Source organism: Pristiophorus japonicus, unplaced genomic scaffold, assembly GCF_044704955.1.
Source record: "Pristiophorus japonicus isolate sPriJap1 unplaced genomic scaffold, sPriJap1.hap1 HAP1_SCAFFOLD_272, whole genome shotgun sequence".
Taxonomy (NCBI): Eukaryota; Metazoa; Chordata; class Chondrichthyes; family Pristiophoridae; genus Pristiophorus; species Pristiophorus japonicus.
This window is the reverse complement of record NW_027252472.1, coordinates 823,936-896,024: the sequence shown is the minus strand read 5'-3', so window position 1 is coordinate 896,024 and position 72,089 is coordinate 823,936. Positions and strand designations below refer to the sequence as shown.

Here is a 72,089-nt window from a genome sequence, read left to right as displayed (position 1 = left end):
CTCACTGTAACACCGATATACCCCACACCTCTCACTGTAACACTGATATACCCCACACCCCTCACTGTAACACTGATATACCCCACACCCCTCACTGTAACACTGATATACCCCACACACCTCACTGAAACACTGATATACCCCACACCCCTCACTGTAACACTGATATACCCCACACCCCACACTGTAACACTGATATACCCCACAGCCCTCACTGTAACACTGATATACCCCACACCTCTCACTGTAACACTGATATACCCCATACCCCTCACTGTAACACCGATATACCCCACACCTCTCACTGTAACACTGATATACCCCACACCCCTCACTGTAACACTGATATACCCCACACCCCTCACTGTAACACTGATATACCCCACACCCCTCACTGTAACACTGATATACCCCACACACCTCACTGAAACACTGATATACCCCACACCCCTCACTGTAACACTGATATACCCCACACTCCTCACTGAAACACTGATATACTCCACACCTCTCACTGTAACACTGATATACCCCACACCCCTCACTGTAACACTGATATACCCCACACCCCTCACTGTAACACCGATATACCCCACACCCCTCACTGTAACACCGATATACCCCACACCCCTTACTGTAACACCGATATACCCCACACCCCTCACTGTAACACTGATATACCCCACACCCCTCACTGTAACACTGATATACCCCACACCCCTCACTGTAACACTGATATACCCCACACCCCTCACTGTAACACTGATATACCCCACACCCCTCACTGTAACACTGATATACCCCACACCCCTCACTGTAACACCGATATACCCCACACTCCTCACTGTAACACCGATATATCCCACACCCCTCACTGTAACACCGATATACCCCACAACCCTCACTGTAACACCGATATACCCCACACCACTCACTGTAACACTGATATACCCCACACCCCTCACTGTAACACTGATATACCCCACACCACTCACTGTAACACTGATATACCCCACACCCCTCACTGTTACACTGATATACCCCACACCCCTCACTGTAACACTGATATACCCCACACCTCTCAGTGTAACACACTGATATACCCCACACGCCTCACTGTAACACTGATATACCCCACACCACTCACTGTAACACTGATATACCCCACACCCCTCACTGTAACACTGATATACCCCACACCCCTCACTGTAACACCGATATACCCCACACCCCTCACTGTAACACCGATATACCCCACACCCCTCACTGTAACACTGATATACCCCACACTGTAACAGTGATATACCCCACACCCCTCACTGTAACACGGATATACCCCACACCCCTCACTGTAACACTGATATACCCCACACCCCTCACTGTAACACTGATATACCACGCACCCCTCACTGTAACACTGATATACCCCACACTCCTCACTGTAACACCGATATATCCCACACCCCTCACTGTAACACCGATATACCCCACACCCCTCACTGTAACACCGATATACCCCACATCCCTCACTGTAACACTGTTATACCCCACACCCCTCACTGTAACACTGATATACCCCACACCCCTCACTGTAACACACTGATATATGCCACACCCCTCACTGTAACACCGATATACCCCACACCTCTCACTGTAACACTGATATACCCCACACCTCTCACTGTAACACTGATATACCCCACACCTCTCAGTGTAACACTGATATACCCCACACCCCTCACTGTAACACTGATATATCCCACACCTCTCACTGTAACACTGATATAGCCCACACCCCTCACTGTAACACTGATATACCCCTCACCCTTCACTGTAACACTGATATACCCCACACCCCTCACTGTAACACTGATATACCCCACACCCCTCACTGTAACACTGATATACCCCACACCCCTCACTGTAACACTGATATACCACACACCCCTCACTGTAACACTGATATACTCCACACCTCTCACTGTAACACTGATATACACCACACCCCTCACTGTAACACTGATATACCCCACACCCCTCACTGTAACACTGATATACCCCACACCTCTCACTGTAACAATGATATACCCCACACCCCTCACTGTAACACTGATATACCCCACACCCCTGACTGTAACACCGATATACCCCACACCTCTCACTGTAACACTGATATACCGCACATCCCCCACTCTAACACCGATATACCACACACCCCTCACTGTAACACTGATATACCCCACACCCCTCACTGTAACACTGATATACCCCACACCCCTCACTGTAACACCGATATACCCCACACTCCTCACTGTAACACCGATATATCCCACACCCCTCACTGTAACACCGATATACCCCACACCCCTCACTGTAACACCGATATACCCCACACCACTCACTGTAACACTGATATACCCCACACCCCTCACTGTAACACTGATATACCCCACACCACTCACTGTAACACTGATATACCCCACACCTCTCACTGTTACACTGATATACCCCACACCCCTCACTGTAACACTGATATACCCCACACCTCTTCAGTGTAACACACTGATATACCCCACACGCCTCACTGTAACACTGATATACCCCACACCACTCACTGTAACACTGATATACCCCACACCCCTCACTGTAACACTGATATACCCCACACCCCTCACTGTAACACCGATATACCCCACACCCCTCACTGTAACACCGATATACCCCACACCCCTCACTGTAACACTGATATACCCCACACTGTAACAGTGATATACCCCACACCCCTCACTGTAACACGGATATACCCCACACCCCTCACTGTAACACTGATATACCCCACACCCCTCACTGTAACACTGATATAGCCCACACCCCTCACTGTAACACTGATATACCCCACACCTCTCACTGTAACACTGATATACCCCACACCTCTCACTGTAACACTGATAGACCGCACATCCCCCACTCTAACACCGATATACCACACACCCCTCACTGTAACACTGATATACCCCACACCCCCCACACTAACACCGATATACCCCACACCCCTCACTGTAACACTGATATACCCCACACCCCTCACTGTAACACTGATATACCCCACACCCCTCACTGTAACACTGATATACCCCACATCACTCACTGTAACACTGATATACCCCACACACCTCACTGTAACACTGATATACCCCACACTCCTCACTGTAACACTGATATACCCTACACCTCTCACTGTAACACTGATATACCCCACACCTCTCACTGTAACACTGATATACCCCACACCTCTCACTGTAACACTGATATACACCACACCCCTCACTGTAACACTGATATACCCCACACCTCTCACTGTAACACTGATATACCCCACACCTCTCACTGTAACACTGATATACCCCACACCTCTCACTGTAACACTGATATACCCCACACCTCTCACTGTAACACTGATATACACCACACCCCTCACTGTAACACTGATATACCCCACACCCCTCACTGTAACACTGATATACCCCACACCTCTCACTGTAACACTGATATACCCCACACCCCTCACTGTAACACTGATATAGCCCACACCTCACACTGTAACAGTGATATACCCCACACCCCTCACTGTAACACTGATATACCCCACACCCCTCACTGTAACACTGATATACCCCACACCTCTCACTGTAACACTGATATACCCCACACCCCTCACTGTAACACTGATATACCCCACACACCTCACTGAAACACTGATATACCCCACACCCCTCACTGTAACACTGATATACTCCACACCTCTCACTGTAACACTGATATACCCCACACCCCTCACTGTAACACAGATATACCCCACAGCCCTCACTGTAACACACTGATATACCCCACACCCCTCACTGTAACACTGATATACCCCAAACCCCTCACTGCAACACTGATATACCCACCTCTCACTGTAACACTGATATACCCCACACCCCTCACTGTAACACTGATATACCCCACACCCCTCACTGTAACACTGATATACCCCACATCCCTCACTGTAACACTGATATACCCCACACCCCTCACTGTAACACTGATATACCCCACACCCCTCACTGTAACACTGATATACCCCACACCTCTCACTGTAACACTGATATACCCCATACCCCTCACTGTAACACCGATATACCCCACACCTCTCACTGTAACACTGATATACCCCACACCCCTCACTGTAACACTGATATACCCCACACCCCTCACTGTAACACACTGATATACCCCACACGCCTCACTGTAACAACGATAGACCCCACACCCCTCACTGTAACACTGATATACCCCACACCCCTCACTGTAACACACTGATATATGCCACACCCCTCACTGTAACACCGATATACCCCACACCTCTCACTGTAACACTGATATACCCCACACCTCTCACTGTAACACTGATATACCCCACACCTCTCAGTGTAACACTGATATACCCCACACCCCTCACTGTAACACTGATATATCCCACATCCCTCACTGTAACACTGATATACCCCACACCCCTCACTGTAACACTGATATACCCCACACCTCTCACTGTAACACTGATATACACCAAACCCCTCACTGTAACACTGATATACCCCACACCCCTCACTGTAACACTGATATACCCCACACCTCTCACTGTAACACTGATATACCCCACACCCCTCACTGTAACACTGATATACCCCACACCCCTCACTGTAACACTGATATACCCCACACACCTCACTGAAACACTGATATACCCCACACCCCTCACTGTAACACTGATATACCCCACACTCCTCACTGAAACACTGATATACTCCACACCTCTCACTGTAACACTGATATACCCCACACCCCTCACTGTAACACTGATATACCCCACACCCCTCACTGTAACACCGATATACCCCACAGCCCTCACTGTAACACACTGATATACCCCACACCCCTCACTGTAACACTGATATACCCCAAACCCCTCACTGTAACACTGATATACCCCACACCCCTCACTGTAACACTGATATACCCCACACCCCTCACTGTAACACTGATATACCCCACACCTCTCACTGTAACACTGATATACCCCACACCTCTCAGTGTAACACTGATATACCCCACACCCCTCACTGTAACACTGATATACCCCACACCCCTCACTGTAACACTGATATATCCCACATCCCTCACTGTAACACTGATATACCCCTCACCCCTCACTGTAACACTGATATACCCCACACCTCTCACTGTAACACTGATATACACCACACCCCTCACTGTAACACTGATATACCCCACACCCCTCACTGTAACACTGATACACCCCACACCTCTCACTGTAACACTGATATACCCCACACCTCTCACTGTAACACTGATATACACCACACCTCTCACTGTAACACTGATATACCCCACACCCCTCACTGTAACACTGATATACCCCACACCTCTCACTGTAACACTGATATACCCCACACCCCTCACTGTAACACTGATATACCCCACACCCCTCACTGTAACACTGATATACCCCACACCTCACACTGTAACAGTGATATACCCCACACCCCTCACTGTAACACTGATATACCCCACACCCCTCACTGTAACACTGATATACCCCACACCCTTCACTGTAACACTGATATACCCCACACCCCTCACTGTAACACTGATATACTCCACACCCCTCACTGTAACACTGATATACCCCACACTTCTCACTGTAACACTGATATACCCCACACCTCTCACTGTAACACTGATATACCCCACACCTCTCACTGTAACACTGATATACCCCACACCTCTCACTGTAACACTGATATACACCACACCCCTCACTGTAACACTGATATACCCCACACCCCTCACTGTAACACTGATATACCCCACACCTCTCACTGTAACACTGATATACCCCACACCCCTCACTGTAACACTGATATACCCCACACCTCACACTGTAACAGTGATATACCCCACACCCCTCACTGTAACACTGATATACCCCACACCCCTCACTGTAACACTGATATACCCCACACCTCTCACTGTAACACTGATATACCCCATACCCCTCACTGTAACACCGATATACCCCACACCTCTCACTGTAACACTGATATACCCCACACCCCTCACTGTAACACTGATATACCCCACACCCCTCACTGTAACACTGATATACCCCACACACCTCACTGAAACACTGATATACCCCACACCCCTCACTGTAACACTGATATACCCCACACCCCACACTGTAACACTGATATACCCCACAGCCCTCACTGTAACACTGATATACCCCACACCTCTCACTGTAACACTGATATACCCCATACCCCTCACTGTAACACCGATATACCCCACACCTCTCACTGTAACACTGATATACCCCACACCCCTCACTGTAACACTGATATACCCCACACCCCTCACTGTAACACTGATATACCCCACACCCCTCACTGTAACACTGATATACCCCACACACCTCACTGAAACACTGATATACCCCACACCCCTCACTGTAACACTGATATACCCCACACTCCTCACTGATATACTCCACACCTCTCACTGTAACACTGATATACCCCACACCCCTCACTGTAACACTGATATACCCCACACCCCTCACTGTAACACCGATATACCCCACACCCCTCACTGTAACACCGATATACCCCACACCCCTTACTGTAACACCGATATACCCCACACCCCTCACTGTAACACTGATATACCCCACACCCCTCACTGTAACACTGATATACCCCACACCCCTCACTGTAACACTGATATACCCCACACCCCTCACTGTAACACTGATATACCCCACACCCCTCACTGTAACACTGATATACCCCACACCCCTCACTGTAACACCGATATACCCCACACTCCTCACTGTAACACCGATATATCCCACACCCCTCACTGTAACACCGATATACCCCACACCCCTCACTGTAACACCGATATACCCCACACCACTCACTGTAACACTGATATACCCCACACCCCTCACTGTAACACTGATATACCCCACACCACTCACTGTAACACTGATATACCCCACACCCCTCACTGTTACACTGATATACCCCACACCCCTCACTGTAACACTGATATACCCCACACCTCTCAGTGTAACACACTGATATACCCCACACGCCTCACTGTAACACTGATATACCCCACACCACTCACTGTAACACTGATATACCCCACACCCCTCACTGTAACACTGATATACCCCACACCCCTCACTGTAACACCGATATACCCCACACCCCTCACTGTAACACCGATATACCCCACACCCCTCACTGTAACACTGATATACCCCACACTGTAACAGTGATATACCCCACACCCCTCACTGTAACACGGATATACCCCACACCCCTCACTGTAACACTGATATACCCCACACCCCTCACTGTAACACTGATATACCACGCACCCCTCACTGTAACACTGATATACCCCACACTCCTCACTGTAACACCGATATATCCCACACCCCTCACTGTAACACCGATATACCCCACACCCCTCACTGTAACACCGATATACCCCACATCCCTCACTGTAACACTGTTATACCCCACACCCCTCACTGTAACACTGATATACCCCACACCCCTCACTGTAACACACTGATATATGCCACACCCCTCACTGTAACACCGATATACCCCACACCTCTCACTGTAACACTGATATACCCCACACCTCTCACTGTAACACTGATATACCCCACACCTCTCAGTGTAACACTGATATACCCCACACCCCTCACTGTAACACTGATATATCCCACACCTCTCACTGTAACACTGATATAGCCCACACCCCTCACTGTAACACTGATATACCCCTCACCCTTCACTGTAACACTGATATACCCCACACCCCTCACTGTAACACTGATATACCCCACACCCCTCACTGTAACACTGATATACCCCACACCCCTCACTGTAACACTGATATACCACACACCCCTCACTGTAACACTGATATACTCCACACCTCTCACTGTAACACTGATATACACCACACCCCTCACTGTAACACTGATATACCCCACACCCCTCACTGTAACACTGATATACCCCACACCTCTCACTGTAACAATGATATACCCCACACCCCTCACTGTAACACTGATATACCCCACACCCCTCACTGTAACACCGATATACCCCACACCTCTCACTGTAACACTGATATACCGCACATCCCCCACTCTAACACCGATATACCACACACCCCTCACTGTAACACTGATATACCCCACACCCCTCACTGTAACACTGATATACCCCACACCCCTCACTGTAACACCGATATACCCCACACTCCTCACTGTAACACCGATATATCCCACACCCCTCACTGTAACACCGATATACCCCACACCCCTCACTGTAACACCGATATACCCCACACCACTCACTGTAACACTGATATACCCCACACCCCTCACTGTAACACTGATATACCCCACACCACTCACTGTAACACTGATATACCCCACACCTCTCACTGTTACACTGATATACCCCACACCCCTCACTGTAACACTGATATACCCCACACCTCTTCAGTGTAACACACTGATATACCCCACACGCCTCACTGTAACACTGATATACCCCACACCACTCACTGTAACACTGATATACCCCACACCCCTCACTGTAACACTGATATACCCCACACCCCTCACTGTAACACCGATATACCCCACACCCCTCACTGTAACACCGATATACCCCACACCCCTCACTGTAACACTGATATACCCCACACTGTAACAGTGATATACCCCACACCCCTCACTGTAACACGGATATACCCCACACCCCTCACTGTAACACTGATATAGCCCACACCCCTCACTGTAACACGGATATACCCCACACCCCTCACTGTAACACTGATATAGCCCACACCCCTCACTGTAACACTGATATACCCCACACTCATCACTGTAACACCGATATATCCCACACCCCTCACTGTAACACCGATATACCCCACACCCCTCACTGTAACACCGATATACCCCACACCACTCACTGTAACACTGATATACCCCACACATCTCACTGTAACACTGATATACCCCACACTACTCACTGTAACACTGATATACCCCACACCCCTCACTGTTACACTGATATACCCCACACCCCTCACTGTAACACTGATATACCCCACACCTCTCAGTGTAACACACTGATATACCCCACACGCCTCACTGTAACACTGATATACCCCACACCACTCACTGTAACACTGATATACCCCACACCCCTCACTGTAACACCGATATACCCCACACCCCTCACTGTAACACCGATATACCCCACACCCCTCACTGTAACACCGATATACCCCACACCCCTCACTGTAACACCGATATACCCCACACCACTCACTGTAACACTGATATACCCCACACCCCTCACTGTAACACTGATATGCCCCACACCACTCACTGTAACACTGATATACCCCACACCCCTCACTGTTACACTGATATACCCCACACCCCTCACTGTAACACTGATATACCCCACACCCCTCACTGTAACACTGATATACCCCACACCTCTCAGTGTAACACACTGATATACCCCACACCCCTCACTGTAACACTGATATACCCCACACCACTCACTGTAACACTGATATACCCCACACCCCTCACTGTAACACTGATATACCCCACATCCCTCACTGTAACACTGATATACCCCACACCCCTCACTGTAACACTGATATATCACACACCCTTCACTGTAACACTGATATACCCCGCACCCCTCACTGTAACACTGATATACCCCACACCCCTCACTGTAACACTGATATACCCCACACCCCTCACTGTAACACTGATATACCCCACATCCCTCACTGTAACACTGATATACCCCACACCCCTCACTGTAACACTGATATACCCCACACCCCTCACTGTAACACTGATATACCCCACATCCCTCACTGTAACACTGATATACCCCACACCCCGCACTGTAACACTGATATACCCCACACTCCTCACTGTAACACCGATATATCCCACACCCCTCACTGTAACACTGATATACTCCACACCTCTCACTGTAACACTGATATACCCCACACCCCTCACTGTAACACTGATATACCCCACACCCCTCACTGTAACACCGATATACCCCACAGCCCTCACTGTAACACACTGATATACCCCACACCCCTCACTGTAACACTGATATACCCCACACCCCTCACTGTAACACTGATATACCCCACACCCCTCACTGTAACGCTGATATACCCCACATCCCTCACTGTAACACTGTTATACCCCACACCCCTCACTGTAACACTGATATACCCCACACCCCTCACTGTATCACACTGATATATGCCACACCCCTCACTGTAACACCGATATACCCCACACCTCTCACTGTAACACTGATATACCCCACACCTCTCACTGTAACACTGATATACCCCACACCTCTCAGTGTAACACTGATATACCCCACACCCCTCACTGTAACACTGATATATCCCACATCCCTCACTGTAACACTGATATACCCCTCACCCTTCACTGTAACACTGATATACCCCACACCCCTCACTGTAACACTGATATACCCCACACCCCTCACTGTAACACTGATATACCCCACACCCCTCACTGTAACACTGATATACCACACACCCCTCACTGTAACACTGATATACTCCACACCTCTCACTGTAACACTGATATACACCACACCCCTCACTGTAACACTGATATACCCCACACCTCTCACTGTAACAATGATATACCCCACACCCCTCACTGTAACACTGATATACCCCACACCCCTCACTGTAACACTGATATACCCCACACCTCTCACTGTAACACTGATATACCGCACATCCCCCACTCTAACACCGATATACCACACACCCCTCACTGTAACACTGATATACCCCACACCCCCCACACTAACAGCGATATACCCCACACCCCTCACTGCAACACTGATATACCCCACACCCCTCACTGTAACACTGATATACCCCACACCCCTCACTGTAACACTGATATACCCCACACCCCTCACTGTAACACTGATATGCCCCACACCCCTCACTGTAACACTGATATACCCCACACCCCTCACTGTAACACTGATATACCCCACATCACTCACTGTAACACTGATATACCCCACACCCCTCACTGTAACACTGATATACCCCACACCCCTCACTGTAACACTGATATACCCCACACCTCTCACTGTAACACTGATATACCCCACACTCCTCACTGTAACACTGATATACCCCACACCCCTCACTGCAACACTGATATACCCCACACCCCTCACTGTAACACTGATATACCATACACCCCTCACTGTAACACTGATATACCCCACACCCCTCACTGTAACACTGATATACCCCACACCCCTCACTGTAACACTGATATACCCCACACCCCTCACTGTAACACTGATATACTCCACACCCCTCACTGTAACACTGATATACCCCACACCTCTCACTGTAACACTGATATACCCCACACCTCTCACTGTAACACTGATATACCCCACACCTCTCACTGTAACACTGATATACACCACACCCCTCACTGTAACACTGATATACCCCACACCCCTCACTGTAACACTGATATACCCCACACCTCTCACTGTAACACTGATATACCCCACACCCCTCACTGTAACACTGATATACCCCACACCTCACACTGTAACAGTGATATACCCCACACCCCTCACTGTAACACGGATATACCCCACACCCCTCACTGTAACACTGATATACCCCACACCCCTCACTGTAACACTGATATACCCCACACCCCTCACTGTAACACTGATATACCCCACACCCCTCACTGTAACACTGATATACCCCACACCCCTCACTGTAACACTGATATACCCCACATCACTCACTGTAACACTGATATACCCCACACCCCTCACTGTAACACTGATATACTCCACACCCCTCACTGTAACACTGATATACCCCACACTTCTCACTGTAACACTGATATACCCCACACCTCTCACTGTAACACTGATATACCCCACACCTCTCACTGTAACACTGATATACCCCACACCTCTCACTGTAACACTGATATACACCACACCCCTCACTGTAACACTGATATACCCCACACCCCTCACTGTAACACTGATATACCCCACACCTCTCACTGTAACACTGATATACCCCACACCCCTCACTGTAACACTGATATACCCCACACCCCTCACTGTAACACCGATATACCCCACACCCCTCACTGTAACACCGATATACCCCACACCCCTCACTGTAACACCGATATACCCCACACCCCTCACTGTAACACTGATATACCCCACACCCCTCACTGTAACACCGATATACCCCACACCCCTCACTGTAACACCGATATACCCCACACCCCTCACTGTAACACCGATATACCCCACACCCCTCACTGTAACACTGATATACCCCACACCCCTCACTGTAACACCGATATACCCCACACCCCTCACTGTAACACTGATATACCCCACACCCCTCACTGTAACACTGATATACCCCACACCCCTCACTGTAACACTGATACACCCCACACCCCTCACTGTAACACTGATATACCCCACACCTCTCAGTGTAACACTGATATAACCCACACCTCTCACTGTAACACTGATATACCCCACACCCCTCACTGTAACACTGATATACTCCACACCCCTCACTGTAACACTGATATACCCCACACACCTCACTGTAACACTGATATACACCACCCCCCTCACTGTAACACTGATATACCCCACACCCCTCACTGTAACACTGATATACCCCACACCCCTCACTGTAACACTGATATACCCCACACCTCTCAGTGTAACACTGATATACCCCACACCCCTCACTGTAACACTGATATACCCCACACCCCTCACTGTAACACTGATATACCCCACACCTCTCAGTGTAACACTGATATACCCCACACCCCTCACTGTAACACTGATATACCCCACACCCCTCACTGTAACACTGATATACCCCACACCCCTCACTGTAACACTAATATACACCACACCCCTCACTGTAACACTGATATACCCCACACCCCTCACTGTAACACACTGATATACCCCACACCCCTCACGGTAACACTGATATACCCCACACCCCTCACTGTAACACTGATATATCCCACATCCCTCACTGTAACACTGATATACCCCACACCTCTCAGTGTAACACTGATATACCCCACACCTCTCACTTTAACACTGATATACCCCACACCCCTCACTGTAACACTGATATACTCCACACCCCTCACTGTAACACTGATGTACCCCACACCCTCACTGTAACACTGATATACCCCACACCCATCACTGTAACACTGATATACCCCACACCCCTCACTGTAACACTGATATACCCCACACCCCTCACTGTAACACTGATATAACCCACACCCCTTACTGTAACACTGATATACCCCACACCTCTCAGTGTAACACTGATATACCCCACACCCCTCACTAACACCGATATACCCCACACCCCTCACTGTAACACTGATATACTCCACACCCCTCACTGTAACACTGATATACCCCACACCTCTCAGTGTAACACTGATATACCCCACACCCCTCACTGTAACACTGATATACTCCACATCCCTCACTGTAATACTGATATACCCCACACCCCTCACTGTAACACTGATATACCCCACATCCCTCACTGTAACACTGATATACCCCACACCCCTCACTGTAACACTGATATACCCCACACCCCTCACTGTAACACTGATATACCCCACACGCCTCACTGTAACACTGATATACCCCACACCCCTCACTGTAACACTGATATACCCCACATCCCTCACTGTAACACTGATATACCCCACACCCCTCACTGTAACACTGATATACCCCACACCCCTCACTGTAACACTGATATACCCCACACGCCTCACTGTAACACTGATATACCCCACACCCCTCACTGTAACACTGATATACCCCACACCCCTCACTGTAACACTGATATACCCCACACCCCTCACTGTAACACTGATATACCCCACACCCCTCACTGTAACACCGATATACTCCACACCTCTCAGTGTAACACTGATATACCCCACACCCCTCACTGTAACACTGATATACCCCACACCCCTCACTGTAACACTGATATACCCCACACCCCTCACTGTAACACTGATATACCCCACACCCCTCACTGTAACACTGATATACCCCACACCCCTCACTGTAACACTGATATACCCCACACCCCTCACTGTAACACACTGATATACCCCACACCCCTCACTGTAACACCGATATACCCCACACCTCTCAGTGTAACACTGATATACCCCACACCCCTCACTGTAACACTGATATATCCCACACCCCTCACTGTAACACTGATATACCCCACACCCCTCACTGTAACACTGATATACCCCACACCCCTCACTGTAACACTGATATACCCCACACCCCTCACTGTAACACCGATATACCCCACACCCCTCACTGTAACACTGATATACCCCACACCCCTCACTGTAACACTGATATACCCCACACCCCTCACTGTAACACTGATATCCCACACCCCTCACTGTAACACTGATATACCCCACACCTCTCACTGTAACACTGATATACCCCACACCCCTCACTGTAACACTGATATATTCCACACCCCTCACTGTAACACTGATATACCCCACACCCCTCACTGTAACACTGATATACCCCACACCCCTCACTGTAACACTGATGTACCCCACACCCCTCACTGTAACACTGATATACCCCACACCCTCACTGTAACACTGATATACCCCACACCCCTCACTGTAACACTGATATACGCCACATCCCTCACTGTAACACTGATATACCCCACACCCCTCACTGTAACACTGATATACCCCACACCCCTCACTGTAACACTGATATACCCCACACCCCTCACTGTAACACACTGATATACCCCACACCTCTCAGTGTAACACACTGCTACAACGCACATTATTTTGTCTCTCACTCACTCACTCAGTTTGGATCGTGATATTTTGGTCTTGTGCTTTGCCGCAGTTCCTGTGCGAGACGACGGGAATATGCCCGATATTCCTGCCCATCCCTGTGACAACATCGGGCCTTCCCTCGAGTGGATGAAGAAATTGTGACGAGGACGTCGAAGGAGCTTGCGGTCGATCGTTAGCACAGCGTGTAACGTGACGTGACGGGAACTTTGACCAATAAATGTTGAACTTCTTGAGAAACCATCGTAATTTACTGTTGTCTTCGTTGAGGTTGAGACGTTGCCTTTGTTCAAGAGCTGGGTCGCGAACGTGTGAGGCGGTTGCTGGTGGGCGGAGAATTGAGGAAGCCAAGAACACAGACAATAGGTGCAGGAGCAGGCCATTGGGCCCTTCGAGCCTGCCCCACCATTGGGCCCTTCGAGCCTGCCCCACCATTCAATATGATCAAAGAAACATCGCAAATAGGTGCAGGAGCAGGCCATTGGGTCCTTCGAGCCTGCCCCACCATTCAATATGATCATGGCTGACCATTCCCTCAGTACCCCACTCCTGCCTTCTCTCCATACCCCCCTGATCCCTTTAGCCGTAAGGGCCACATCTAACTCCCTTTTGAATATATCCAACGAACTGGCCCCCAACAACTTTCTGCGGTAGAGAATTCCACAGGTTCACAATTCTCTGAGTGAAGGAGTTTCTCCTCATCTGGGTCCTAAATGGCTTACCCCTTATCCTTAGACTGTGTGAGCCCCTGGTTCTGGACTTCCCCAACATCGGGAACATTCTTCCTGCATCTAACCTGTCCAGTCCCGTCAGAATTTTATATGTTTCTATCAGATCCCCCTCTCATTCTTCTAAACTCCAGTGAATATAAGCCCAGTCGATCCAGTCTTTCTTCATATGTCAGTCCTGCCATCCCGGGAATCAGTCTGGTGAACCTTCGCTGCACTCCCTCAATAGCAAGAATGTCCTTCCTCAGATTAGGAGACCAAAACCGGACACAATATTCCAGGTGTGGCCTCACCAAGGCCCTGTACAACTGCAGTAAGACCTCCCTGCTCCTATACTCAAATCCTCTCGCTATGAAGGCCAACATGCCATTTGCCTTCTTCATCACCTGCTGTACCTGCATGGCCAACTTTCAATGACTGATGTACCATGACACCCGGGTCTCGTTGCACCTCCCCTTTTCCTAATCTGTCACCATTCAGATAGTATTCTGCCTTCCTGTTTTTGCCCCCAAAGTGGATAACCTCACATTTATCCACATTATACTGCATCTGCCATGCATTTGCCCCACTCACCTAACCTGTCCAAGTCACCCTGCAGCCTCTTAGCATCCTCCTCACAGCTCACACCGCCACCCAGCTTAGTGTCATCTGCAAACTTGGAGATATTACATTCAATTCCTTCGTCTAAATCATTAATGTATATTGTAAATAGCTGGGGTCCCAGCACTGAGCCCTGCGGTACCCCACTAGTCACTGCCTGCCATTCTGAAAAGGACCCGTTTATCCCGACTCTCTGCTTCCTGTCTGCCAACCAGTTCTCTATCCACGTCAGTACATTACCCCCAATACCATGTGCTTTAATTTTGTATACTAATCTGGTACACATCCAAATGTGGTGAGGGTTTCTGCCTCTTCCACCGTCAGGCAGTTTCGATTCGATTGCAGCCGGTAACTAACACCCGGGTATCTGATTTGGAGACATAGAAATTTACAGGGCAGAAGGAGGCCACTGCGGCCCATCGTGTCCGGGCCGACCGACAAAGAGCCGCACGGCCCTGGGGTCAGCAGCCCTGAAGGTTACATATAAACCTACGGACAATGACGGAAAGGCAACGTGCACCCAGCCCGACCATTCCGCCTCACACAACTGCGACACCCCTTACACTGAAACATTCTACACACCACTCCAAACGGAGCCACGCGATCTCCTGGTAGGGGCAAAAACCAGGTAAAAAACCCCAGGCCCATTTCGGGAGAGAAAAATCTGGGAAAATTCCTCTCCGAACCATCCGGGCGATCGACACGAGTCCCCGAGATCCCCCTGGCCGGATTCGATTCCCCGCAGTACTTACCGTTATATCTGCACCGTCCAACAACAGGGTCATCCAGTCTAATCCCTATTACCAGCTCTCGGTCCGTAACCCTGCAGGTTACTGCACTTCAAGTGACCATCCAACCATCTCTTAAATGTATCCACCACCCTTCCAGGCAGCGAGTTCCAGATCCCCACAACCCCCTGCGTAAAGTAACCCCCCCTCAAATCCCCTCTAAACCTTCCAACAACCACCGTAAAACTATACCCCCTCGTTATAGCCCCCTTCACCAATGGAAATAGACCCTCACTATCCACTATGTCCAGGCCCCTCAATATTTTGTACACCTCAATGAGGTCTCCTCTCAACCTCCTCTGTTCCAATGAGAACAAACCCAGCCTATCCAATCTGTCCTCATAACTAAGATACTCCATTCCAGGCAACATCCTGGTAAATCTCCTCTGTACCCTCTCTAGTGCAACATCCTGGTAAATCTCCTCTGTACCCTCTCCAGTGCAACATCCTGGTAAATCTCCTCTGTACCCTCTCCGGTGCAACATCCTGGTAAATCTCCTCTGTACCCTCTCCAGTGCAACATCCTGGTAAATCTCCTCTGTACCCTCTCCAGTGCAACATCCTGGTAAATCTCCTCTGTACCCTCTCCGGTGCAACATCCTGGTAAATCTCCTCTGTACCCTCTCCAGTGCAACATCCTGGTAAATCTCCTCTGTACCCTCTCCAGTGCAACATCCTGGTAAATCTCCTCTATACCCTCTCTAGTGCAACATCCTGGTAAATCTCCTCTGTACCCTCTCTAGTGCAACATCCTGGTAAATCTCCTCTGTACCCTCTCCAGTGCAACATTCTGGTAAATCTCCTCTGTACCCTCTCCAGTGCAACATCCTGGTAAATTTCCTCTGTACCCTCACTAGTGCAACATCCTGGTATCTCCTCTGTACTCTCTCCAGTACAACATCCTGGTAAATCTCCTCTGTACCCTCCAGTGCAACATCCTTGTAAATCTCCTCTGTACCCTCTCTAGTGCAACATCCTGGAAAATCTCCTCTGTGCCCTCTCCAGTGCAACATCCTGGTAAATCTCCTCTGTACCCTCTCCAGTGCAACATCCTGGTAAATCTCCTCTGTACCCTCTCCAGTGCAACATCCTGGTAAATCTCCTCTGTACCCTCTCGAGTGCAACATCCTGGTAAATCTCCTCTGCACCCTCTCCAGTGCAACATCCTGGTAAATCTCCTCTGCACCCTCTCCAGTGCAACATCCTGGTAAATCTCCTCTGTACCCTCTCCAGTGCAACATCCTGGTAAATCTCCTCTGTACCCTCTCCAGTGCAACATCCTGGTAAATCTCCTCTGTACCCTCTCCAGTGCAACATCCTGGTAAATCTCCTCTGTACCCTCTCCAGTGCAACATCCTGGTAAATCTCCTCTGTACCCTCTCCAGTGCAACATCCTGGTAAATCTCCTCTGTACCCTCTCCAGTGCAACATCCTGGTAAATCTCCTCTGTACCCTCTCCAGTGCAACATCCTGGTAAATCTCCTCTGCACCCTCTCTAGTGTAACATCCTGGTAAATCTTCTCTGTACCCTCTCCAGTGCAACATCCTGGTAAATCTCCTCTGTACTCTCTCCAGTGCAACATCCTGGTAAATCTCCTCTGTACCCTCTCCAGTGCAACATCCTGGTAAATCTCCTCTGTACCCTCTCCAGTGCAACATCCTGGTAAATCTCCTCTGTACCCTCTCCAGTGCAACATCCTGGTACATCTCCTCTGTACCCTCTCCAGTGCAACATCCTGGTAAATCTCCTCTGTACCCTCTCCAGTGCAACATCCTGGTAACTCTCCTCTGTACCGTCTCCAGTGCAACATTCTGGTAAATCTCCTCTGTACCCTCTCCAGTGCAACATCCTGGTAAATCTCCTCTGTACCCTTTCCAGTGCAACATCCTGGTAAATCTCCTCTGTACCCTCTCTAGTGCAACATCCTGGTAAATCTCCTCTGTACCCTCTCTAGTGCAACATCATGGTAAATCTCCTCTGTACCCTCTCCAGTGCAACATCCTGGTAAATCTCCTCTGTACCCTCTCCAGTGCAACATCCTGGTAAATCTCCTCTGTACCCTCTCCAGTGCAACATCCTGGTAACTCTCCTCTGTCCCGTCTCCAGTGCAACATTCTGGTAAATCTCCTCTGTACCCTCTCCAGTGCAACATCCTGGTAAATCTCCTCTGTACCCTCTCCAGTGCAACATCCTGGTAAATCTCCTCTGTACCCTCTCCAGTGCAACATCCTGGTAAATCTCCTCTGTACCCTCTCCAGTGCAACATCCTGGTAAATCTCCTCTGTACCCTCTCCAGTGCAACATCCTGGTAAATCTCCTCTGTACCCCCTCCAGTGCAACATCCTGGTAAATCTCCTCTGTACCCTCTCCAGTGCAACATCCTGGTAAATCTCCTCTGTACCCTCTCCAGTGCAACATCCTGGTAAATCTCCTCTGCACCCTCTCCAGTGCAACATCCTGGTAAATCCCCCTCTGTACCCTCTCCAGTGCAACATCCTGGTAAATCTCCTCTGTACCCTCTCCAGTGCAACATCCTGGTAAATCTCCTCTGTACCCTCTCCAGTGCAACATCCTGGTAAATCTCCTCTGTACCCTCTCAAGTGCAATCACATCTTTCCTGTAATGTGGTGACCAGAACTGTGCACGCAGTACTGCAACTGTGGCCTAACCAGTGTTGTATCCACTTCGAGCATAACCTCCCTGCTCTTGTATTCGACGCATCGGCTAATAAAGGCAAGTATTCCCTGTGCCTTCTTAACCACTTTATCCACCTGGCCTGCTCCCTTCAGGGATCTGTGAGGGTGATAAAGCCAGGAATAAACAAACCAAGCATTGGGGTTTATTCTGGAGGAATAGAATTGAAAAGTGAAGAAGTTATGTTGTACTTGTAGTGAGTCTCGCTGCGAAAGAAAGACTTGTATTTATATAGCGCCTTTCACAACCACCGGACGTCTCAAAGCGCTTCACACGGCCAATGAAATCATTCTCGAGTGTGGTCACTGTTGTAAATGTAGGAAACGCGACAGCTAATTTGTGCACAGCAAGCTCCCACAAACAGCATGTGATAAGAACATCAGAAATAGGAGCAGGAGTGGGCCATTCGGCCCCTCGAACCTGCTCCGCCATTTAATACCATCGTGGCCTGATCCGATCATGGACCCAGCTCCACTTCCCTGCCCGCCCCCTTATCGGTTAAGAAACTGTCTATCTCTGTCTTAAATATATTCAATGTCCCGGCTTCCACAGCTCTCTGAGGCAGCGAGTTCCACAGGTTTACAACCCTCTGAGAGAAGAAATTCCTCCTCATCTCAGTTTTAAATGGGCGGCCCCTTATTCTAAGACCATGCCCCCTAGTTCTAGTCTCCCCCATCAGTGGAAACATCCTCTCTGCATCCACCTTGTCGAGCCCCCCTCATAATCTGATACCTTTCGATAAGAACACCTCTCATTCTTCTGAATTCCAATGAGTAGAGGCCCAACCTCCTCAACCTTTCCTCATAAGTCAACCCCCTCATCTCCGGAATCAACCGAGTGAACCTTCTCTGAACTGCCTCCAAAGCAAAGTGTGTCCTTTCGTAAATACGAGAGCAAAACTGTGCACGCAGTACTCCAGGTGTGGCCTCACCAATACCCTGTGTAACTGGAGCAAGACTTCCCTGCTTTTATACTCCATCCCCTTTGCAATAAAGGCCAAGATACCATTGGTCTTCCTGATCACTTGCTGTACCTGCATACTAACCTTTTGTGATAATGACCAGACAAGACCACAGTGGGAGCACCGTGCACAGTTCTGGTCTCCATATCCCTGGGTTAGACCACACTTGGACCACTGTGCACAGTTCTGGTCTCCTTATACCTGGGTTAGACCACACTGGGAGCACCGTGCACAGTCCTGGTCTTCATATACCTGGGTTAGACCACACTTGGAGCACCGTGCACAGTCCTGGTCTCCATATACCTGGGTTAGACCACACTTGGAGCACCGTGCACAGTTCTGGTCTCCATATACCTGGGTTAGACCATACTTGGAGCACCGTGCACAGTCCTGGTCTCCATATACCTGGGTTAGACCACACTGGGAGCACCGTGCACAGTTCTGGTCTCCATATACCTGGGTTAGACCACACTGGGAGCACCGTGCACAGTTCTGGTCTCCATATACCTGGGTTAGACCACACTGGGAGCACCGTGCACAGTCCTGGTCTCCATATACCTGGGTTAGACCACACTGGGAGCACTGTGCACAGTCCTGGTCTCCATATACCTGGGTTAGACCACACTGGGAGCACCGTGCACAGTCCTGGTCTCCATATACCTGGGTTAGACCACACTGGGAGCACCGTGCACAGTCCTGGTCTCCATATACCTGGGTTAGACCACACTGGGAGCACCGTGCACAGTTCTGGTCTCCATATACCTGGGTTAGACCACACTGGGAGCACCGTGCACAGTTCTGGTCTCCATCTACCTGGGTTAGACCACACTGGGAGCACCGTGCACAGTTCTGGTCTCCATATACCTGGGTTAGACCACACTGGGAGCACCGTGCACAGTTCTGGTCTCCATATACCTGGGTTAGACCACACTGGGAGCACCGTGCACAGTTCTGGTCTCCATATACCTGGGTTAGACCACACTGGGAGCACCGTGCACAGTTCTGGTCTCCATCTACCTGGGTTAGACCACACTTGGAGTACCGTGCACAGTTCTGGTCTCCATATACCTGGGTTAGACCACACTGGGAGCACCGTGCACAGTCCTGGTCTCCATATACCTGGGTTAGACCACACTGGGAGCACCGTGCACAGTCCTGGTCTGTGTGAGTTGTGGTAACGGACAGCAGGGCGAGATGTAGGTCACGGAAGACAGCAGCCCAGCCAGGAGAGCATTGGACTGATCGAAAGAGAGAGAGAAGAATCACGATGGGTTGGAGGCAGTGTTTCAAATCTTTTATTTCATGGGTGCTGCCAGGCTGGAATAGGTTGTGGTGTTTCTTCATGAAGAGCATTCCTCAAGATGGTGGGATCGGATGTGGGCTGGTCATGGGCGAGGGAGGTGTGGGGGGAGCTGAGAAAGACGCTCGGTCCTTCCGTCAGCTGAAGGAGCCGGTGCTGATCCCCTCGAGCGGAGGGTGAAGAGTCAGAGAGAGTGCACCGGGGCTGATTGAGAGACACTGTCCAATATTACATCTTCTACCAGCAAGCTCTCCACTCTCCTCTCTCTCCCCACATCTCCTCTTCTGGGACCCGGAGATTCAGCAAGGAGCTCAGTCAAACTCCGGGTACACGGTCGGGCTGGGATAAGCGCCGTAGCCCACCTTCTCCTCGGGACTGTTGGTGTTCCACACTTGCGAGAGAGGCTCAGTGACAGCTCGGGGAGACATCTCTCCAACACTGCATTCCTGGGAGAGGCGGGGCGAATCACACAGGGGAAGAACGCAGGGCGTTTAACAAGCAACTGTGCTCAATACCCAATGGACCCAAACCCCTTCCCATTCACTCCCAGCGTACACAATCCCAATGGACCCAATCCCCTTCCCATTCACTCCCACCGTACACAATCCCAATGGACCCAATCCCCTTCCCATTCACTCCCACCGTACACAATCCCAATGGACCCAAACCCCTTCCCATTCACTCCCACTGTACACAATCCCAATGGACACAAACACCTTCCCATTCACTCCCACCGTACACAATCCCAATGGACCCAATCCCCTTCCCATTCACTCCCACTGTACACAATCCCAATGGACCCAAACCCCTTCCCATTCACTCCCACCGTACACAATCCCAATGGACTCAAACCCCTTCCCATTCACTCCCACTGTACACAATCCCAATGGACCCAAACCCCTCCCCATTCACTCCCAGCGTACACAATCCCAATAGACCCAATCCCCTTCCCATTCACTCCCACCGTACACAATCCCAATAGACCCAAACCCCTTCCCATAATGGACCCAATCCCCTTCCCATTCAATCCCAGCGTACACAATCCCAATGGACCCAAACCCCTTCCCATTCACTCCCAGCGTACACAATCCCAATGGACCCAATCCCCTTCCCATTCACTCCCCCTCGTACACAATCCCAATGGACTCAAACCCCTTCCCATTCACTCCCACTGTACACAATCCTAATGGACCCAAACCCCTTCCCATTCACTCCCACTGTACACAATCCCAATGGACCCAAATCCCTTCCCATTCACTCCCAGCGTACACAATCCCAATGGACCCAATCCCCTTCCCATTCACTCCCACTGTACACAATCCCAATGGACCCAAACCCCTTCCCATTCACTCCCACTATACACAATTCCAATGGACCCAATCCCCTTCCCATTCACTCCCACTGTACACAATCCCAATGGACCCAAACCCCTTCCCATTCACTCCCACCGTACACAATCCCAATGGACCCAAACCCCTTCCCATTCACTCCCACTGTACACAATCCCAATGGACTCAAACCCCTTCCCATTAACTCCCACTGTACACAATCCCTATGGACCCAAACCCCTTCCCATTCATTCCCACTATACACAATCCCAATGGACCCAATCCCCTTTCCATTCACTCCCACCGTACACAATCCCAATGGACCCAAACCCCTTCCCATTCACTCCCACTGTGCACAATCCCAATGGACCCAAATCCCTTCCCATTCACTCCCACCGTACACAATCCCAATGGACACAAACCCCTTCCCATTCACTCCCACTGTACACAATCCCAATGGACACAAACCACTTCCCATTAACTCCCACTGTACACAATCCCTATGGACCCAAACCCCTTCCCATTCACTCCCACTATACACAATCCCAATGGACCCAATCCCCTTCCCATTCACTCCCACCGCACACAATCCCAATGGACACAAACCCCTTCCCATTCACTCCCACTGTACACAATCCCAATGGACACAAACCCCTTCCCATTCACTCCCACAGGACACAATCCCAATGGACCCAAACCCCTTCCCATTCACTCCCACTGTACACAATCCCAATGGACCCAAAACCCTTCCCATTAACTCCCACTGTACACAATCCCTATGGACCCAAACCCCTTCCCATTCACTCCCACTATACACAATCCCAATGGACCCAATCCCCTTCCCATTCAATCCCACCGTACACAATCCCAATGGACCCAAACCCCTTCCCATTCACTCCCACTGTGCACAATCCCAATGGACCCAAATCCCTTCCCATTCACTCCCACCGTACACAATCCCAATGGACACAAACCCCTTCCCATTCACTCCCACTGTACACAATCCCAATGGACACAAACCCCTTCCCATTCACTACCACAGGTACACAATCCCTATGGACCCAAACCCCTTCCCATTCACTCCCATTGTACACAATCCCAATGGACCCAAACCCCTTCCCATTCACTCCCCCCCGTACACAATCCCAATGGACTCAAACCCCTTCCCATTCACTCCCACCGTACACAATCCCAATGGACACAAATCCCTTCCCATTCACTCCCAGCGTACACAATCCCAATGGACACAAACCCCTTCCCATTCACTCCCATTGTACACAATCCCAATGGACACAAACCCCTTCCCATTCACTCCCACTGTACACAATCCCAATGGACCCAAACCCCTTCCCCTTAACTCCCACTGTACACAATCCCAATGGACACAAACCCTTTCCCATTCACTCCCACTGTACACAATCCCAATGGACCCAAACCCTTCCCATTCACTCCCACTGTACACAATCCCAATGGATCCAAACCCCTTCCCATTCACTCCCACCGTACACAATCCCAATGGACTCAAACCCCTTCCCATTCTCTCCCAGCGTACACAATCCCAATGGACACAAACCCCTTCCCATTCACTCCCACTGTACACAATCCCAATGGACCCAAACCCCTTCCCATTCACTCCCACCGTACCCAATCCCAATGGACACAAACCCCTTCCCATTCACTCCCACCGTACACAATCCCAATGGACACAAACCCCTTCCGATTCACTTCCACCGTACACAATCCCTAATGGACCCAATCCCCTTCCCATTCACTCCCCCTGTACACAATCCCAATGGACCCAAAACCCTTCCCATTCACTCCCACTGTACACAATCCCAATGGACCCAATCCCCTTCCCATTCACTCCCACTGTACTCAATCCGAATGGACCGAAACCCTTTCACATTAACTCCCACTGTTCACAATCCCTATGGACCCAAACCCCTTCCCATTAACTCCCACTGTACACAATCCCTATGGACCCAAACCCCTTCCCATTAACTCCCACTGTACACAATCCCTATGGACCCAAACCCCTTCCCATTAACTCCCACTGTACACAATCCCTATGGACCCAAACCCCTTCCCATTAACTCCCACTGTACACAATCCCTATGGACCCAAACCCCTTCCCATTAACTCCCACTGTACACAATCCCTATGGACCCAAACCCCTTCCCATTAACTCCCACTGTACACAATCCCTATGGACCCAAACCCCTTCCCATTAACTCCCACTGTACACAATCCCTATGGACCCAAACCCCTTCCCATTAACTCCCACTGTACACAATCCCTATGGACCCAAAACCCTTTCCCATTCACTCCCACCGTACACAATCCCGATGGACCCAAACCCCTTCCCATTCGCTCCCACAGGTACCTGTTTGATTTGCCCGTGGCCCGGCATGTAGTAGGGGCTGGAATGCCTCTTGGCGGGCGGAGCCTCCCTCTCGTCCTTCATCCTCTTCCGTTTGCCACTACCCCCTTCGCCGGGAGGGGGGCTGAGCGACCCCTGCGACCGTGGTTTGGGGGCTTGGGGGTCCTCTCCGTCGGTGGGCCCGCTCTGCCCCTCACTGCCCGCCCTCTCGTCCCTGCGGCCTCCCTCGTCCTACCAACACACAAGCGGGTGACCGCAGTTAACCCGCCAGCTCGCTGAGTCGTAATTACAACAGTGACCAGAGTCTGTGGCCATGCTGCGTGTCCCACATGCATTCCAGAAGAGCAGAAACGTACCCCGACTAAATGTCGGCAAGGCCGAAGCCATTGCCTTGGGTCACCGTCGCAAACTGCGTTGCCCGAGCCTCCGACTCCCTCCCTCTCCCCAGCTCCTGTCTGAGGCTGAACCACACCGTTTGCAACCTTGGAGTCGGATTTGACCCTGAAATGAGCTTCCCACCCGGTTGCCGCCCCATCACCAAAAGCCCCTCCGCAACATCACCCGTCTCCGCCCACTGCCTCAGCTCATCCGCTGCTGAAGCCCTCACCCGTGCCTCTCTCCCCTCCAGACTTCACCGTTCCAACGCACTCCTGGCCGGCCTCCCACGTTCTACCCGACGTAAACTAGAGGTGATCCAAAACTCGGCTGTCCCCGTGTCCTAACTCGCACCCAGTCCCACTCACCCATCACCCCCTGTGCTCACTGACCCCGTGTCCTAACTCACACCCAGTCCCACTCACCCATCACCCTCTGTGCCCCGTGTCCTAACTCACACCCAGTCCCACTCACCCATCACCTTGTGCTCACTGACCCCGTGTCCTAACTCACACCCAGTCCCACTCACCCATCACCCCCTGTGCTCACTGCCCCCGTGTCCTAACTCACACCCAGTCCCACTCACCCATCACCCCCTGTGCTCACTGCCCCGTGTCCTAACTCACACCCAGTCCCACTCACCCATCACCCCCTGTGCTCACTGTCCCCGTGTCCTAACTCACACCCAGTCCCACTCACCCATCACCCTGTGCTCACTGACCCCGTGTCCTAAATCACACCCAGTCCCACTCACCCATCACCCCCTGTGCTCACTGACCCCGTGTCCTAACTCACACCCAGTCCCACTCACCCATCACCCCCTGTGCTCACTGTCCCCGTGTCCTAACTCACACCCAGTCCCACTCACCCATCACCCTGTGCTCACTGACCCCGTGTCCTAAATCACACCCAGTCCCACTCACCCATCACCCCCTGTGCTCACTGCCCCGTGTCCTAACTCACACCCAGTCCCACTCACCCATCACCCCCTGTGCTCACTGCCCCGTGTTCTAACTCACACCCAGTCCCACTCACCCATCACCCCTGTGCCCCGTGTCCTAACTCACACCCAGTCTCGCTCACCCATCACCCCCTGTGCTCACTGACCCCGTGTCCTAACTCACACCCAGTCCCACTCACCCATCACCCTCTGTGCTCACTGTCCCCGTGTCCTAACTCACACCCAGTCCCACTCACCCATCACCCCCTGTGCTCACTGTCCCAGTGTCCTAACTCACACCCAGTCCCACTCACCCATCACCCCCTGTGCTCACTGACCCATGTCCTAACTCACACCCAGTCCCACTCACCCATCACCCCCTGTGCCCCATGTCCTAACTCACACCCAGTCCCACTCACCCATCACCCACTGTGCTCACTGACCCCGTGTCCTAACTCACACCCAGTCCCACTCACCCATCACCCCCTGTGCCCCGTGTCCTAACTCACACCCAGTCCCACTCACCCATCACCCCCTGTGCCCTGTGTCCTAACTCACACCCATTCCCACTCACCCATCACCCCCTGTGACCCGTGTCCAAACTCACACCGAGTCCCACTCACCCATCACCCCCTGTGCTCACTGCCACGTGTCCTAACTCACACCCAGTCCCACTCACCCATCACCCCCTGTGCTCACTGACCCCGTGTCCTAACTAACACCCAGTCCCACTCACCCATCACCCCCTGTGCTCACTGACCCCGTGTCCTAACTCACACCCAGTCCCACTCACCCATCACCCCCTGTGCTCACTGACCCCGTGTCCTAACTCACACCCAGTCCCACTCACCCATCACCCTCTGTGCTCACTGTCCCCGTGTCCTAACTCACACCCAGTCCCACTCACCCATCACCCCCTGTGCTCACTGTCCCAGTGTCCTAACTCACACCCAGTCCCACTCACCCATCACCCCCTGTGCTCACTGACCCATGTCCTAACTCACACCCAGTCCCACTCACCCATCACCCCCTGTGCCCCATGTCCTAACTCACACCCAGTCCCACTCACCCATCACCCACTGTGCTCACTGACCCCGTGTCCTAACTCACACCCAGTCCCACTCACCCATCACCCCCTGTGCCCCGTGTCCTAACTCACACCCAGTCCCACTCACCCATCACCCCCTGTGCCCTGTGTCCTAACTCACACCCATTCCCACTCACCCATCACCCCCTGTGACCCGTGTCCAAACTCACACCGAGTCCCACTCACCCATCACCCCCTGTGCTCACTGCCACGTGTCCTAACTCACACCCAGTCCCACTCACCCATCACCCCCTGTGCTCACTGACCCCGTGTCCTAACTAACACCCAGTCCCACTCACCCATCACCCCCTGTGCTCACTGACCCCGTGTCCTAACTCACACCCAGTCCCACTCACCCATCACCCCCTGTGCCCCGTGTCCTAACTCACACCCAGTCCCACTCACCCATCACCCCCTGTGCTCACTGTCCCCGTGTCCTAACTCACACCCAGTCCCACTCACCCATCACGCCCTGTGCTCACTGTGCCCCGTGTCCTAACTCACACCCAGTCCCACTCACCCATCATCCCCTGTGCTCACTGACCCCGTGTCCTAACTCACACCCAGTCCCACTCACCCATCACCCCCTGTGCTCACTGACCCCGTGTCCTAACTCACATCCAATCCCACTCACCCATCACCCCCTGTGCTCACTGTCCCCGTGTCCTAACTCACATCCAGTCCCACTCACCCATCACCCCCTGTGCTCACTGACCCCGTGTCCTAACTCACACCCAGTCCCACTCACCCATCACCCGCTGTGCCCCGTGTCCTAACTCACACCCAGTCCCACTCTCCCATCACCCCCTGTGCCCCGTGTCCTAACTCGCACCCAGTCCCACTCACCCATCACCCCCTGTGCTCACTGACCCCGTGTCCTAACTCACACCCAGTCCCACTCACCCATCACCCTCTGTGCCCCGTGTCCTAACTCACACCCAGTCCCACTCACCCATCACCTTGTGCTCACTGACCCCGTGTCCTAACTCACACCCAGTCCCACTCACCCATCACCCCCTGTGCTCACTGCCCCCGTGTCCTAACTCACACCCAGTCCCACTCACCCATCACCCCCTGTGCTCACTGCCCCGTGTCCTAACTCACACCCAGTCCCACTCACCCATCACCCCCTGTGCTCACTGTCCCCGTGTCCTAACTCACACCCAGTCCCACTCACCCATCACCCTGTGCTCACTGACCCCGTGTCCTAAATCACACCCAGTCCCACTCACCCATCACCCCCTGTGCTCACTGACCCCGTGTCCTAACTCACACCCAGTCCCACTCACCCATCACCCCCTGTGCTCACTGTCCCCGTGTCCTAACTCACACCCAGTCCCACTCACCCATCACCCTGTGCTCACTGACCCCGTGTCCTAAATCACACCCAGTCCCACTCACCCATCACCCCCTGTGCTCACTGCCCCGTGTCCTAACTCACACCCAGTCCCACTCACCCATCACCCCCTGTGCTCACTGCCCCGTGTTCTAACTCACACCCAGTCCCACTCACCCATCACCCCTGTGCCCCGTGTCCTAACTCACACCCAGTCTCGCTCACCCATCACCCCCTGTGCTCACTGACCCCGTGTCCTAACTCACACCCAGTCCCACTCACCCATCACCCTCTGTGCTCACTGTCCCCGTGTCCTAACTCACACCCAGTCCCACTCACCCATCACCCCCTGTGCTCACTGTCCCAGTGTCCTAACTCACACCCAGTCCCACTCACCCATCACCCCCTGTGCTCACTGACCCATGTCCTAACTCACACCCAGTCCCACTCACCCATCACCCCCTGTGCCCCATGTCCTAACTCACACCCAGTCCCACTCACCCATCACCCACTGTGCTCACTGACCCCGTGTCCTAACTCACACCCAGTCCCACTCACCCATCACCCCCTGTGCCCCGTGTCCTAACTCACACCCAGTCCCACTCACCCATCACCCCCTGTGCCCTGTGTCCTAACTCACACCCATTCCCACTCACCCATCACCCCCTGTGACCCGTGTCCAAACTCACACCGAGTCCCACTCACCCATCACCCCCTGTGCTCACTGCCACGTGTCCTAACTCACACCCAGTCCCACTCACCCATCACCCCCTGTGCTCACTGACCCCGTGTCCTAACTAACACCCAGTCCCACTCACCCATCACCCCCTGTGCTCACTGACCCCGTGTCCTAACTCACACCCAGTCCCACTCACCCATCACCCCCTGTGCCCCGTGTCCTAACTCACACCCAGTCCCACTCACCCATCACCCCCTGTGCTCACTGTCCCCGTGTCCTAACTCACACCCAGTCCCACTCACCCATCACGCCCTGTGCTCACTGTGCCCCGTGTCCTAACTCACACCCAGTCCCACTCACCCATCATCCCCTGTGCTCACTGACCCCGTGTCCTAACTCACACCCAGTCCCACTCACCCATCACCCCCTGTGCTCACTGACCCCGTGTCCTAACTCACATCCAATCCCACTCACCCATCACCCCCTGTGCTCACTGTCCCCGTGTCCTAACTCACATCCAGTCCCACTCACCCATCACCCCCTGTGCTCACTGACCCCGTGTCCTAACTCACACCCAGTCCCACTCACCCATCACCCGCTGTGCCCCGTGTCCTAACTCACACCCAGTCCCACTCTCCCATCACCCCCTGTGCCCCGTGTCCTAACTCACACCCAGTCCCACTCACCCATCACCCCCTGTGCTCACTGCCCCGTGTCCTAACTCACACCCAGTCCCACTCACCCATCACCCCCTGTGCTCACTGACCCCGTGTCCTAACTCACATCCAGTCCCACTCACCCATCACCCCCTGTGCTCACTGACCCCGTGTCCTAACTCACACCCAGTCCCACTCACCCATCACCCCCTGTGCTCACTGTCCCCGTGTTCTAACTCACACCCAGTCCCACTCACCCATCACCCCCTGTGCTCACTGACCCCGTGTCCTAACTCACACCCAGTCCCACTCACCCATCACCCACTGTGCTCACTGACCCCGTGTCCTAACTCACACCCAGTCCCACTCACCCATCACCCCCTGTGCCCCGTGTCCTAACTCACACCCAGTCCCACTCACCCATCACCCGCTGTGCCCCGTGTCCTAACTCACACCCAGTCCCACTCACCCATCACACCCTGTGACACGTGTCCAAACTCACACCCAGTCCCACTCACCCATCACCCCCTGTGCTCACTGCCACGTGTCCCAACTCACACCCAGTCCCACTCACCCATCACCCCCTGTGCTCACTGACCCCGTGTCCTAACTCACACCCAGTCCCGCTCACCCATCACCCCCTGTGCTCACTGCCCCGTGTCCTAACACCCAGTCCCACTCACCCATCACCCCCTGTGCTCACTGCCCCGTGTCCTAACTCACACCCTGTCCCACTCACCCATCACCCCCTGTGCTCACTGACCCCGTGTCCTAACTCACACCCAGTCCCACTCACCCATCACCCACTGTGCTCACTGACCCCGTGTCCTAACTCACACGCACTCCCACTCACCCATCACCCCCTGTGCCCCGTGTCATAACTCACACCCAGTCCCACTCACCCATCACCCCCTGTGCTCACTGTCCCCGTGTCCTAACTCACACCCAGTCCCACTCACCCATCACCCCCTGTGCTCACTGTGCCCCGTGTCCTAACTCACACCCAGTCCCACTCACCCATCACCCCCTGTGCTCACTGATCCCGTGTCCTAACTCACACCCAGTCCCACTCACCCATCACCCCCTGTGCCCCGTGTCCTAACTCACACCCAGTCCCACTCACCCATCACCCCCTGTGCTCACTGTCCCCGTCTCCTAACTCACACCCAGTCCCACTCACCCATCATCCCCTGTGCTCACTGTGCCCCGTGTCCTAACTCACATCCAGTCCCACTCACCCATCACCCCCTGTGCTCACTGACCCCGTGTCCTAACTCACACCCCGTCCCACTCACCCATCACCCGCTGTGCCCCGTGTCCTAACTCACACCCAGTCCCACTCACCCATCACCCCCTGTGCCCCGTGTCCTAACTCACACCCAGTCCCACTCACCCATCACCCTCTGTGCTCACTGCCCCACGTCCGAACTCATACCCAGTCCCACTCACCCATCACCCCCTGTGCTCACTGACCCGTGTCCTAACTCACACCTAGTCCCACTCACCCATCACCCGCTGTGCTCACTGACCCGTGTCCTAACTCACACCCAGTCCCACTCACCCATCACTCCCTGTGCTCACTGACCCCGTGTCCTAACTCACACCGAGTCCCACTCACCCATCACTCCCTGTGCTCACTGACCCGTGTCCTAACTCACACCGAGTCCCACTCACCCATCACCCCCTGTGCTCACTGACCCCGTGTCCTAACTCACACCCAGTCCCACTCACCCATCACCCCCTGTGCTCACTGACCCCGTGTCCTAACTCACACCCAGTCCCACTCACCCATCACCCCCTGTGCTCACAGCCCTGTGTCCTAACTCACACCCAGTCCCACTCACCCATCACCCCCTGTGTCCCGTGTCCTAACTCACACCCAGTCCCACTCACACATCACCCCCAGTGCTCACTGCCCCGTGTCCTAACTCACACCCAGTCCCACTCACCCATCACCCCCTGTGCCCCGTGTCCTAACTCACACCCAGTCCCACTCACCCATCACCCGCTGTGCTCACTGACCCCGTGTCCCAACTCACACCCAGTCCCACTCACCCATCACCCACTGTGCTCACTGTCCCAGTGTCCTAACTCACACCCAGTCCCACTCACCCATCACCCCCTGTGCTCACTGACATCGTGTCCTAACTCACACCCAGTCCCACTCACCCATCACCCACTGTGCTCACTGACCCCGTGTCCTAACTCACACCCAGTCCCACTCACCCATCACCCCCTGTGCTCACTGACCCCGTGTCCTAACTCACACCCAGTCCCTCTCACCCATCACCCCCTGTGCCCCGTGTCCTAACTCACACCCAGTCCCACTCACCCATCACCCCCTGTGCCCCGTGTCCTAACTCACACCCAGTCCCACTCACCCATCACCCCCTGTGACCCGTGTCCAAACTCACACCCAGTCCCACTCACCCATCACCCCCTGTGCTCACTGCCACGTGTCCTAACTCACACCCAGTCCCACTCACCCATCACCCCCTGTGCTCACTGACCCCGTGTCCTAACTCACACCCAGTCCCACTCACCCATCACCCCCTGTGCTCACTGACCCCGTGTCCTAACTCACACCCAGTCCCGCTCACCCATCACCCCCTGTGCTCACTGCCCCGTGTCCTAACTAACACCCAGTCCCACTCACCCATCACCCCCTGTGCTCACTGCCCCGTGTCCTAACTCACACCCAGTCCCACTCAACCATCACCCCCTGTGCTCACTGACCCCGTGTCCTAACTCACACCCAGTCCCACTCACCCATCACCCCCTGTGCTCACTGACCCCGTGTCCTAACTCACACCCAGTCCCGCTCACCCATCACCCCCTGTGCTCACTGCCCCGTGTCCTAACACCCAGTCCCACTCACCCATCACCCCCTGTGCTCACTGCCCCGTGTCCTAACTCACACCCTGTCCCACTCACCCATCACCCCCTGTGCTCACTGACCCCGTGTCCTAACTCACACCCAGTCCCACTCACCCATCACCCACTGTGCTCACTGACCCCGTGTCCTAACTCACACGCACTCCCACTCACCCATCACCCCCTGTGCCCCGTGTCATAACTCACACCCAGTCCCACTCACCCATCACCCCCTGTGCTCACTGTCCCCGTGTCCTAACTCACACCCAGTCCCACTCACCCATCACCCCCTGTGCTCACTGTGCCCCGTGTCCTAACTCACACCCAGTCCCACTCACCCATCACCCCCTGTGCTCACTGATCCCGTGTCCTAACTCACACCCAGTCCCACTCACCCATCACCCCCTGTGCCCCGTGTCCTAACTCACACCCAGTCCCACTCACCCATCACCCCCTGTGCTCACTGTCCCCGTCTCCTAACTCACACCCAGTCCCACTCACCCATCATCCCCTGTGCTCACTGTGCCCCGTGTCCTAACTCACATCCAGTCCCACTCACCCATCACCCCCTGTGCTCACTGACCCCGTGTCCTAACTCACACCCCGTCCCACTCACCCATCACCCGCTGTGCCCCGTGTCCTAACTCACACCCAGTCCCACTCACCCATCACCCCCTGTGCCCCGTGTCCTAACTCACACCCAGTCCCACTCACCCATCACCCTCTGTGCTCACTGCCCCATGTCCGAACTCATACCCAGTCCCACTCACCCATCACCCCCTGTGCTCACTGACCCGTGTCCTAACTCACACCTAGTCCCACTCACCCATCACCCGCTGTGCTCACTGACCCGTGTCCTAACTCACACCCAGTCCCACTCACCCATCACTCCCTGTGCTCACTGACCCCGTGTCCTAACTCACACCGAGTCCCACTCACCCATCACTCCCTGTGCTCACTGACCCGTGTCCTAACTCACACCGAGTCCCACTCACCCATCACCCCCTGTGCTCACTGACCCGTGTCCTAACTCACACCCAGTCCCACTCACCCATCACCCCCTGTGCCCCGTGTCCTAACTCACACCCAGTCCCACTCACCCATCACCCCCTGTGCTCACTGACCCCGTGTCCTAACTCACACCCAGTCCCACTCACCCATCACCCCCTGTGCTCACAGCCCTGTGTCCTAACTCACACCCAGTCCCACTCACCCATCACCCCCTGTGTCCCGTGTCCTAACTCACACCCAGTCCCACTCACACATCACCCCCAGTGCTCACTGCCCCGTGTCCTAACTCACACCCAGTCCCACTCACCCATCACCCCCTGTGCCCCGTGTCCTAACTCACACCCAGTCCCACTCACCCATCACCCGCTGTGCTCACTGACCCCGTGTCCCAACTCACACCCAGTCCCACTCACCCATCACCCACTGTGCTCACTGTCCCAGTGTCCTAACTCACACCCAGTCCCACTCACCCATCACCCCCTGTGCTCACTGACATCGTGTCCTAACTCACACCCAGTCCCACTCACCCATCACCCACTGTGCTCACTGACCCCGTGTCCTAACTCACACCCAGTCCCACTCACCCATCACCCCCTGTGCTCACTGACCCCGTGTCCTAACTCACACCCAGTCCCTCTCACCCATCACCCCCTGTGCCCCGTGTCCTAACTCACACCCAGTCCCACTCACCCATCACCCCCTGTGCCCCGTGTCCTAACTCACACCCAGTCCCACTCACCCATCACCCCCTGTGACCCGTGTCCAAACTCACACCCAGTCCCACTCACCCATCACCCCCTGTGCTCACTGCCACGTGTCCTAACTCACACCCAGTCCCACTCACCCATCACCCCCTGTGCTCACTGACCCCGTGTCCTAACTCACACCCAGTCCCACTCACCCATCACCCCCTGTGCTCACTGACCCCGTGTCCTAACTCACACCCAGTCCCGCTCACCCATCACCCCCTGTGCTCACTGCCCCGTGTCCTAACTAACACCCAGTCCCACTCACCCATCACCCCCTGTGCTCACTGCCCCGTGTCCTAACTCACACCCAGTCCCACTCAACCATCACCCCCTGTGCTCACTGACCCCGTGTCCTAACTCACACCCAGTCCCACTCACCCATCACCCCCTGTGCTCACTGACCCCGTGTCCTAACTCACACCCAGTCCCACTCACCCATCACCCACTGTGCTCACTGACCCCGTGTCCTAACTCACACCCACTCCCACTCACCCATCACCCCCTGTGCCCCGTGTCCTAACTCACACCCAGTCCCACTCACCCATCACCCCCTGTGCTCACTGTCCCCGTGTCCTAACTCACACCCAGTCCCACTCACCCATCACCCCCTGTGCTCACTGTGCCCCGTGTCCTAACTCACACCCAGTCCCACTCACCCATCACCCCCTGTGCTCACTGTCCCCGTGTCCTAACTCACACCCAGTCCCACTCACCCATCACCCCCTGTGCTCACTGTGCCCCGTGTCCTAACTCACACCCAGTCCCACTCACCCATCATCCCCTGTGCTCACAGACCCCGTGTCCTAACTCACACCCAGTCCCACTCACCCATCACCCCCTGTGCTCACTGACCCCGTGTCCTAACTCACATCCAATCCCACTCACCCATCACCCCCTGTGCTCACTGTCCCCGTGTCCTAACTCACATCCAGTCCCACTCACCCATCACCCCCTGTGCTCACTGACCCCGTGTCCTAACTCACACCCAGTCCCACTCACCCATCACCCGCTGTGCCCCGTGTCCTAACTCACACACAGTCCCACTCACCCATCACCCCCTGTGCCCCGTGTCCTAACTCACACCCAGTCCCACTCACCCATCACCCCCTGTGCTCACTGCCCCGTATCCTAACTCACACCCAGTCCCACTCACCCATCACCCGCTGTGCTCACTGACCCCGTGTCCTAACTCACACCCAGTCCCACTCACCCATCACCCCCTGTGCTCACTGACCCCGTGTCCTAACTCACACCCAGTCCAACTCACCCATCACCCCCTGTGCTCACTGACCCCGTGTCCGAACTCACACCCAGTCCCACTCACCCATCACCCCCTGTGCTCACTGCCCCGTGTCCTAACTCACACCCAGTCCCACTCACCCATCACCCCCTGTGCTCACTGACCCCGTGTCCTAACTCACACCCAGTCCCACTCACCCATCACCCCCTGTGCTCGCTGACCCCGTGTCCTAACTCACACCCAGTCCCACTCACCCATCACCCCCTGTGCTCACTGACCCCGTGTCCTTACTCACACCCAGTCCCACTCACCCATCACTCCCTGTGCTCACTGCCCCGTGTCCTAACTCACACCCAGTCCCACTCACCCATCACCCCCTGTGCTCACTGACCCCGTGTCCTAACTCACACCCAGTCCCACTCACCCATCACCTCCTGTGCTCATTGACCCCGTGTCCTAACTCACACCCAGTCCCACTCACCCATCACCCCCTGTGCTCACTGCCCCGTGTCCTAACTCACACCCAATCCCACTCACCCATCACCCGCTGTGCCCCGTGTCCTAACTCACACCCAGTCCCACTCACCCATCACCCCCTGTGCCCCGTGTCCTAACTCACACCCAGTCCCACTCACCCATCACCCCCTGTGCTCACTGACCCCGTGTCCTAACTCACACCCAGTCCCACTCACCCATCACCCCCTGTTCCTCGTGTCCTAACTCACACCCAGTCCCACTCACCCATCACCCCCTGTGCTCACTGACCCCGTATCCTAACTCACACCCAGTCCCACTCACCCATCACACCCTGTGCTCACTGACCCCGTGTCCTAACTCACACCCAGTCCCACTCACCCATCACCCCCTGTGCTCACTGCCCCGTGTCCTAACTCACACCCAGTCCCACTCACCCATCACCCCCTGTGCTCACTGACCCCGTGTCCTAACTCACACCCAGTCCCACTTACCCATCACCACCTGTGCCCCGTGTCCTAACTCACACCCAGTCCCACTCACCCATCACCCCCTGTGCTCACTGCCCCGTGTCCTAACTCACACCCAGTCCCACTCACCCATCACCCCCTGTGCTCACTGCCCCGTGTCCTTACTCACACCCAGTCCCACTCACCCATCACCCCCTGTGCTCACTGACCCCGTGTCCTAACTCACACCCAGTCCCACTCACCCATCACCCACTGTGCCCCGTGTCCTAACTCACACCCAGTCCCACTCACCCATCACCCCCTGTGTCCCGTGTCCTAACTCACACCCAGTCCCACTCACCCATCACCCCCTGTGCTCACTGACCCCGTGTCCTAACTCACACCCAGTCCCACTCACCCATCACCCCCTGTGTCCCGTGTCCTAACTCACACCCAGTCCCACTCACCCATCACCCACTGTGCTCACTGACCCCGTGTCCTAACTCACACCCAGTCCCACTCACCCATCACCCCTTGTGCTCACTGACCCCGTGTCCTAACTCACACCCAGTCCCACTCACCCATCACCCTGTGCTCACTGACCCCGTGTCCTAACTCACACCCAGTCCCACTCACCCATCACCCCCTGTGCTCACTGACCCCGTGTCCTAACTCACACCCAGTCCCACTCACCCATCACCCCCTGTGCTCACTGACCCCGTGTCCTAACTCACACCCAGTCCCACTCACCCATCACCCCCTGTGCTCACTGACCCGTGTCCTAACTCACACCCAGTCCCGCTCACCCATCACCCCCTGTGCTCACTTCCCCGTGTCCGAACTCACACCCAGTCCCACTCACGCCATCACCCGCTGTGCTCACTGTCCCGTGTCCGAACTCACACCCAGTCCCACTCACCCATCACCCCCTGTGCTCACTGCCCTCATGTCCTAACTCACACCCAGTCCCACTCACCCATCACCCCCTGTGCTCACTGTCCCCGTGTCCTAACTCACACCCAGTCCCACTCACCCATCACTCCCTGTGCTCACTGACCCCGTGTCCGAACTCACACCCAGTCCCACTCACCCATCACCCCCTGTGCTCACTGACCCAGTGTCCTAACTCACACTCAGTCCCACTCACCCATCACCCTCTGTGTTCACTGACCCCGTGTCCGAACTCACACCCAGTCCCACTCACCCATCACCTCCTGTGCTCACTGCCCCGTGTCCTAACTCACACCCTGTCCCACTCACCCATCACCCACTGTGCTCACTGCCCCGTGTCCTAACTCACACCCAGTCCTACTCACCCATCACCCACTGTGCTCACTCCACCATTTCCTAACTCACACCCAGTCCCACTCACCCATCACCCCCTGTGCTCACTGCCCCGTGTCCTAACTCACACCCAGTCCCACTCACCCATCACCCGCTGTGCTCACTGCCGCCGTGTCCTAACTCACACTCAGTCCCACTCACCCATCACGCCCTGTGCTCACTGTCTCCGTTTCCTAACTCACACCCAGTCCCACTCACCCATCACCCCCAGTGCCCCGTGTCCTAACTCACACCCAGTCCCACTCACCCATCACCCCCTGTGCTCGCTGACCCCGTGTCCTAACTCACACCCAGTCCCACTCACCCATCACCCCCTGTGCTCACTGACCCCGTGTCCTTACTCACACCCAGTCCCACTCACCCATCACTCCCTGTGCTCACTGCCCCGTGTCCTAACTCACACCCAGTTCCACTCACCCATCACCCCCTGTGCTCACTGTCCCCGTGTCCTAACTCACACCCAGTCCCACTCACCCATCACCCACAGTGCTCACTGCCCCGTGTCCTAACTCACAACCAGTCCCACTCACCCATCACCCCCTGTGCTCACTGCCCCGTGTCCTAACTCACACCCAGTCCCACTCACCCATCACTCACTGTGCTCACTGCCCCGTGTCCTAACTCACACCCAGTCCCACTCACCCATCACCCCCTGTGCTCACTGCCCCGTGTCCTAACTCACACCCAGTCCCACTCACCCATCACCCCCTGTGCTCACTGCCCCCGTGTCCTAACTCACACCCAGTCCCACTCACCCATCATCCCCTGTGCTCACTGACCCCGTATCCTAACTCACACCCAGTCCCACTCACCCATCACGCCCTGTGCTCACTGTCCCCGTGTCCTAACTCACACCCAGTCCCACTCACCCATCACCCCCTGTGCCCCGTGTCCTAACTCACACACAGTCCCACTCACCCATCACCCCCTGTGCTCGCTGACCCCGTGTCCTAACTCACACCCAGTCCCACTCACCCATCACCCCCTGTGCTCACTGACCCCGTGTCCTAACTCACACCCAGTCCCACTCAGCCATCACCCGCTGTGCTCACTGCCCCGTGTCCTAACTCACACCCAGTCCCACTCACCCATCACCCCCTGTGCTCACTGCCCCGTGTCCTAACTCACACCAAGTCCCACTCACCCATCACCCCCTGTGCTCACTGCCCCGTGTCCTAACTCACACCCAGTCCCACTCACCCATCACCCCCTGTGCTCACTGCCCCGTGTCCTAACTCACACCCAGTCCCACTCACCCATCACCCCCTGTGCTCACTGCCCCGTGTCCTAACTCACACCCAGTCCCGCTCACCCATCACCCCCTGTGCTCACTGCCCCCGTGTCCTAACTCACACCCAGTCCCACTCACCCATCATCCCCTGTGCTCACTGACCCCGTGTCCTAACTCACACCCAGTCCCACTCACCCATCACGCCCTGTGCTCACTGTCCCCGTGTCCTAACTCACATCCAGTCCCACTCACCCATCACCCCCTGTGCCCCGTGTCCTAACTCACACCCAGTCCCACTCACCCATCACCCCCTGTGCTCGCTGACCCCGTGTCCTAACTCACACCCAGTCCCACTCACCCATCACCCACTGTGCTCACTGCCCCGTGTCCTAACTCACACCCAGTCCCACTCACCCATCACCCCCTGTGCTCACTGCCCCCGTGTCCTAACTCACACCCAGTCCCACTCACCCATCATCCCCTGTGCACACTGACCCCGTGTCCTAACTCACACCCAGTCCCACTCACCCATCACGCCCTGTGATCACTGTCCCCGTGTCCTAACTCACACCAAGTCCCACTCACCCATCACCCCCTGTGCCCCGTGTCCTAACTCACACCCAGTCCCACTCACCCATCACCCCCTGTGCTCGCTAACCCCGTGTCCTAACTCACACCCAGTCCCACTCACCCATCACCCCCTGTGCTCACTGACCCCGTGTCCTAACTCACACCCAGTCCCACTCACCCATCACTCCCTGTGCTCACTGCCCCGTGTCCTAACTCACACCCAGTCCCACTCACCCATCACCCCCTGTGCTCACTGTCCCCATGTCCTAACTCACACCCAGTCCCACTCACCCATCACCCACTGTGCTCACTGACCCCGTGTCCTAACTCACACCCAGTCCCGCTCACCCATCACCCTCTGTGCTCACTGCCCCGTGTCGTAACTCACACCCAGTCCCACTCACCCATCACCTCCTGTGCTCACTGCCCTCGTGTCCTAACTCACACCCAGTCCCACTCACCCATCACCCCCTGTGCTCACGGACCCCGTGGCCTAACTCACACCCAATCCCACTCACCCATCACGCCCTGTGCTCACTGTCCCCGTGTCGTAACTCACACCCAGTCCCACTCATCCATCACCCCCTGTGCCCCGTGTCCTAACTCACACCCAGTCCCACTCACCCATCACCCACACTGCTCACTGCCCCGTGTCCTAACTCACACCCAGTCCCACTCACCCATCACCCGCTGTGCTCACTGCCGCCGTGTCCTAACTCAAACAAGTCCCACTCACCCATCATCCCCTGTGCTCACTGACCCTGTGTCCTAACTCACACCCAGTCCCACTCACCCATCACCCGCTGTGCTCACTGTCCCCGTGTCCTAACTCACACCCAGTCCCACTCACCCATCACCCCCTGTGCTCACTGCCCCGTGTCCTAACTCACACCCAGTCCCGCTCACCCATCACCCCCTGTGCTCACTGCCCAGTGTCCTAACTCACACCCAGTCCCACTCACCCATCACACCTGTGCTCACTGCCCCGTGTCCTAACTCACACCCAGTCCCACTCACCCATCACCCCCTGTGCTCACTGACCCCGTGTCCTAACTCACACCCAGTCCAACTCACCCATCACCCCCTGTGCTCACTGACCCCGTGTCCGAACTCACACCCAGTCCCACTCACCCATCACCCCCTGTGCTCACTGCCCCGTGTCCTAACTCACACCCAGTCCCACTCACCCATCACCCCCTGTGCTCACTGACCCCGTGTCCTAACTCACACCCAGTCCCACTCACCCATCACCCCCTGTGCTCGCTGACCCCGTGTCCTAACTCACACCCAGTCCCACTCACCCATCACCCCCTGTGCTCACTGACCCCGTGTCCTTACTCACACCCAGTCCCACTCACCCATCACTCCCTGTGCTCACTGCCCCGTGTCCTAACTCACACCCAGTCCCACTCACCCATCACCCCCTGTGCTCACTGACCCCGTGTCCTAACTCACACCCAGTCCCACTCACCCATCACCTCCTGTGCTCATTGACCCCGTGTCCTAACTCACACCCAGTCCCACTCACCCATCACCCCCTGTGCTCACTGCCCCGTGTCCTAACTCACACCCAATCCCACTCACCCATCACCCGCTGTGCCCCGTGTCCTAACTCACACCCAGTCCCACTCACCCATCACCCCCTGTGCCCCGTGTCCTAACTCACACCCAGTCCCACTCACCCATCACCCCCTGTGCTCACTGACCCCGTGTCCTAACTCACACCCAGTCCCACTCACCCATCACCCCCTGTTCCTCGTGTCCTAACTCACACCCAGTCCCACTCACCCATCACCCCCTGTGCTCACTGACCCCGTATCCTAACTCACACCCAGTCCCACTCACCCATCACACCCTGTGCTCACTGACCCCGTGTCCTAACTCACACCCAGTCCCACTCACCCATCACCCCCTGTGCTCACTGCCCCGTGTCCTAACTCACACCCAGTCCCACTCACCCATCACCCCCTGTGCTCACTGACCCCGTGTCCTAACTCACACCCAGTCCCACTTACCCATCACCACCTGTGCCCCGTGTCCTAACTCACACCCAGTCCCACTCACCCATCACCCCCTGTGCTCACTGCCCCGTGTCCTAACTCACACCCAGTCCCACTCACCCATCACCCCCTGTGCTCACTGCCCCGTGTCCTTACTCACACCCAGTCCCACTCACCCATCACCCCCTGTGCTCACTGACCCCGTGTCCTAACTCACACCCAGTCCCACTCACCCATCACCCACTGTGCCCCGTGTCCTAACTCACACCCAGTCCCACTCACCCATCACCCCCTGTGTCCCGTGTCCTAACTCACACCCAGTCCCACTCACCCATCACCCCCTGTGCTCACTGACCCCGTGTCCTAACTCACACCCAGTCCCACTCACCCATCACCCCCTGTGTCCCGTGTCCTAACTCACACCCAGTCCCACTCACCCATCACCCACTGTGCTCACTGACCCCGTGTCCTAACTCACACCCAGTCCCACTCACCCATCACCCCTTGTGCTCACTGACCCCGTGTCCTAACTCACACCCAGTCCCACTCACCCATCACCCTGTGCTCACTGACCCCGTGTCCTAACTCACACCCAGTCCCACTCACCCATCACCCCCTGTGCTCACTGACCCCGTGTCCTAACTCACACCCAGTCCCACTCACCCATCACCCCCTGTGCTCACTGACCCCGTGTCCTAACTCACACCCAGTCCCACTCACCCATCACCCCCTGTGCTCACTGACGCGTGTCCTAACTCACACCCAGTCCCGCTCACCCATCACCCCCTGTGCTCACTTCCCCGTGTCCGAACTCACACCCAGTCCCACTCACGCCATCACCCGCTGTGCTCACTGTCCCGTGTCCGAACTCACACCCAGTCCCACTCACCCATCACCCCCTGTGCTCACTGCCCTCATGTCCTAACTCACACCCAGTCCCACTCACCCATCACCCCCTGTGCTCACTGTCCCCGTGTCCTAACTCACACCCAGTCCCACTCACCCATCACTCCCTGTGCTCACTGACCCCGTGTCCGAACTCACACCCAGTCCCACTCACCCATCACCCCCTGTGCTCACTGACCCAGTGTCCTAACTCACACTCAGTCCCACTCACCCATCACCCTCTGTGTTCACTGACCCCGTGTCCGAACTCACACCCAGTCCCACTCACCCATCACCTCCTGTGCTCACTGCCCCGTGTCCTAACTCACACCCTGTCCCACTCACCCATCACCCACTGTGCTCACTGCCCCGTGTCCTAACTCACACCCAGTCCTACTCACCCATCACCCACTGTGCTCACTCCACCATTTCCTAACTCACACCCAGTCCCACTCACCCATCACCCCCTGTGCTCACTGCCCCGTGTCCTAACTCACACCCAGTCCCACTCACCCATCACCCGCTGTGCTCACTGCCGCCGTGTCCTAACTCACACTCAGTCCCACTCACCCATCACGCCCTGTGCTCACTGTCTCCGTTTCCTAACTCACACCCAGTCCCACTCACCCATCACCCCCAGTGCCCCGTGTCCTAACTCACACCCAGTCCCACTCACCCATCACCCCCTGTGCTCGCTGACCCCGTGTCCTAACTCACACCCAGTCCCACTCACCCATCACCCCCTGTGCTCACTGACCCCGTGTCCTTACTCACACCCAGTCCCACTCACCCATCACTCCCTGTGCTCACTGCCCCGTGTCCTAACTCACACCCAGTTCCACTCACCCATCACCCCCTGTGCTCACTGTCCCCGTGTCCTAACTCACACCCAGTCCCACTCACCCATCACCCACAGTGCTCACTGCCCCGTGTCCTAACTCACAACCAGTCCCACTCACCCATCACCCCCTGTGCTCACTGCCCCGTGTCCTAACTCACACCCAGTCCCACTCACCCATCACTCACTGTGCTCACTGCCCCGTGTCCTAACTCACACCCAGTCCCACTCACCCATCACCCCCTGTGCTCACTGCCCCGTGTCCTAACTCACACCCAGTCCCACTCACCCATCACCCCCTGTGCTCACTGCCCCCGTGTCCTAACTCACACCCAGTCCCACTCACCCATCATCCCCTGTGCTCACTGACCCCGTATCCTAACTCACACCCAGTCCCACTCACCCATCACGCCCTGTGCTCACTGTCCCCGTGTCCTAACTCACACCCAGTCCCACTCACCCATCACCCCCTGTGCCCCGTGTCCTAACTCACACACAGTCCCACTCACCCATCACCCCCTGTGCTCGCTGACCCCGTGTCCTAACTCACACCCAGTCCCACTCACCCATCACCCCCTGTGCTCACTGACCCCGTGTCCTAACTCACACCCAGTCCCACTCAGCCATCACCCGCTGTGCTCACTGCCCCGTGTCCTAACTCACACCCAGTCCCACTCACCCATCACCCCCTGTGCTCACTGCCCCGTGTCCTAACTCACACCAAGTCCCACTCACCCATCACCCCCTGTGCTCACTGCCCCGTGTCCTAACTCACACCCAGTCCCACTCACCCATCACCCCCTGTGCTCACTGCCCCGTGTCCTAACTCACACCCAGTCCCACTCACCCATCACCCCCTGTGCTCACTGCCCCGTGTCCTAACTCACACCCAGTCCCGCTCACCCATCACCCCCTGTGCTCACTGCCCCCGTGTCCTAACTCACACCCAGTCCCACTCACCCATCATCCCCTGTGCTCACTGACCCCGTGTCCTAACTCACACCCAGTCCCACTCACCCATCACGCCCTGTGCTCACTGTCCCCGTGTCCTAACTCACATCCAGTCCCACTCACCCATCACCCCCTGTGCCCCGTGTCCTAACTCACACCCAGTCCCACTCACCCATCACCCCCTGTGCTCGCTGACCCCGTGTCCTAACTCACACCCAGTCCCACTCACCCATCACCCACTGTGCTCACTGCCCCGTGTCCTAACTCACACCCAGTCCCACTCACCCATCACCCCCTGTGCTCACTGCCCCCGTGTCCTAACTCACACCCACTCCCACTCACCCATCATCCCCTGTGCACACTGACCCCGTGTCCTAACTCACACCCAGTCCCACTCACCCATCACGCCCTGTGATCACTGTCCCCGTGTCCTAACTCACACCAAGTCCCACTCACCCATCACCCCCTGTGCCCCGTGTCCTAACTCACACCCAGTCCCACTCACCCATCACCCCCTGTGCTCGCTAACCCCGTGTCCTAACTCACACCCAGTCCCACTCACCCATCACCCCCTGTGCTCACTGACCCCGTGTCCTAACTCACACCCAGTCCCACTCACCCATCACTCCCTGTGCTCACTGCCCCGTGTCCTAACTCACACCCAGTCCCACTCACCCATCACCCCCTGTGCTCACTGTCCCCATGTCCTAACTCACACCCAGTCCCACTCACCCATCACCCACTGTGCTCACTGACCCCGTGTCCTAACTCACACCCAGTCCCGCTCACCCATCACCCTCTGTGCTCACTGCCCCGTGTCGTAACTCACACCCAGTCCCACTCACCCATCACCTCCTGTGCTCACTGCCCTCGTGTCCTAACTCACACCCAGTCCCACTCACCCATCACCCCCTGTGCTCACGGACCCCGTGGCCTAACTCACACCCAATCCCACTCACCCATCACGCCCTGTGCTCACTGTCCCCGTGTCGTAACTCACACCCAGTCCCACTCATCCATCACCCCCTGTGCCCCGTGTCCTAACTCACACCCAGTCCCACTCACCCATCACCCACACTGCTCACTGCCCCGTGTCCTAACTCACACCCAGTCCCACTCACCCATCACCCGCTGTGCTCACTGCCGCCGTGTCCTAACTCAAACAAGTCCCACTCACCCATCATCCCCTGTGCTCACTGACCCTGTGTCCTAACTCACACCCAGTCCCACTCACCCATCACCCGCTGTGCTCACTGTCCCCGTGTCCTAACTCACACCCAGTCCCACTCACCCATCACCCCCTGTGCTCACTGCCCCGTGTCCTAACTCACACCCAGTCCCGCTCACCCATCACCCCCTGTGCTCACTGCCCAGTGTCCTAACTCACACCCAGTCCCACTCACCCATCACACCTGTGCTCACTGCCCCGTGTCCTAACTCGCACCCAGTCCCACTCACCCATCACCCGCTGTGCTCACTGCCCCGTGTCCTAACTCACACCCAGTCCCACTCACCCATCACCCCCTGTGCTCACTGACCCCGTGTCCTAACTCACACCCAGTCCCACTCACCCATCACCCACTGTGCCCCGTGTCCTAACTCACACCCAGTCCCACTCACCCATCACCCCCTGTGTCCCGTGTCCTAACTCACACCCAGTCCCACTCACCCATCACCCCCTGTGCTCACTGACCCCGTGTCCTAACTCACACCCAGTCCCACTCACCCATCACCCCCTGTGTCCCGTGTCCTAATTCACACCCAGTCCCACTCACCCATCACCCACTGTGCTCACTGACCCCGTGTCCTAACTCACACCCAGTCCCACTCACCCATCACCCCTTGTGCTCACTGACCCCGTGTCCTAACTCACACCCAGTCCCACTCACCCATCACCCTGTGCTCACTGACCCCGTGTCCTAACTCACACCCAGTCCCACTCACCCATCACCCCCTGTGCTCACTGACCCCGTGTCCTAACTCACACCCAGTCCCACTCACCCATCACCCCCTGTGCTCACTGACCCCGTGTCCTAACTCACACCCAGTCCCACTCACCCATCACCCCCTGTGCTCACTGACCCGTGTCCTAACTCACACCCAGTCCCGCTCACCCATCACCCCCTGTGCTCACTTCCCCGTGTCCGAACTCACACCCAGTCCCACTCACGCCATCACCCGCTGTGCTCACTGTCCCGTGTCCGAACTCACACCCAGTCCCACTCACCCATCACCCCCTGTGCTCACTGCCCTCATGTCCTAACTCACACCCAGTCCCACTCACCCATCACCCCCTGTGCTCACTGTCCCCGTGTCCTAACTCACACCCAGTCCCACTCACCCATCACTCCCTGTGCTCACTGACCCCGTGTCCGAACTCACACCCAGTCCCACTCACCCATCACCTCCTGTGCTCACTGCCCCGTGTCCTAACTCACACTCAGTCCCACTCACCCATCACCCTCTGTGTTCACTGACCCCGTGTCCGAACTCACACCCAGTCCCACTCACCCATCACCTCCTGTGCTCACTGCCCCGTGTCCTAACTCACACCCTGTCCCACTCACCCATCACCCACTGTGCTCACTGCCCCGTGTCCTAACTCACACCCAGTCCTACTCACCCATCACCCACTGTGCTCACTCCACCATTTCCTAACTCACACCCAGTCCCACTCACCCATCACCCCCTGTGCTCACTGCCCCGTGTCCTAACTCACACCCAGTCCCACTCACCCATCACCCGCTGTGCTCACTGCCGCCGTGTCCTAACTCACACTCAGTCCCACTCACCCATCACGCCCTGTGCTCACTGTCTCCGTTTCCTAACTCACACCCAGTCCCACTCACCCATCACCCCCAGTGCCCCGTGTCCTAACTCACACCCAGTCCCACTCACCCATCACCCCCTGTGCTCGCTGACCCCGTGTCCTAACTCACACCCAGTCCCACTCACCCATCACCCCCTGTGCTCACTGACCCCGTGTCCTTACTCACACCCAGTCCCACTCACCCATCACTCCCTGTGCTCACTGCCCCGTGTCCTAACTCACACCCAGTCCCACTCACCCATCACCCCCTGTGCTCACTGTCCCCGTGTCCTAACTCACACCCAGTCCCACTCACCCATCACCCACAGTGCTCACTGCCCCGTGTCCTAACTCACAACCAGTCCCACTCACCCATCACCCCCTGTGCTCACTGCCCCGTGTCCTAACTCACACCCAGTCCCACTCACCCATCACTCACTGTGCTCACTGCCCCGTGTCCTAACTCACACCCAGTCCCACTCACCCATCACCCCCTGTGCTCACTGCCCCGTGTCCTAACTCACACCCAGTCCCACTCACCCATCACCCCCTGTGCTCACTGCCCCCGTGTCCTAACTCACACCCAGTCCCACTCACCCATCATCCCCTGTGCTCACTGACCCCGTATCCTAACTCACACCCAGTCCCACTCACCCATCACGCCCTGTGCTCACTGTCCCCGTGTCCTAACTCACACCCAGTCCCACTCACCCATCACCCCCTGTGCCCCGTGTCCTAACTCACACACAGTCCCACTCACCCATCACCCCCTGTGCTCGCTGACCCCGTGTCCTAACTCACACCCAGTCCCACTCACCCATCACCCCCTGTGCTCACTGACCCCGTGTCCTAACTCACACCCAGTCCCACTCAGCCATCACCCGCTGTGCTCACTGCCCCGTGTCCTAACTCACACCCAGTCCCACTCACCCATCACCCCCTGTGCTCACTGCCCCGTGTCCTAACTCACACCAAGTCCCACTCACCCATCACCCCCTGTGCTCACTGCCCCGTGTCCTAACTCACACCCAGTCCCACTCACCCATCACCCCCTGTGCTCACTGCCCCGTGTCCTAACTCACACCCAGTCCCACTCACCCATCACCCCCTGTGCTCACTGCCCCGTGTCCTAACTCACACCCAGTCCCGCTCACCCATCACCCCCTGTGCTCACTGCCCCCGTGTCCTAACTCACACCCAGTCCCACTCACCCATCATCCCCTGTGCTCACTGACCCCGTGTCCTAACTCACACCCAGTCCCACTCACCCATCACGCCCTGTGCTCACTGTCCCCGTGTCCTAACTCACATCCAGTCCCACTCACCCATCACCCCCTGTGCCCCGTGTCCTAACTCACACCCAGTCCCACTCACCCATCACCCCCTGTGCTCGCTGACCCCGTGTCCTAACTCACACCCAGTCCCACTCACCCATCACCCACTGTGCTCACTGCCCCGTGTCCTAACTCACACCCAGTCCCACTCACCCATCACCCCCTGTGCTCACTGCCCCCGTGTCCTAACTCACACCCAGTCCCACTCACCCATCATCCCCTGTGCACACTGACCCCGTGTCCTAACTCACACCCAGTCCCACTCACCCATCACGCCCTGTGATCACTGTCCCCGTGTCCTAACTCACACCAAGTCCCACTCACCCATCACCCCCTGTGCCCCGTGTCCTAACTCACACCCAGTCCCACTCACCCATCACCCCCTGTGCTCGCTAACCCCGTGTCCTAACTCACACCCAGTCCCACTCACCCATCACCCCCTGTGCTCACTGACCCCGTGTCCTAACTCACACCCAGTCCCACTCACCCATCACTCCCTGTGCTCACTGCCCCGTGTCCTAACTCACACCCAGTCCCACTCACCCATCACCCCCTGTGCTCACTGTCCCCATGTCCTAACTCACACCCAGTCCCACTCACCCATCACCCACTGTGCTCACTGACCCCGTGTCCTAACTCACACCCAGTCCCGCTCACCCATCACCCTCTGTGCTCACTGCCCCGTGTCGTAACTCACACCCAGTCCCACTCACCCATCACCTCCTGTGCTCACTGCCCTCGTGTCCTAACTCACACCCAGTCCCACTCACCCATCACCCCCTGTGCTCACGGACCCCGTGGCCTAACTCACACCCAATCCCACTCACCCATCACGCCCTGTGCTCACTGTCCCCGTGTCGTAACTCACACCCAGTCCCACTCATCCATCACCCCCTGTGCCCCGTGTCCTAACTCACACCCAGTCCCACTCACCCATCACCCACACTGCTCACTGCCCCGTGTCCTAACTCACACCCAGTCCCACTCACCCATCACCCGCTGTGCTCACTGCCGCCGTGTCCTAACTCAAACAAGTCCCACTCACCCATCATCCCCTGTGCTCACTGACCCTGTGTCCTAACTCACACCCAGTCCCACTCACCCATCACCCGCTGTGCTCACTGTCCCCGTGTCCTAACTCACACCCAGTCCCACTCACCCATCACCCCCTGTGCTCACTGCCCCGTGTCCTAACTCACACCCAGTCCCGCTCACCCATCACCCCCTGTGCTCACTGCCCAGTGTCCTAACTCACACCCAGTCCCACTCACCCATCACACCTGTGCTCACTGCCCCGTGTCCTAACTCGCACCCAGTCCCACTCACCCATCACCCGCTGTGCTCACTGCCCCGTGTCCTAACTCACACCCAGTCCCACTCACCCATCACCCCCTGTGCTCACTGACCCCGTGTCCTAACTCACACCCAGTCCCACTCACCCATCACCCACTGTGCCCCGTGTCCTAACTCACACCCAGTCCCACTCACCCATCACCCCCTGTGTCCCGTGTCCTAACTCACACCCAGTCCCACTCACCCATCACCCCCTGTGCTCACTGACCCCGTGTCCTAACTCACACCCAGTCCCACTCACCCATCACCCCCTGTGTCCCGTGTCCTAACTCACACCCAGTCCCACTCACCCATCACCCACTGTGCTCACTGACCCCGTGTCCTAACTCACACCCAGTCCCACTCACCCATCACCCCTTGTGCTCACTGACCCCGTGTCCTAACTCACACCCAGTCCCACTCACCCATCACCCTGTGCTCACTGACCCCGTGTCCTAACTCACACCCAGTCCCACTCACCCATCACCCCCTGTGCTCACTGACCCCGTGTCCTAACTCACACCCAGTCCCACTCACCCATCACCCCCTGTGCTCACTGACCCCGTGTCCTAACTCACACCCAGTCCCACTCACCCATCACCCCCTGTGCTCACTGACCCGTGTCCTAACTCACACCCAGTCCCGCTCACCCATCACCCCCTGTGCTCACTTCCCCGTGTCCGAACTCACACCCAGTCCCACTCACGCCATCACCCGCTGTGCTCACTGTCCCGTGTCCGAACTCACACCCAGTCCCACTCACCCATCACCCCCTGTGCTCACTGCCCTCATGTCCTAACTCACACCCAGTCCCACTCACCCATCACCCCCTGTGCTCACTGTCCCCGTGTCCTAACTCACACCCAGTCCCACTCACCCATCACTCCCTGTGCTCACTGACCCCGTGTCCGAACTCACACCCAGTCCCACTCCCCCATCACCCCCTGTGCTCACTGACCCAGTGTCCTAACTCACACTCAGTCCCACTCACCCATCACCCTCTGTGTTCACTGACCCCGTGTCCGAACTCACACCCAGTCCCACTCACCCATCACCTCCTGTGCTCACTGCCCCGTGTCCTAACTCACACCCTGTCCCACTCACCCATCACCCACTGTGCTCACTGCCCCGTGTCCTAACTCACACCCAGTCCTACTCACCCATCACCCACTGTGCTCACTCCACCATTTCCTAACTCACACCCAGTCCCACTCACCCATCACCCCCTGTGCTCACTGCCCCGTGTCCTAACTCACACCCAGTCCCACTCACCCATCACCCGCTGTGCTCACTGCCGCCGTGTCCTAACTCACACTCAGTCCCACTCACCCATCACGCCCTGTGCTCACTGTCTCCGTTTCCTAACTCACACCCAGTCCCACTCACCCATCACCCCCAGTGCCCCGTGTCCTAACTCACACCCAGTCCCACTCACCCATCACCCCCTGTGCTCGCTGACCCCGTGTCCTAACTCACACCCAGTCCCACTCACCCATCACCCCCTGTGCTCACTGACCCCGTGTCCTTACTCACACCCAGTCCCACTCACCCATCACTCCCTGTGCTCACTGCCCCGTGTCCTAACTCACACCCAGTCCCACTCACCCATCACCCCCTGTGCTCACTGTCCCCGTGTCCTAACTCACACCCAGTCCCACTCACCCATCACCCACAGTGCTCACTGCCCCGTGTCCTAACTCACAACCAGTCCCACTCACCCATCACCCCCTGTGCTCACTGCCCCGTGTCCTAACTCACACCCAGTCCCACTCACCCATCACTCACTGTGCTCACTGCCCCGTGTCCTAACTCACACCCAGTCCCACTCACCCATCACCCCCTGTGCTCACTGCCCCGTGTCCTAACTCACACCCAGTCCCACTCACCCATCACCCCCTGTGCTCACTGCCCCCGTGTCCTAACTCACACCCAGTCCCACTCACCCATCATCCCCTGTGCTCACTGACCCCGTATCCTAACTCACACCCAGTCCCACTCACCCATCACGCCCTGTGCTCACTGTCCCCGTGTCCTAACTCACACCCAGTCCCACTCACCCATCACCCCCTGTGCCCCGTGTCCTAACTCACACACAGTCCCACTCACCCATCACCCCCTGTGCTCGCTGACCCCGTGTCCTAACTCACACCCAGTCCCACTCACCCATCACCCCCTGTGCTCACTGACCCCGTGTCCTAACTCACACCCAGTCCCACTCAGCCATCACCCGCTGTGCTCACTGCCCCGTGTCCTAACTCACACCCAGTCCCACTCACCCATCACCCCCTGTGCTCACTGCCCCCGTGTCCTAACTCACACCCAGTCCCACTCACCCATCATTCCCTGTGCTCACTGACCCCGTGTCCTAACTCACACCCAGTCCCACTCACCCATCATCCCCTGTGCACACTGACCCCGTGTCCTAACTCACACCCAGTCCCACTCACCCATCACGCCCTGTGATCACTGTCCCCGTGTCCTAACTCACACCAAGTCCCACTCACCCATCACCCCCTGTGCCCCGTGTCCTAACTCACACCCAGTCCCACTCACCCATCACCCCCTGTGCTCGCTAACCCCGTGTCCTAACTCACACCCAGTCCCACTCACCCATCACCCCCTGTGCTCACTGACCCCGTGTCCTAACTCACACCCAGTCCCACTCACCCATCACTCCCTGTGCTCACTGCCCCGTGTCCTAACTCACACCCAGTCCCACTCACCCATCACCCCCTGTGCTCACTGTCCCCATGTCCTAACTCACACCCAGTCCCACTCACCCATCACCCACTGTGCTCACTGACCCCGTGTCCTAACTCACACCCAGTCCCGCTCACCCATCACCCTCTGTGCTCACTGCCCCGTGTCGTAACTCACACCCAGTCCCACTCACCCATCACCTCCTGTGCTCACTGCCCTCGTGTCCTAACTCACACCCAGTCCCACTCACCCATCACCCCCTGTGCTCACGGACCCCGTGGCCTAACTCACACCCAATCCCACTCACCCATCACGCCCTGTGCTCACTGTCCCCGTGTCGTAACTCACACCCAGTCCCACTCATCCATCACCCCCTGTGCCCCGTGTCCTAACTCACACCCAGTCCCACTCACCCATCACCCACACTGCTCACTGCCCCGTGTCCTAACTCACACCCAGTCCCACTCACCCATCACCCGCTGTGCTCACTGCCGCCGTGTCCTAACTCAAACAAGTCCCACTCACCCATCATCCCCTGTGCTCACTGACCCTGTGTCCTAACTCACACCCAGTCCCACTCACCCATCACCCGCTGTGCTCACTGTCCCCGTGTCCTAACTCACACCCAGTCCCACTCACCCATCACCCCCTGTGCTCACTGCCCCGTGTCCTAACTCACACCCAGTCCCGCTCACCCATCACCCCCTGTGCTCACTGCCCAGTGTCCTAACTCACACCCAGTCCCACTCACCCATCACACCTGTGCTCACTGCCCCGTGTCCTAACTCGCACCCAGTCCCACTCACCCATCACCCGCTGTGCTCACTGCCCCGTGTCCTAACTCACACCCAGTCCCACTCACCCATCACCCCCTGTGCTCACTGACCCCGTGTCCTAACTCACACCCAGTCCCACTCACCCATCACCCCCTGTGCTCACTGACCCCGTGTCCTAACTCACACCCAGTCCCACTCACCGATCACTCCCTGTGCTCACTGCCCCGTGTCCTAACTCACACCCAGTCCCACTCACCCATCACCCCCTGTGCTCACTGTCCCCGTGTCCTAACTCACACCCAGTCCCACTCACCCATCACCCCCTGTGCTCACTGACTCCGTGTCCTAACTCACACCCAGTCCCATTCACCCATCACCTCCTGTGCTCACTGCCCCGTGTCGCAACTCACACCCAGTCCCACTCACCCATCGCCCCCTGTGCTCACTGCCCCGTGTCCTAACTCGCACCCAGTCCCACTCACCCATTCCCCCTGTGCCCCGTGTCCTAACTCACACCCAGTCCCACTCACCCATCACCCCCTGTGCTCACTGCCCCGTGTCCTAACTCACACCCAGTCCCGCTCACCCATCACCCGCTGTGCTCACTGTACCCGTGTCCTAACTCACACCCAGTCCCACTCACCCATCACCCCCTGTGCTCACTGACCCCGTGGCCTAACTCACACCCAATCCCACTCACCCATCACCCCCTGTGCTCACTGTACCCGTGTCCTAACTCACACCCAGTCCCACTCACCCATCACCCCCTGTGCCCCGTGTCCTAACTCACACCCAGTCCCACTCACCCATCACCCCCTGTGCTCACTGCCCCGTGTCCTAACTCACACCCAGTCCCGCTCACCCATCACCCCCTGTGCTCACTGTACCCGTGTCCTAACTCACACCCAGTCCCACTCACCCATCACCCCCTGTGCTCACTGCCCCGTGTCCTAACTCACACCCAGTCCCGCTCACCCATCACCCCCTGTGCTCACTGTACCCGTGTCCTAACCCACACCCAGTCCCACTCACCCATCACCCCCTGTGCTCACTGACTCCGTGGCCTAACTCACACCCAGTCCCACTCACCCATCACCCCCTGTGCTCACTGACCCCGTGTCCTAACTCACACCCAGTCCCACACACCCATCACCTCCTGTGCTCACTGCCCCGTGTCCTAACTCACACCCAGTCCCACTCACCCATCACGCCCTGTGCTCACTGTCGCCGTGTCCTAACTCACACCCAGTCCCACTCATCCATCGCCCCCTGTGCCCCGTGTCCTAACTCACACCCAGTCCCACTCACCCATCACCACCTGTGCTCACTGCCCCGTGTCCTAACTCACACCCAGTCCCACTCACCCATCACCCCCTGTGCTCACTGCCCCCGTGTCCTAACTCAAACAAATCCCACTCACCCATCATCCCCTGTGCTCACTGACCCCGTGTCCTAACTCACACCCAGTCCCACTCACCCATCACCCGCTGTGCTCACTGTCCCCGTGTCCTAACTCACACCCAGTCCCACTCACCCATCACCCCCTGTGCCCCGTGTCCTAACTCACACCCAGTCCCACTCACCCATCACCCCCTGTGCTCGCTGACCCTGTGTCCTAACTCGCACCCAGTCCCACTCACCCATCACCCCCTGTGCTCACTGACCCCGTGTCCTAACTCGCACCCAGTCCCACTCACCCATCACCCACTGTGCTCAATGTCCCCGTGTCCTAACTCACACCCAGTCCCACTCACCCATCACCCGCTGTGCTCGCTGACCCCGTGTCCTAAACTCGCACCCAGTCCCACTCACCCATCACCCCCTGTGCCCCGTGTCCTAACTCACACCCAGTCCCACTCACCCATCACCCCCTGTGCTCACTGCCCCCGTGTCCTAACTCACACCCAGTCCCACTCACCCATCACCCCCTGTGCTCACTGCCCCGTGTCCTAACTCACACCCAGTCCCACTCACCCATCACCCACTGTGCTCACTGCCCCGTGTCCTAACTCACACCCAGTCCCACTCACCCATCACCCCCTGTGCTCACTGCCCCGTGTCCTAACTCACACCCAGTCCCACTCACCCATCACCCCCTGTGCTCACTGCCCCCGTGTCCTAACTCACACCCAGTCCCACTCACCCATCATCCCCTGTGCACACTGACCCCGTGTCCTAACTCACACCCAGTCCCACTCACCCATCACTCCCTGTGCCCCGTGTCCTAAGTCACACCCAGTCCCACTCACCCATCACCCCCTGTGCTCACTGACCTACATTGACTCCTGTTAAGCAACGCCTCGATTTCAATATTCTCAGTCTTGTTTCCAAATCCCTCCATGGCCCCTCGCCCCCTCCCTATCTCTGTAGCCTCCTCCAGCCCCTACAATTCTCATCCTCCTGTTCAAACCCCTCCCTCGCCCCCTCCCTATCTCTGTAACCTCCTCCAGCCCCTACAATTCTCATCCTCCTGTTCAAATCCCTCCCTCGCCCCCCCCTCCCTATCTCTGTAACCCCCCGAGATCTCTGCGCCCCTCCAATTCTGCCCCCTTGAGCATCCCCCGATCGCTCCACCATCGGCGGCCGAGCCTTCAGCTGCCTGGGGCCCCGAGCTCTGGAACTCCCTCCCTAAACCTCTCCGCCTCTCTCTCCTCCTTCAAGACACTCCTTAAAACAAAAGCCCCTTCTGGACAATATTTGGGGGAGACGAGAGTCATGGGTCACGCTGTTTATCGCTGGTCTGTAATGATCAGGGACAAGCACTCACCTCGAGCAGGATAGTCAGCTGAGCAGTTCTGTAACTGTCCCCGTGAGAGTCCAGACACTTCATCAACGATCTAACAAGAAAAGGTCAAAGAATTTATCAGCATTCAGTCGGAGCAGCAACCCTGGCTGATTTCCCCTCTCTCTAACCCAGGGGTCACTGGGCAGTGATCAGGAGCAGGAACCCTGGCTGATTTCCCCTCTCTCTCTAACCCAGGGGTCACTGGGCGGGGATCAGGAGTAGGAACCCTGGCTGATTTCCCCCTCTCTAACCCAGGGGTCACTGGGCAGTGATCAGGAGCAGGAACCCTGGCTGATTTCCCCCCTCTCTAACCCAGGGGTCACTGGGCAGTGATCAGGAGCAGGAACCCTGGCTGATTTCCCCCCTCTCTAACCCAGGGGTCACTGGGCAGTGATCAGGAGCAGGAACCCTGGCTGATTTCCCCTCTCTCTAACCCAGGGGTCACTGGGCAGTGATCAGGAGCAGGAACCCTGGCTGATTTCCCCTCTCTCTAACCCAGGGGTCACTGGGCAGTGATCAGGAGCAGGAACCCTGGCTGATTTCCTCCTCCCTAACCCAGGGGTCACTGGGCAGTGATCAGGAGCAGGAACCCTGGCTGATTTCCCCTCTCTCTCTAACCCAGGGGTCACTGGGCAGTGATCAGGAGCAGGAACCCTGGCTGATTTCCTTACTCTCTCTCTAACCCAGGGGTCACTGGGCAGTGATCAGGAGCAGGAACCCTGGCTGATTTCCCCTCTCTCTAACCCAGGGGTCACTGGGCAGTGATCAGGAGCAGGAACCCTGGCTGATTTCCCCTCTCTCTAACCCAGGGGTCACTGGGCAGTGATCAGGAGCAGGAACCCTGGCTGATTTCCTCCTCCCTAACCCAGGGGTCACTGGGCAGTGATCAGGAGCAGGAACCCTGGCTGATTTCCCCTCTCTCTCTAACCCAGGGGTCACTGGGCAGTGATCAGGAGCAGGAACCCTGGCTGATTTCCTTACTCTCTCTCTAACCCAGGGGTCACTGGGCAGTGATCAGGAGCAGGAACCCTGGCTGATTTCCCCTCTCTCTAACCCAGGGGTCACTGGGCAGTGATCAGGAGCAGGAACCCTGGCTGATTTCCTCTCTTTCTCTAACCCAGGGGTCACTGGGCAGTGATCAGGAGCAGGAACCCTGGCTGATTTCCCCTCTCTCTAACCCAGGGATCACTGGGCGGGGATCAGGAGCAGGAACCCTGGCTGATTTCCCCTCTCTCTCTAACCCAGGGGTCACTGGGCAGTGATCAGGAGCAGGAACCCTGGCTGATTTCCCCTCTCTCTAACCCAGGGGTCACTGGGCAGTGATCAGGAGCAGGAACCCTGGCTGATTTCCCCTCTCTCTAACCCAGGGGTCACTGGGCGGGGATCAGGAGCAGTAACCCTGGCTGATTTCCCCTCTCTCTAACCCAGGGGTCACTGGGCAGTGATCAGGAGCAGGAACCCTGGCTGATTTCCCTTCTCTCTAACCCAGGGGTCACTGGGCGGGGATCAGGAGCAGGAACCCTGGCTGATTTCCCCTCTCTCTAACCCAGGGGTCACTGGGCAGTGATCAGGAGCAGGAACCCTGGCTGATTTCCCCTCTCTCTAACCCAGGGGTCACTGGGCAGTGATCAGGAGCAGGAACCCTGGCTGATTTCCCCCTCTCTAACCCAGGGGTCACTGGGCAGTGATCAGGAGCAGGAACCCTCACTGATTTCCCCTCTCTCTAACCCAGGGGTCACTGGGCAGGGATCAGGAGCAGGAACCCTGGCTGATTTCCCCTCTCTCTAACCCAGGGGTCACTGGGCAGTGATCAGGAGCAGGAACCCTGGCTGATTTCCCCTCTCTCTCTAACCCAGGGGTCACTGGGCAGTGATCAGGAGCAGGAACCCTGGCTGATTTCCCCTCTCTCTCTAACCCAGGGGTCACTGGGCAGTGATCAGGAGCAGGAACCCTGGCTGATTTCCCCTCTCTCTAACCCAGGGGTCACTGGGCGGGGATCAGGAGCAGGAACCCTGGCTGATTTCCCCTCTCTCTAACCCAGGGGTCACTGGGCGGGGATCAGGAGCAGGAACCCTGGCTGATTTCCCCCTCTCTCTAACCCAGGGGTCACTGGGCAGGGATCAGGAGCAGGAACCCTAGCTGATTTCCCCCTCTCTAACCCAGGGGTCACTGGGCAGGGATCAGGAGCAGGAACCCTGGCTGATTTCCCACTCCATAACCCAGGGGTCACTGGGCAGTGATCAGGAGCAGGAACCCTGGCTGATTTCCCCTCTCTCTCTAACCCAGGGGTCACTGGGCAGGGATCAGGAGCAGGAACCCTGGCTGATTTCCCCTCTCTCTAACCCAGGGGTCACTGGGCAGTGATCAGGAGCAGGAACCCTGGCTGATTTCCCCTCTCTCTAACCCAGGGGTCACTGGGCAGTGATCAGGAGCAGGAACCCTGGCTGATTTCCCCTCTCTCTCTAACCCAGTGGTCACTGGGCAGTGATCAGGAGCAGGAACCCTGGCTGATTTCCCCTCTCTCTAACCCAGGGGTCACTGGGCAGTGATCAGGAGCAGGAACCCTGGCTGATTTCCCCTCTCTCTCTAACCCAGGGGTCACTGGGCAGTGATCAGGAGCAGGAACCCTGGCTGATTTCCCCTCTCTCTCTAACCCAGGGGTCACTGGGCAGTGATCAGGAGCAGGAACCCTGGCTGATTTCCCCCCTCTCTCTAACCCAGGGGTCACTGGGCAGTGATCAGGAGCAGGAACCCTGGCTGATTTCCCCTCTCTCTAACCCAGGGGTCACTGGGCAGTGATCAGGAGCAGGAACCCTGGCTGATTTCCCCTCTCTCTCTAACCCAGGGGTCACTGGGCAGTGATCAGGAGCAGGAACCTGGCTGATTTCCCCTCTCTCTCTAACCCAGGGGTCACTGGGCGGGGATCAGGAGCAGGAACCCTGGCTGATTTCCCCCTCTCTCTAACCCAGGGGTCACTGGGCGGGGATCAGGAGCAGGAACCCTGGCTGATTTCCCCTCTCTCTCTAACCCAGGGGTCACTGGGCAGTGATCAGGAGCAGGAACCCTGGCTGATTTCTCCTCTCTCTAACCCAGGGGTCACTGGGCAGTGATCAGGAGCAGGAACCCTGGCTGATTTCCCCTCTCTCTAACCCAGGGGTCACTGGGCAGTGATCAGGAGCAGGAACCCTGGCTGATTTCCCCCTCTCTCTAACCCAGGGGTCACTGGGCAGGGATCAGGAGCAGGAACCCTGGCTGATTTCCCCATCTCTCTGTAACGCAGGGGGTACAAACCGATTGGAAGAATTACCTTCGTTCCTTCTTCAGTCTCTGGGTGACTTTCCCGACATATTCAAGTCTGTGCAGCAACATTTCATTCACCTAAACAGAAACAGTTCATTAAAGACGGTCACACACGATCAAATAGGAGCTGGAGTCGGCCATTTGTCCACTCGAGCCTGCTCTGCAATTTCGCGGGAGCTAGTATGAACCCCGGGGTCACGGAATCTGTCCATTGGGCCCCACAGGTCCGAGCCGATGTTTACCTGCTCCTGGATCCTCCTCCCACCCGGCTCCAGCTCCCTCCATCACCATATCCTTCGATTCCTGTCTCCCTCATGTGCAGCTTCTATAGCAAAATGTATTTATTGGCGCCGAAGGTGACTTTAGCGCCGGTGACCAAAAGTTTGTCAGGAGCCTCAGTACTGAGGGAGCGCCGTACTGTCGGAGGGGCAGTACTGAGGGAGCGCCGTACTGTCGGAGGGGCAGTACTGAGGGAGCGCCGTACTGTCGGAGGGGCAGTACTGAGGGAGTGCCGTACTGTCGGAGGGGCAGTACTGAGGGAGTGCCGTACTGTCGGAGGGGCAGTACTGAGGGAGTGCCGCACTGTCGGAGGGGCAGTACTGAGGGAGCGCCGCACTGTCGGAGGGGCAGTACTGAGGGAGTGCCGTACTGCACTGTCGGAGGGGCAGTACTGAGGGAGCGCCGTACTGTCGGAGGGGCAGTACTGAGGGAGTGCCGTACTGCACTGTCGGAGGGGCAGTACTGAGGGAGCGCCGTACTGTCGGAGGGGCAGTACTGAGGGAGTGCCGTACTGTCGGAGGGGCAGTACTGAGGGAGCGCCGTACTGTCGGAGGCAGTACTGAGGGAGTGCCGTACTGCACTGTCGGAGGGGCAGTACTGAGGGAGCGCCGCACTGTCGGAGGGGCAGTACTGAGGGAGTGCCGTACTGTCGGAGGGGCAGTACTGAGGGAGCGCCGCACTGTCGGAGGGGCAGTACTGAGGGAGTGCCGCACTGTCGGAGGGGCAGTACTGAGGGAGTGCCGCACTGTCGGAGGGGCAGTACTGAGCGAGCCCTGCACTGTCGGAGGGGCAGTACTGAGGGAGCGCCGTACTGTCGGAGGGGCAGTACTGAGGGAGTGCCGCACTGTCGGAGGGGCAGTACTGAGGGAGTGCCGTACTGCGCTGTCGGAGGGGCGGTACTGAGGGAGTGCCGTACTGTCGGAGGGGCGGTACTGAGGGAGCCCCGTACTGTCGGAGGGGCAGTACTGAGGGAGTGCCGTACTGCGCTGTCGGAGGGGCAGTACTGAGGGAGTGCCGTACTGTCGGAGGGGCAGTACTGAGGGAGCGCCGCACTGTCGGAGGGGCAGTACTGAGGGAGTGCCGCACTGTCGGAGGGGCAGTACTGAGGGAGTGCCGCACTGTCGGAGCGGCAGTACTGAGCGAGCCCTGCACTGTCGGAGGGGCAGTACTGAGGGAGCGCCGTACTGTCGGAGGGGCAGTACTGAGGGAGTGCCGCACTGTCGGAGGGGCAGTACTGAGGGAGCGCCGTACTGTCGGAGGGGCAGTACTGAGGGAGCGCCGCACTGTCGGAGGGGCAGTACTGAGGGAGTGCCGTACTGTCGGAGGGGCAGTACTGAGGGAGCCCCGTACTGTCGGAGGGGCAGTACTGAGGGAGCCCCGTACTTCAACGTTATCGGATCTCCAGATTGCCGAGAAACACAGACAATAGGTGCAGGAGCAGGCCATTGGGCCCTTCGAGCCTGCCCCACCATTCAATATGCTCATGGCTGACCATTCCCTCAGTACCCCACTCCTGCCTTCTCTCCATACCCCCCTGATCCCTTTAGCCGTAAGGACCACATCTAACTCCCTTTTGAATATATCCAACGAACTGGCCCCCAACAACTTTCTGTGGTAGAGAATTCCACAGGTTCACCACTCTCTGGGTGAAGAAGTTTCTCCTCATCTCGGTCCTAAATGGCTTACTCCTTATCCTTAGACTGTGTCCCCTGGTTCTGGACTTCCCCAACATCGGGAACATTCTTCCTGTATCTAACCTGTCCAGTCCCGTCAGAATTTTATATGTTTCTATGAGGTCCCCCTCTCATTCTTCTAAACTCCAGTGAATATAAGCCTAGTCGATCCAGTCTTTCTTCATATGTCAGTCCTGCCATCCCGGGAATCAGTCTGGTGAACCTTCGCTGCACTCCCTCAATAGCAAGAATGTCCTTCCTCAGATTAGGAGACCAAAACTGAACACAATACTCCAGGTGTGGTCTCACCAAGGCCCTGTACAACTGCAGTAAGACCTCCCTGCTCCTATACTCAAATCCTCTCGCTATGAAGGCCAACGTACCAATTGCCTTCTTCACCGCCTGCTGTACCTGCATGGCCAACTTTCAATGACTGATGTCCCATGACACCCAGGTCTCGTTGCACCTTCCCTTTTCCTAATCTGTCACCATTCAGATAATATTCTGCCTTCCTGTTTTTGCCCCCAAAGTGGATAACCTCACATTTATCCACATTATACTGCATCTGCCATGCATTTGCCCCACTCACCTAACCTGTCCAAGTCACTCTGCAGCCTCTTAGCATCCTCCTCACAGCTCACACCGCCACCCAGCTTAGTGTCATCTGCAAACTTGGAGATATTACACTCAATTCCTTCATCGCTCCCTCAGTACTGCCCCTCCGGCAGTGCGGCACTCCCTCAGTACTGCCCCTCCGACAGTGCGGCACTCCCTCAGTACTGCCCCTCCGACAGTGCGGCGCTCCCTCAGTACTGCCCCTCCGACAGTGCGGGGCTCCCTCAGTACTGCCCCTCCGACAGTGCGGGGCTCCCTCAGTACTGCCCCTCCGACAGTGCGGGGCTCCCTCAGTACTGCCCCTCCGGTTGCGGCCCTCCCTCAGTACTGCCCCTCCGACAGTGCGGCGCTCCCTCAGTACTGCCCCTCCGACAGTACGGGGCTCCCTCAGTACTGCCCCTCCGACAGTGCGGCACTCCCTCAGTACTGCCCCTCCGACAGTACGGGGCTCCCTCAGTACTGCCCCTCCGACAGTGCGGCACTCCCTCAGTACTGCCCCTCCGACAGTACAGGGCTCCCTCAGTACTGCCCCTCCGACAGTGCGGGGCTCCCTCAGTACTGCCCCTCCGACAGTGCGGGGCTCGCTCAGTACTGCCCCTCCGACAGTGCGAGGCTCCCTCAGTACTGCCCCTCCGACAGTGCAGCACTCCCTCAGTACTGCCCCTCCGACAGTGCGGCGCTCCCTCAGTACTGCCCCTCCGACAGTGCGGGGCTCCCTCAGTACTGCCCCTCCGACAGTGCGGGGCTCCCTCAGTACTGCCCCTCCGACAGTGCGGGGCTCCCTCAGTACTGCCCCTCCGACAGTACAGGGCTCCCTCAGTACTGCCCCTCCGACAGTGCGGGGCTCCCTCAGTACTGCCCCTCCGACAGTGCGGGGCTCGCTCAGTACTGCCCCTCCGACAGTGCGAGGCTCCCTCAGTACTGCCCCTCCGACAGTGCAGCACTCCCTCAGTACTGCCCCTCCGACAGTGCGGTGCTCCCTCAGTACTGCCCCTCCGGCAGTGCGGGGCTCCCTCAGTACTGCCCCTCCGGCAGTGCGGGGCTCCCTCAGTACTGCCCCTCCGGTTGCGGCCGGCGGGGCGGGGGAACGGGAAGTACCGTCTCGATCTCCTTGCAGCGGCGCTGCAGGGCGTGGTACTTCTTGCGGTCGCGCTCGCGCAGCCGCTCCAGGGCCTGCTGCTCGCCGGCCTCCTCGTTCAGGCCGCCGTCCGTGAACTCCACCTCCTGCTCCAGCTCGCTCTCCAGGATGTTGCCGCCGAAGAGCGGGGGCAGCGCCAGGTCGCCGCAGGGGCCGGAGAAGTCGTCGAAGCCCACCGCCGCCATGGCCCGACGGGCGGGCAGTGCCGCACTCCCCCCCCCCCCTTTCTTTAACCTGGGGAGGGCGGTGCTCCCCCCCTGCCCCCCCTCACGTCCCCCCTACTCCTTCTCCCTCTGGGGGCGCTCGGTATTCGGCCCGCCGGCCACGTACGACGCACTTCCTCCCTTCCCCTCGGCCGCCCCCTCGAGCTCGGCCGCAGAAACGGGCGGCCAGAGCCAGCGGCCAATGGGAAGCCGGGGAACGTCAAGAAGCGGCGGCCATCTTGGGTTGGCGTCACTTGGGCTCCGCTGATTGGCCGGCAAGGCCGGGGGGGGGAGGGCAAGCCTGCCCTGCTGCTAGGCGCCGGCAAAGGTGGCAGACATCGCCGCCGGTGACGGTAGAGAGGGGGGGGGGTAAAAAAAAGTGACTTTAAAGCATCAATTCAGCCCCCCCCTTTCTGTTGGCCACAGCTGCGGGTCAGAGGTTGAGGTCCCACAATGCCTCAGAGATGCCAGGCGCCTTGAAAATGGCCGCGTGGGCTGCCGCGAGGAGAGCGGGGAGGCGGTGATTGACAGCTGCCGCGGCCCCGCCCCCCGCCGCCGGCCAATCAGCAGAGCGGCTGGCGTTTGGGCGGGAGGGGCGGTTGGTCTCGCGCCGCGCCGCGCCGCGCGCTGACGCCCCACGTGGGGGGGGGGTTGGCTATGGGGGGAAGGGGGCGGGGCTCTCCTTCGACTGCAACCAATCGGAGGGGCGCGCGAGGGAGGGAGGGATTGTCCCTGGCGGTGTCAATCAAAAGCTGATTGACGTCGCTCTCGACCCATGAGGGAGTTGGTGGGGAGGATCGGCGGCCAATCAGAGGCGGCGGGGGGGGGGGGGGCGGGCCCCCCCCTCTCCCACGTGGGCGTGGGCGCAGCTGATGGACGGCGCGGCCGACCAATGGGCGAGGCGGCCCCGGCAACGTAAGGGGGGGGCGGGACGGGGAGGGAAAATCAGCCAATCGGCGTCGAGGGCGGCGTTTTTTCCCCCGAGCCGGAAGAAGGACGGTGAGTAAAAGGCGGCGGCTTTACCCCCCCCCCCCCCCCCCCCTGGGGTGAGCAGGGGCTGGGGGGGGGTCAGGGGGCAGGGGTCAGGGGGGGCAGGGGTCAGAGCGGGCCTGGCCAAATCTCCACATCCCCGACTGACCCCCCCCCTCCCCCTATATCATCATCTATATACCTCTATATCATCATCTATATACCCCTATATCATCATCTATATCCCCTATATCATCATCTATATACCTCTATATCATCATCTATATACCCCTATATCATCATCTATATACCTCTATATCATCATCTATATACCTCTATATCATCATCTATATACCCCTATATCATCATCTATATACCTCTATATCATCATCTATATACCTCTATATCATCATCTATATACCTCTATATCATCATCTATATACCTCTATATCATCATCTATATACCTCTATATCATCATCTATATACCTCTATATCATCATCTATATACCTCTATATCATCATCTATATACCTCTATATCATCATCTATATACCTCTATATCATCATCTATATACCCCTATATCATCATCTATATACCTCTATATCATCATCTATATACCTCTATATCATCATCTATATACCTCTATATCATCATCTATATACCTCTATATCATCATCTATATACCTCTATATCATCATCTATATACCTCTATATCATCATCTATATACCTCTATATCATCATCTATATACCCCTATATCATCATCTATATACCCCTATATCATCATCTATATACCTCTATATCATCATCTATATACCTCTATATCATCATCTATATACCCCTATATCATCATCTATATACCTCTATATCATCATCTATATACCTCTATATCATCATCTATATACCCCTATATCATCATCTATATACCCCTATATCATCATCTATATACCCCTATATCATCATCTATATACCTCTATATCATCATCTATATACCCCTATATCATCATCTATATACCTCTATATCATCATCTATATACCCCTATATCATCATCTATATACCCCTATATCATCATCTATATACCTCTATATCATCATCTATATACCTCTATATCATCATCTATATACCTCTATATCATCATCTATATACCTCTATATCATCATCTATATACCCCTATATCATCATCTATATACCTCTATATCATCATCTATATACCCCTATATCATCATCTATATACCCCTATATCATCATCTATATACCCCTATATCATCATCTATATACCTCTATATCATCATCTATATACCTCTATATCATCATCTATATACCCCTATATCATCATCTATATACCTCTATATCATCATCTATATACCCCTATATCATCATCTATATACCTCTATATCATCATCTATATACCTCTATATCATCATCTATATACCCCTATATCATCATCTATATACCCCTATATCATCATCTATATACCTCTATATCATCATCTATATACCCCTATATCATCATCTATATACCCCTATATCATCATCTATATACCCCTATATCATCATCTATATACCCCTATATCATCATCTATATACCTCTATATCATCATCTATATACCCCTATATCATCATCTATATACCCCTATATCATCATCTATATACCCCTATATCATCTCTATATACCTCTATATCATCATCTATATACCTCTATATCATCATCTATATACCCTATATCATCATCTATATACCCCTATATCATCATCTATATACCCCTATATCATCATCTATATACCCCTATATCATCATCTATATACCCCTATATCATCATCTATATACCTCTATATCATCATCTATATACCTCTATATCATCATCTATATACCCCTATATCATCATCTATATACCCCTATATCATCATCTATATAACCCTATATCATCATCTATATACCCCTATATCATCTATATACCCCTATATCATCATCTATATACCCCTATATCATCATCTATATACCTCTATATCATCATCTATATACCTCTATATCATCATCTATATACCTCTATATCATCATCTATATACCTCTATATCATCATCTATATACCCTATATCTCTATATACCTCTATATCATCATCTATATACCCCTATATCATCATCTATATACCCTATATCATCATCTATATACCCCTATATCATCATCTATATACCCCTATATCATCATCTATATACCCTATATCATCATCTATAACCCTATATCATCATCTATATACCTCTATATCATCATCTATATACCCCTATATCATCATCTATATACCCCTATATCATCATCTATATACCCTATATCATCATCTATATACCCTATATCATCATCTATATACCCTATATCATCATCTATATACCTCTATATCATCATCTATATACCTCTATATCATCATCTATATACCTCTATATCATCATCTATATACCTCTATATCATCATCTATATACCACCTATATCATCATCTATATACCCCTATATCATCATCTATATACCCTATATCATCATCTATATACCCCTATATCATCATCTATATACCCTATATCATCATCTATATACCCTATATCATCATCTATATACCCCTATATCATCATCTATATACCTCTATATCATCATCTATATACCCCTATATCATCATCTATATACCCCTATATCATCATCTATATACCCCTATATCATCATCTATATACCCCTATATCATCATCTATATACCTCTATATCATCATCTATATACCCCTATATCATCATCTATATACCCCTATATCATCATCTATATACACCTATATCATCATCTATATACCTCTATATCATCATCTATATACCCCTATATCATCATCTATATACCCCTATATCATCATCTATATACCTCTATATCATCATCTATATACCCCTATATCATCATCTATATACCCCTATATCATCATCTATATACCTCTATATCATCATCTATATACCCCTATATCATCATCTATATACCCCTATATCATCATCTATATACCCCTATATCATCATCTATATACCTCTATATCATCATCTATATACCTCTATATCATCATCTATATACCTATATCATCATCTATATACCCCTATATCATCATCTATATACCCTATATCATCATCTATATACCTCTATATCATCATCTATATACCCCTATATCATCATCTATATACCTCTATATCATCATCTATATACCCCTATATCATCATCTATATACCCCTATATCATCATCTATATACCCCTATATCATCATCTATATACCTCTATATCATCATCTATATACCCCTATATCATCATCTATATACCCCTATATCATCATCTATATACCTCTATATCATCATCTATATACCCCTATATCATCATCTATATACCCTATAGCATCATCTATATACCTCTATATCATCATCTATATACCCCTATATCATCATCTATATACCTCTATATCATCATCTATATACCCCTATATCATCATCTATATACCTCTATATCATCATCTATATACCCCTATATCATCATCTATATACCCCTATATCATCATCTATATACCCTATATATCTTCATCTATATACCCCTATATCATCATCTATATACCCTATATCATCATCTATATACCTCTATATCATCATCTATATACCCCTATATCATCATCTATATACCCCTTATCATCATCTATATACCTCTATATCATCATCTATATACCCCTATATCATCATCTATATACCCTCTATATCATCATCTATATACCCCTATATCATCATCTATATACCTCTATATCATCATCTATATACCCCTATATCATCATCTATATACCCCTATATCATCATCTTACTATTCATCATCTATATACCTCTATATCATCATCTATATACCTCTATATCATCATCTATATACCCTATATCATCATCTATATACCTCTATATCATCATCTATATACCCTATATCATCATCTATATACCCCTATATCATCATCTATATACCCCTATATCATCATCTATATACCTCTATATCATCATCTATATACCCCTATATCATCATCTATATACCCCTATATCATCATCTATATACCTCTATATCATCATCTATATACCCCTATATCATCATCTATATACCCCTATATCATCATCTATATACCTCTATATCATCATCTATATACCCCTATATCATCATCTATATACCCCTATATCATCATCTATATACCTCTATATCATCATCTATATACCCCTATATCATCATCTATATACCCCTATATCATCATCTATATACCCCTATATCATCATCTATATACCCCTATATCATCATCTATATACCCCTATATCATCATCTATATACCCCTATATCATCATCTATATACCCCTATATCATCATCTATATACCCCTATATCATCATCTATATACCTCTATATCATCATCTATATACCCCTATATCATCATCTATATACCTCTATATCATCATCTATATACCCCTATATCATCATCTATATACCCCTATATCATCATCTATATACCCCTATATCATCATCTATATACCTCTATATCATCATCTATATACCCCTATATCATCATCTATATACCCCTATATCATCATCTATATACCTCTATATCATCATCTATATACCCCTATATCATCATCTATATACCCCTATATCATCATCTATATACCTCTATATCATCATCTATATACCCCTATATCATCATCTATATACCCCTATATCATCATCTATATACCCCTATATCATCATCTATATACCTCTATATCATCATCTATATACCCCTATATCATCATCTATATACCCTATATCATCATCTATATACCCCTATATCATCATCTATATACCCCTATATCATCATCTATATACCTCTATATCATCATCTATATACCCCTATATCATCATCTATATACCCCTATATCATCATCTATATACCCTATATCATCATCTATATACCCCTATATCATCATCTATATACCCCTATATCATCATCTATATACCTCTATATCATCATCTATATACCCCTATATCATCATCTATATACCCCTATATCATCATCTATATACCTCTATATCATCATCTATATACCCCTATATCATCATCTATATACCCCTATATCATCATCTATATACCTCTATATCATCATCTATATACCCTATATCATCATCTATATACCCCTATATCATCATCTATATACCTCTATATCATCATCTATATACCCCTATATCATCATCTATATACCTCTATATCATCATCTATATACCCCTATATCATCATCTATATACCCCTATATCATCATCTATATACCCCTATATCATCATCTATATACCCCTATATCATCATCTATATACCCCTATATCATCATCTATATACCTCTATATCATCATCTATATACCTCTATATCATCATCTATATACCCCTATATCATCATCTATATACCCCTATATCATCATCTATATACCTCTATATCATCATCTATATACCCCTATATCATCATCTATATACCCCTATATCATCATCTATATACCCCTATATCATCATCTATATACCTCTATATCATCATCTATATACCCCTATATCATCATCTATATACCCCTATATCATCATCTATATACCCCTATATCATCATCTATATACCTCTATATCATCATCTATATACCCCTATATCATCATCTATATACCCCTATATCATCATCTATATACCCCTATATCATCATCTATATACCTCTATATCATCATCTATATACCCCTATATCATCATCTATATACCCCTATATCATCATCTATATACCCCTATATCATCATCTATATACCCCTATATCATCATCTATATACCCCTATATCATCATCTATATACCCCTATATCATCATCTATATACCCCTATATCATCATCTATATACCTCTATATCATCATCTATATACCCCTATATCATCATCTATATACCTCTATATCATCATCTATATACCCCTATATCATCATCTATATACCCCTATATCATCATCTATATACCCCTATATCATCATCTATATACCCCTATATCATCATCTATATACCCCTATATCATCATCTATATACCTCTATATCATCATCTATATACCCCTATATCATCATCTATATACCCCTATATCATCATCTATATACCCCTATATCATCATCTATATACCCCTATATCATCATCTATATACCCCGATATCATCATCTATATACCTCTATATCATCATCTATATACCCCTATATCATCATCTATATACCTCTATATCATCATCTATATACCCCTATATCATCATCTATATACCCCTCTATCATCATCTATATACCTCTATATCATCATCTATATACCCCTATATCATCATCTATATACCTCTATATCATCATCTATATACCCCTATATCATCATCTATATACCTCTATATCATCATCTATATACCCCTATATCATCATCTATATACCCCTATATCATCATCTATATACCTCTATATCATCA

The 72,089-nt window shown here is 54.3% G+C and overlaps 1 protein-coding gene across 1 annotated transcript; it reads right to left on the bottom strand.

Moving 5' to 3' along the window:
• Positions 1 to 22,258: 22,258 nt before the first annotated feature.
• On the bottom strand, positions 22,259 to 65,219 carry tfpt (TCF3 (E2A) fusion partner). The gene is made up of 5 exons (XM_070871661.1): positions 64,385 to 65,219; positions 60,727 to 60,797; positions 57,402 to 57,471; positions 25,998 to 26,225; positions 22,259 to 22,732 (listed from the first exon to the last, which is right to left on the bottom strand). Exons 1-5 carry the CDS (start codon positions 64,607 to 64,609, stop codon positions 22,598 to 22,600), a joined length of 729 nt encoding a protein of 242 aa, XP_070727762.1. The 5' UTR covers positions 64,610 to 65,219; the 3' UTR covers positions 22,259 to 22,597.
• Positions 65,220 to 72,089: the final 6,870 nt, after the last annotated feature.

Bases quoted from the DNA above. Each gene is read 5' to 3' on its own strand.
- tfpt (XM_070871661.1), bottom strand. From the start codon at position 64,609: ATGGCGGCGGTGGGCTTCGACGACTTCTCCGGCCCCTGCGGCGACCTG. The intron at 57,472-60,726 runs GTAATTCTTCCA...TTTTCTTGTTAG, and splicing joins AGACTGAAGAAGGAACGAAG to ATCGTTGATGAAGTGTCTGG. The intron at 26,226-57,401 runs GTGAGTGCTTGT...GTGTGTTGGTAG, and splicing joins AGCTGACTATCCTGCTCGAG to GACGAGGGAGGCCGCAGGGA.